The sequence below is a fragment of the Cydia amplana genome, chromosome 9 (assembly GCF_948474715.1).
Source record: "Cydia amplana chromosome 9, ilCydAmpl1.1, whole genome shotgun sequence".
NCBI lineage: Eukaryota > Metazoa > Arthropoda > Insecta > Lepidoptera > Tortricidae > Cydia > Cydia amplana.
In genome coordinates this window covers 13,112,075-13,184,163 of record NC_086077.1, presented here as the reverse complement: position 1 = coordinate 13,184,163, position 72,089 = coordinate 13,112,075, and the positions used below count along the sequence as shown (strand labels likewise).

The window sequence follows — 72,089 nt, the reverse complement described above, 5'->3', positions numbered from 1 at the left end:
TGTTTTTTTATTATTACCTTTTAAGTTAAATAAATGAACTTTATCCTAATAAAATAAATAAGATAAATAAAATAAACAAAATAAATAAAATAAACAAAATAAACAAAATAAACAAAATAAATAAAATAAATAAAATAAATAAAATAAATAAAATAAATAAAATAAATAAAATAAATAAAATAAATAAAATAAATAAAATAAATAAAATAAATAAAGTAAATAAAGTAAATAAAGTAAATAAAGTAAATAAAGTAAATAAAGTAAATAAAGTAAATAAAGTAAATAAAGTAAATAAAGTAAATAAAGTAAATAAAGTAAATAAAGTAAATAAAGTAAATAAAGTAAATAAAGTAAATAAAGTAAATAAAGTAAATAAAGTAAATAAAGTATATAAAGTATATAAAGTAAATAAAGTAAATAAAGTAAATAAAGTAAATCAAGTAAATAAAGTAAATAAAGTAAATCAAATACATAAAATAAAAAATAAAAAAAATAAACAAAATAAATAAAATAATAAAAATAATCAAAATAAATTATATAAATAAAATTAACAAAATTAATGACAAATAAAATAAATGAAATAAGTAAAATAAACAAAATAAAAAAATAGACAAAATAAGTAAAATAAACAAAAACATTAAAATAAACAAAAACATTAAAATAAGCAAAATTAAAAAAAAAATACAAAAATAACAAAATAAACTATTAGTTCTATTAATAAATTAACTTTTTCTTTTAGTAGGTATTTGACTGACGGCACATCACTAAATACGAATGTAGCAAACCAATAAGCAACCGATAATAAAGGTTACCATAACTGAATAAAAACCGGTTAAAAACCCCTAACAAAAACCCTAACGCGATGGGGTTTTGAGATTAACTCGGTTAAAGGTTAAGGTTACCGTTTCAATAAGCTTACCGTTACAATCAGGTAACAGTATGATAGGGTTACCGAATGATACGGTAACCGAATTGATTGGGTTACCGAATGGATAGGATTAAGCGTAAAGAGGGGTTTTCCGGTCCTTGGTTATGGTACCTACAATAGTAAAAACTGGTTTAAATTAAATAGGTATTTTAAATGAAGTAAAAGCCTACATATATTCTTATTAGCTGCTGTGCTGTATTTTTATGCCTAATAAAATTATGCCAACATACCTACAGGCGATAGTCTAAGCTAAGTAGTCGTCCGTAAAAATAATAAAATCTATTTTAGGTCGGATAACCTACCTGGTTTACAGGTGAACTATTCCAATGATTAACATAGCAAAAAAATATGGTTTAAAAATGTATGTTGTGTATTGTATCTAGCATAACAAACACACAAAGACCATTAGGATTGTATTACCGATGAAGAGTATTGATTCAGGCTCTCGCAAAGTTTGCTTAACGCTATTTCACAAATGTTTGCTCGCCGTTTGTATGGCTTGTTAACAGTTCTTGTCAACTATGTAAACAGTAACTGTTAGGTTTTGGCAACGTTATTAATCTTTAAATAACAGAAAAAGGTTATTTTGCTTTTTTACTGAAATATTATGCACAGTTGGTAGATACTTATTTAAAAACATTTAGTTTAAACCAAGTACCAAATTAAATAAGAAAGCTACAAATATTTAAAATCCTTCCATTATGCACAGTAAAAATAAAACTAATGCGTTACTCCTACGTTTAAATCAAATTCGAACGACAAGCTAAACTAACTAATCTTCTTTAAAACCTCACACTTGCCACTTTAACATTATCTCGCACAGTTTGTCACTATATATCTTCCTTCTGTACACTATGCCGACCCTTTAAACAAGAAGGCTATATTTTAATTATCTTCACTTACCTTTTACGACCTTATAGAATAACTAGATTACTATTCCTATCGCTTACTGGTAACACACGACTCTGTGACTTAGGTAGACCAATATAGTGTGTGTCTTGATAATGCGTAGTTCTTACGAGACTCAAGTTCACTGGATACCTGGCTCGCAAACATTTTGTAAGCAACGGTAATTTTGTAATATGGTGCTAAAGCTAATCAGTGCTAAAGCTACACCATTAGCATAATGCTGATTGCGCATGAACAAAATGAAGCCGATACAGCATCATGCATTAGTTGGAGCCGGGTGGTATTTAGTTAAGGATAACTTTTATGCGCATAATCAATTATCTGAGCTAGTGTAAGTATGTAAGTAGTTTTACTTTACTTTGTTGTGTATTATGCAATGCTTCTTATACATACATATTTTAAATTTAAGAAAGCTTTAATGACATGACTTTTCCGAAAAGGGAGGTTATATTAAAAAGACTTTCTAGGGTATTTGGACCCGATTCGGATTTTGTAATAGACATCTATTAGACATCGCCAAGATACGATAACGATATATTTAAGATCTAACCTGTCAAATTTGACATTTCCGCGATTCTGAAGATACTCTTGAACGATTTCCACAAGATATTACTTAGAGATCTAATTCACATCTAATAGATATTTAACACGAGCTATCGTAAAAGTGACATTGGTTGCCCGAATTGCGCTGCAAAAGAGAACTAGTTGAAATCTAAACTATAACGTATCTAGAATGGATCTAGTACGTGTTGTCTCTTGTGAATATCTTGAAGTTCGGCAGTTTCACTTTCTATATTTCTAAGATTACGCACCTATATCGCTTCCTTTGTTTCTATAAAATTCCTCGTGAGCTATTAGAGTATTAGAGTAAGCGTTTTACTAATACTAATTTGCAGTGATTACTCCTGATTGTATATTATTATTACTAGTTTGGAACAAAGATTTACTTAAAAAATATATGTTTTTTTTGTGTCTAAATAGGTATAATAGGTACACGCAATCCGTTACGTTAAAACCATCCTGATTAAATAAAGTTTAAAATCTTATTCCGAAGATTATAAAATTTCACATAAATACTTAATCTAAATTTTGTGAGCACTTGGTTATAGTACCTATAGGCTGGTATATGCTATACCTACTACAGTGAAACTTGGTTAAGTGGGACCCGGATAAGTGAGAAAACTCTATAACTGAGACACATGCTGCGGTCCCGACACTTTATCACTGAATTACCTCTGTTAGTGAGAAAACAGAGACCTCTGTATCTGAGATTAGTCCTGTCGATTTTTTCGTCAAAATTACCTCTATAACTGAGACAGTGAGTGTTTTTGATCTCTTTTACTGAGACTATGTTTTAAAGACTTTTTGCTAACTTGTTTTTCTTGAATTTTATATTGTATTAACCTCTGTTACTGAGATGCTGTCAACTTCGAACCTCTTTAACTAAGACCTAAGTAGGACGCAAATAAATTTCCGTTTCGTTCTTAGTCTACCCGCAAATTTCGGACTTCGGCTTATTGTGCATAATGAGATGAGTCTCGAGTTAGTTTAGTTGAGCTATCATACGGGTGTTAACATATTTGAAATATGCCGAAACGAAGGCTTAAGTCTTTATCAATACGTGAAAAACAAAAGTTAATATCCATTTTTGAAAGTGGAAAGACACGCGATGAAGTCTGTGTGGAATTTAAGGTGCCAAAATCGACTGTATATCGAATAATTAAAAATAAAGACAAAATTCAGTCTCAATTTTCGGACGGACAAGGAAAACTAAAACGTATTCGTATATCAGAATATCCTGAACATGAAAAGTGCCTGTTAACATGGATTAAGCAACTTCGTGACAAAAATATTCCGATAAGTGGGCCAATGATTAAAGAGAAGGCACAAGATTTTTCGCAAAGGATCGGCATTAATAATTTTTGTGGCAGTAATGGTTGGTTGGACGGGTTTAAAAAAAGACTTTTTTTTGAGTGATTCATTTGTGTGTACAAAATACGAACTTCATTATTACCTATATATGTATCTAAAGATTACAACTATATGTTTAATGTTTACAAACAAGGTTGTTTTATTTAGTAATCTCACCTCTGTAACTGAACTATCCTGTATTCTGACCTCTATTACTGAAACCCTCTTTAAGTGAGACAAATATTTTTATCAACCTCGATATCTGAGAAAACTGTGTAAGTGGGAAACCTGTTTAAGTGAGACTAATTCGCAGGTCCCTTGAGATCTCAGTTATCCAGGTTTCACTGTAGTACATCGCAACTTGGTTTATCGTGACATGACTAATGAGAGCAAAGCAGTAAATAAATCTGTTGGAGGAACACATACAATCCTAAAACAATTGATCAGATTGAATACTTCACTTACTTTTTTCTTTATTCATCTTCTATGAAATATGTTTTTTAAATAACAAAAATTTATAGTTTGCTGCTGAACTCACCACTTTTCATGTGGACATATAAGTTTTTCGCACACTTTAATTAAGGAGAAAGTCTTCATCAGGCGCGGTATTGTGGCGATAAAGCAAGTTGATTTAGCGCTCGGACCTGGTTTATTCTGCTGGGTATTATTCGCTACGAGCTCGGGTAGGACGTGGCTACACTAATAAAATTCCTGAAGCTGTACTATCTTTTCTAAATTGATATTGCTCGACAGCGTAAAACTTCCCTATATGAACTCTCATCGCCCATTCCATCATATTAATAACTTTCCAGGATAATAAGCAGCTATCCTATTTATATGAGGTATCACGTTACGTTCTCTCGGGATTAAAATTGACACAAATATTCAGCCATTTTTGTTTGCTAAGTACCACCGCTTTATAGCCCTTGATCAGAGATGTGGGAAGTAGTAGTTTCATGATAGTTGATATCATAAACTGGTTTCAAAATTGACATTATAAACGTACCTAAAGTGCAATTTTGCAATCAGATTTCAAACGATCTTGTCATGCAAGTCATCGAGAGAAAGAACGAGCAGTAAATAAAAACAAACTACATTTATATGTACACCTGTCGGTTACTTTTCTTTCTCATAATATTTAAAGAGCAAAAACAGGCATGATGGGACATCTCTAATATCCATAAAGATTTATGTCCGACGTATCCTTCTCCTTTTTACTTTAGTAATAAATAAAATTCCTATAAAAACAAACGCTCTTGCGTAACCGTAGCCTTACTTCAAGGCTATCGCTCGACATTCCTGTGGCATTATATCGCCTAGGAAAATTGTAAGTGCGCTATCTCTACACCGACTTGGTTCACGTCCAACCATTTGCTTGAATAAATATACGAATGCAGCCTTATTTACAGGTCCTTGAGTACGGGTACAGTGTGGTCTGAGATATAAATCGATTTCGAGGAGAAAATAGTTGTGATTTGTAAGTAAGATAGTTCACAAAACTTTACGATTACGAGCTTCTGTTCGCATGGTATTAGTATTTTACGTAACATCATTAATTAGTGAAATTGACATCATGTTAACTAAGCTATAACTACAATTGTTTGTTTCTGTTGATTGAACTGTAGGACAGCTTATAGTTAAAATGTTATAATTTATTTTTTCTACTCCCTTACTTTTATTCGTCATTTAATGGGTCATGCACACACCTTTAAAACCCTACCTTATAGTTGTCAAGACAAGTCTTTAGTCTATTCCCCAAAACAGAATTTGTGCATACACGCAGTATTTTTTTGGCAATTTTAAAATACTTCGTGTAATGACCACTTAAAAAATATTGAATGAAATACAGTGTTGCCAACCTTATTTTAAATGTCATCTCTAACAAATAAGTGAACCATAGACATTTTTTTTTAATTTCATTCATTCATTCGTTCTTTTCCCGCCCGTACCCTCCATTTTTGCTACTTCTTGAATTAAAAATATTTGTTAAATTTACAATTTGATTTCAAAGTAAGTGCTTGGTCGTAGAAAAAGTTTTGTATGCAATGTTGTTTAAGTGAGTCAAAAAATACTCGTGGCGTTAACAATTTTCGGCTTCGCCTCAAATTGTTACTCACGCCACACGCCTTTTTTGACCTCTCTTAAGGTGACGGTAGAGGTGGGTAAATTTTTAGATTCTGTCAATTTACCCCATTTCACACACAAGCGCACTTCACGCACACTACCTCACTTTACTGGGACAGGTCACTGACCCATCAAGTTTTTTTTTAAGATAGCGTTTTGAGTTTAGTGGCCTCCTTTTAGGAAAAGCGTTCCATTGAAAGAAGAAAGAGAAACAATACATTTAATCTTGCTTTCCTTGTCTGTTCATGTCACACGTGACGTATTTAAATTCTAATAATTCATTTGGTTGTTGACAATTTTCTACATTATGGCTTTGTCGAGATACGCGTTTTCTAAAGTTAAACCGAATAAAACCAGATGTCATTAAGTCAGATGTAAAATTTTATTTACTACTCTATACGACTTTTCATAAGGCTCAAAATCAATTAAATGAGAATTTAAATAAATAAAGTTCCGGCAGGGTGCAAAATTTAATTAAGGCGGACAAAATAAAATTTGAAAATATATGGAAACAGTGTTGGCTAATGTACCCCTAATATCTTTACCGATTTACTTTTATGTGGTATATTCGCCTTTTGTTTCACTATTAAATTAATACAATTAAAATAAAAAATATTATACCGGTATTCCACCGGTATTATTTCAGTGCTGAAGCGATTATCTTCGATCGTAGCCTTGATAATGTAGGTGTTGATAGTTACTTACGGCGGTAGGAGCGGCAATGAACCCCGTGCAGAGTAGAACGTGAGGTGCGTTGGGATAAGTGCATATATCTACTTATAATTCTTTGGCTGGTTGGTAACCCTCTATATTTTATTTTTTGTTTTACTGTTATTAGGTTAAGGGAGTTTTAGGGAGTGAAAAAAAAATGATTTTCGTTTTATGCGCTCGCGTGATTGCCGATGGATTATAATTAGACAAAAGAACTTGTTTTCCACGCATCGAATGTAGATCCCTATGACACTTCCTCCAAGTCTTCTCCAATAATGTTTATACCGTATTTTAATTACCTACCTTAAATGTTACATTTCTAAATATTTTTTTTGTGCTATACATACTTCAAAAAAATCGCTGGAGGCCTAGCGGTAAGAGCGTGCGAATTGCAATTCCGGCTCGTACCAATGAGTTTTTCGGAACTTATGTACGAAATATCATTTGATATTTACCAGTCGCTTTTCGGTGAAGGAAAACATCGTGAGAAAACCGGACTAATCCTAATAAGAGCCTAGTTTACCCCCTATGGGTTGGAAGGTCAGATGGCAGTCGCTTTCATAAAAATTAGTGCCCACGCCAATTTGTGGGATTAATTGCCAAGCGGACCCCAGGCTCCCATGAGCCGTGTCAAAATGCCGGGACAACGCGAGGAAGATGATGATGATGTGACACATACTTCCAAAAAAATCTACAAATATTTTACGTGACAACTGCTTATAAGTAAATATTATGTAGGTACACTTATAAAGTATAAAGTAGAAAATATCTTATACGTAGGTACATAATATAAAAACCGATCATGTACGAGTAGGATTTACTATGGGTTCCACAGTTACACATTTTTATTGCATATTTTTTGTTTAAGACCAACTCACCTATTATAGGACATAGGTCTTCCATTAATCTTTTGGCGTTGAACTATTTTTTGTATATGTATTTATGTAATACAATTCTGAGTTAGGTTATGGTACATTTTTGCTCACCTACGTATAATTATGTATTATATCTGATATGTCACATGATACCAAAAATCGCCGCAAAGTTAAAAGTTCATTTATTTACGTTCCTCATCTTCGGATCACCGACTTAGTACTTCCTTACTTGACATATGTGTACTAAATTTCAATTGAACTAGTCCAGTAGTTACGGTGAAAATTGGCTTTAACAAAATGGCAGACACACGAGTGATCTTATAAGGGATATTATTTTCCTTGAGTGAATGGTATGCATTTACCCCAATGCACCTCACGTTCCACGCGGCGCGGCGTAATCTGGCCCCTATTTCACCACGGTGACAGGTACGACAAAAACATCAGTAACATCACTGTTATTGACGCCATAGGCATCCATGGACTACAGTTACCGCTAACACTGATTTAAACTTTCACGATTTTTACACATTATTAAATTGTACAACGGAACCGCAAAACGTTCAAGCGGATAAACAAGACCAAGTGCGGGTAGTTCGAAAAACTCGCGCGGTTAGAAGATGCTGATGTCAACTTAAGCCAGTCTTCTCCGAGACCACGGGGACAACGCCGTCCTCGAAACGTCGGAGGTAAATCTTAAAACTTAGATACGCGATTAAGTCCCGTTGTACAATTTAATAATACAGTTACCGCTTACCATCGGGCGGGCCGTATTCGTGTTTGCCACCGTCATTGTACCTATTATTAAAAAAAAACTTTATTATATCGGATAAAACAGACATTTCTCTCGCAAAAAATCTTGTGACAATTGTCACAAGATTTTTCAAAGAATTTTCGGTAAGTCTTGACAGGAAATGAGTTCTGTGTCGCAATTTCGATACAGTTGCCGTGTTTCTTGTGACAATTGTCATTAGCTTCGCAAAATAAGAATTTTTTAGTGGCAATATAATGGAGTTTATTTATTTATTAAAATGTTGGTGGCAAACAAGCACATCGCCCGTCCGATGGTAAGCGGTTACCGTAGCCTATGGAGGCCTGTGACGTCAGCAACAGTGATGTCGACAACTGTCGCACCTGTCACCGTGGTCGTGGTGAAATAGGGGCCAGTAAGTACCTAATAATCGCAGTGGTCTTAAGTGTCACAGACCCTACTGGCGCTTAAGTCCTTTATGACAATTTCTGCCTATTTTAAATTGTTCAAAAAAAAAAGAAACCGAATAATTATATCGGACTACCGAATTTTCACGAGAATCAGTTGAGAAATGTGATATGCAAAGGAGAAGAATTCGGACATACGAAAGCATTTTTGCCCAAGTTGAAACGGAGACCTTCGCCAACGCTCGGTCAATGATGGTTTAGGTACAGCTAGCTGCAGAGAAAAGGTACCACCCCTGCATACAATTATCTATCTGGTCTTACCTTTTCTCTGCAGCTGACTGTACACCTATAAAAATGGTTGTCCCTGCTGTAATTTTATACCGGTACCGTACTTTGTATTTCAACCGGTATAGTTTTACCTTCAAAACGAACCGGTATTGATAAATAATAACGGTACCATACCGCTTATACCGTAAAGAAAGCATGATGCAGTCTCTGCTTTGCACAATTATTGTGTGGACAAAATTCTTATAATCACCGAAACATACATACCTACGCACATAATGTCATTGAAATAAAACATTGTTATTTTATAGTAAATTTATATAATACTCGATATATACACATAACAATAACCAGACCGCAGCGGTATTAGCCTGTAAGCTTCATCTCTTGTCTCCAAATCCGCAAAAACTAGTTAGTACTAAATGCTGGTCTTGCTGTTATTTTATTCTTGAAGATTATGGCTTGTTTCTTGATTATTGAGAACAGCACGTAATCGCACACATATAGACGGAACGAACGGCAACAAAGTAGGTGTAGACACTAAGACTTTCAGGTATTAAACGAATTACGCTTCGTATTAATAGGTAAGTAATATTTAAATGAATATATAATATTCTCTAACGTAAATACAAGATTACAATTGACATCAAATGTCATTGACGTACAGAAGTCATATACTTTTTTTTAATGACGCAAAATTGATACCAGCATAATGAAAATCAATCCCAATCAGTAAAACGAGTCTTTAAACTTTTTTCATTTTAAGCGGGTTTTGAAGGAACAAGTTACTTAAATTCAATTGTAATCGTATTGTTTTAGGATAGTTTACTGCTGTTTTCGATCGTTACGACCTGTAAATAACAACAAATCAAATTTTAAATAAATTTATTTACCCTATTTTTTGAAATACAATTTATCTACTGGTATACATTTTCGTATGCGTATATGATGAAATGTCTAAAAAATGTCAAAAACGAGCTACAACGACGTACACGTCTGCTTCGATCCAAGGCCAGCGGCCATCTGATTCGAAGAAGAATTTTGAGTGATGTCGTCAATGTATGGAAATTGTACGAAAGTTTACATTTGGGATTGAATTTCTGTGTTGTATTTGTGAGTAAAAATATAAGTAGATAATAATTTGCTAGTTTAGTTATCTAGCTTTCAAAATCACACAACAACTCAATTACTGTTAAAGGCAAAACTGTAATGCGTGTTGCTCAAACGGAACTCCATATTTTGATTTTTGGATACTTTTAGTGTCGATTTGTAGAGAATTACAGCAAATAAAAAATATTATGCCGTGAAAAGCCGGTACACGGCTTCTTCGTGAACAAATTTACGTATAATTTAATGCAGTTATTAAACATTTCTTGAACAAATTGATTGCACAAAGTGAGCTCTAAATCGAAAACGTCATATACCGTCCCCTTAAACAACGGTTGCATAAAATACTATTAGGACATTCTTCTTTTCTATTGGTATAAAACATGTCCCCAAATTAGTTTACGCGAAAATTATCGGTACTTATTTGATAGGTAATCTGTTATTTAATTTTTAGGTTTAAGTTCTGTAAATGAATGAATGTCAGACTTACTCATACTTCGTGGTCATAGATAAAGGTTACTTTCATTTAATGTGATGCCGTTTGGTATCGACGAAGAAAGTGTAAAAATTGTTAGACATAAGAAACCGTAGAATATATAAATTAAATTAAGAGAATAGTTTAAAGGAACACCACCTATCTGGAATAGCTGCATGCTCATTTAAATATTGAATCAAGAAAGAGCTTTGTAATTTTAGTTGCCATGTATGTACAGTGATATTTATGTAAACTTGCTAGCGCGGCCAATTAATGGATTGAATGGATTTTATTAAACGGAAACTTGGGTAGACTGGATGTTCCTAGTGATATATTTAGCTATTATGTTTATGTATAGGTACCTTAATTTCCTATTTCATTGGAAGTAAAGTAAGGATGTACTAGCCTTGTTATTCCAGTCGTGCCTTATTTTACCTTATGAAGAAGAACGCATGCAACCAATACAAGTTTGATCTCTGGTTAAGCATGATATTACGAATTTCATAGTCATAATTATATTGGTTTGCCTGCGCTTGGTGAGTGATAGAATTTATGTTAGCACCCTAATGCTCTTTATGGACATTAATGACGATTATCAATAAGTAATAAAGAAGTGATAGCGGCAATTTCGCTACCGCAGACACCGCAGTAAAAGGTAATCGCGAAAGTGCAAGTTTATGATATATAAATTCTAATGTAGACGTTAGTTATTGTTTATTTTCCTCCCTTTATCTTATCAGACCAACGTTTGTAAGCGCCTTTAAAATATTTAGCTTGGTTAAAATAATAATATTTATATTAGTAGATACTTAAATTCCAATCATCATTATTTATTCATAAGTCGAGATTGCAAATCACATTTTATATGCATTCTCAGCAAACAATCCGCAATAAACAAGACACTTTCTTTTTAATCAGATCGTCTATTTAAACCCGTACGTATTCGGTGTGTAGAAAATACGTAAATGTATTTCTTTAGATGACTCTTTCAAATAATTATTTCATGGTAGTAAGAATATTTACGATAGTAATACATTTTCTGCGGATTTTATAAAATAAAATACGTGAACTGTCAATTAGTCAACTAAGAGAAAAATGATAAAAATAAGATCTAACACGACCTTAAGGACGTGTAATTTAACAATTAGTTATAGTTTTGATCTTGTTATGATACGACTTTGACATGCCTTTTTCCTTTTACAGCACGTACGGCAGTAGGTACATCTCATGCGCACCAAAATCACAGGGCGGACACGCCATACATCAAAAATGATTTGCGTTGTATGCGCGGCACATCTGTACACGCGTCATTGTGTATGTGTGCGTAAGTCGAGTCTACTGAGAGCATGCCAGAAGTCCGTCAGATTCATGTCGCTGCCAGTCGCGGGGCGAGGTAATCCGAGTCGGGGCGGGGCGGTGCGTGGCCGTTCTGTATGATAATACTATTACTTATTCTGTGCCAAAGTGCAAGAGAAATGCCTAACGACCGTATGACGCATGCGCGGGTTTAGCGTGTGCGATTTGTATTTAATAACATAATAGTTCACCAAAAGAGAAACTATAGCAAATCAGCACCGATGTTATCGTCCTCAGTCTATCTATTTGAAATATTCTGAAATAAGATACATAATCAAGGTGTCGTTTGTTTCAATATGGCGTTTATGTTGGAAAGCGTAATGGAAGGCGAAGGCTCCGGATTTATAATATCGCCGGCATATCTAATGGCGACGACGGAACCACCCGAGATATTGCCGTGTTACTTGCTGGCCGAATACCAGAACTGGCACAGATTTAGTATAGCACATCTGATACGCCACACACAAACAAAAACTATACTGGGTGATTTTAGGTTCGTAATCGCCGGATCATGTTGTCAAGCATGTTTCGATTGAACCGTGCTATTAAACTTGTCGTCACTATTGACATGAAGTAAGCCAACCAACGTTAATTTTACCCTATATACCTACTCGTACCCATAAACTTGCATATGGACCGTGATGGATCCATATCCCGGTCGATACAAGTGTAGTGAAACTAACCGTGAATCATTCAAAACTGCTATATACCCATGTTGATTAAATAATTTCAGTAGATGGATACACAAAGCGAGAAACGATTTCTTCTGACGTACTCCCATCTTTTGCAGCACAAAATCTTTCACTGTCACCCATTGCCACGAACCGAATACCGACTGACTAAGGAACCTGCACAACATTCCTTACGTTGACATTGCATTAAATCAACTTCACACAGGGACGACCTTTGGTCCAGTTTGCCGTTAGCTGTGCGTTAATGGATGTAAGTTATTAGTTTGTATTTGTAGGCAAATTATCGCAGCTTGTGCCCGTTGCCTGAATTGCTAATTTGTATCGATTGTTGCAAGTCGCTAGTGTGATGTGGCGATTTATCTTGAATCTCGGTTCGGGTTGGGTCTTAGTGAAAATATGTTATAGTTGGGGAGCCGACGATGCTAAATGTGTACTTACTCGAGCGTCGTACAGACCTATTGGAATCGAAATATTAGATGATAAGAAGAAAAAAAAGTTATATAAAGTTTTTTTTTTTTCAGCGAGCCGGAAAACGTCTACAATTTTTTTTTAATTTCGGGAGGTTGGTGGAGGGTTAAAAATCGTTAAGCAGTTTGTGGGGTTGGTCGTTTTTATTTTATAGAAAAATATAGCATTAACTTAATATTTATAATACTTATTTGTAGGCATTTTCTTAATCTGACGAACACAAGTTTGACGCCTAATTTTTACATTGTAACCGTCAGATTAAGGAAATGCGTGCAAATAATTATCAGATATTGTAATAGCACAATTAATTAATTTGGCCTAATATGACCAAATCCACAATCTGCTTAACAATTTGTTGAACCCCCCACCAACCCCCCGCCAACCAAGGGCTCAACATAGATGGCTAAAAGGGGTAAAGGTAGACTACACGGGGTAGCAAGATATCACTCATATCTTAATGTGACGCGCTCGAGTAAACACAAAAATCCCCTCTTGGGCTCCCCTACTATTATGTAAGCAAACAAAAAAAAATGTTTAAAAGTATTTAAGTAAAGTGAACAGACAGACACAAATGTATAAAAACATCTCAAGTTTTGAACCTGATTTAAAAATATTTTCGCAGTTGTTTTGTGTTATTTTACAACGGATGACGAAGTGACAAAAATTGTCAACTTCAGGATAAAACGGTGATAGAGAGTTAGAGACTACCCACCTATATTTACTCACTTTGCCACATAACTTATATCACACCTTATCACACTTTACAATATACATAATATTAAATAAATTTTTGACATTCGTGCTGAATAAAGTGTTTTTTATAACACAAAAAGTTTCTTAGCAGTGCTTAATGTAGTTCTTTTTTAAAATTACCAATGTTAATGTATATATCTAATGTTTCCTTAATTTGCGGTCACTGTGTCCTTGTACTAGTGTCGTTAAAGAAGTATGTATGTCGCCGTATTACTAGAGAATAAGTAGCAAAAGTCATCATCATCATCTTCTTCGCGTTGTCCCGGCATTTTGCCACGGCTCATGGGAGCCTGGGGTCCGCTTGTCAACTATTCCCAGTAATTGGCGTGGGCACTAGTTTTTACGAAAGCGACTGCCGTCTGACCTTCTAACCCAGAGGGTAAACTAGGCCCGTATTAGTATTAGTCCCGGTTTCCTCAAGATGTCTTCCTTCATCGAAAAGCGACTGGTAAATATCAAATGATATTTCGTACATAAGTTCCGAAAAACTTATTGGTACGAGCCGGGGTTCGAACCCGCGACCTCCGGATTGCAAGTCGCACGCTCTTACCGCTTACCGCTTACCAGCGCCGCGCAGAATAAGTACCAAAAGTATAAATATTATATTTAGTTATGTCTGTACAAAGAGCAGACATTAGTCATATCATTTGATAAAGAAAACTATAATACAGGGTGACTCTTGAAACTGACAAATGCGTATCGAAGTTGGAGAAATTGATGTTTTCTAAATATGTATAATGTGTAGTGTAGGTATGAAAGAATATATTTAAGTTCGATTCAAATGTAAACAAATACAAGAAATAAACCGGTTCAAAAACTATATCAATATAGATGAACCATATCAGACCATTGGCCTACGGTCATCTACCTTGTTTTTACGCTAATCACTCATTATCACTCTCGCGCCGCTAAAAAAAGATTAAAACTTATTACGTGATCCTTGAAACTTAGGCCGTTCTTTCTTACACTGAGTACAACATGGCGCTGTGGGTGTAGTTTTTGCGCGGCAAGTCTAATCCGATGACAGCCCCGCCTCATTAAAACCCAGTAATCACTATTATCTATAACGAGTGCCAATCAAATAGTCCAATCAAAGCTGTTGTTGACATAGACTAATTTTTTCTGTGTTCAAATTCTGTATGACTTAATAATGGTATTTCTTATGCGTTTGATATTTGACTGCTGTTTATCGTATTGCCGAATGTCAGACGCGTGCGGATTATCGGCAGTGTCTCTATGCAAATCTGTTCATGTTTACTGGCGTATAATTACGATAATCGATAACTGCCAATCACAAGTGTTATTCAAACAGTATTAGTATCGATTTGAAAGAGCGTCGACTGTCAACTGATTTATGAGACGATATGGTAATGCTCAAGTAATTAACTTTTATCAATGAATTAATTATGTTCTTTTTATGACTTGGACTTAATCAATAACAACATTAAAGTAAAAAAACTTTTTACATGCGTGACATATTAACTACTTATGTTATGTCAAAACCGAATTAATTTACCCGGGTCGGGTGGGATAAGCAGAACACCGGGGTAAAAGGAACCAACTCCTATTTATTTATTTCATCTTTACATGATAGTACAAACTTAATGCCCTAAGACATTCTCTACCAGTTAACCAAATGGGCTAAACCAGAAAGGTCTTTTAAAGTAAATGAAATTGTAACCAACCCTAGTAGCACGGTCGCATTTTTATCGTTTATCACCATGCTTGTCACGTTCTAACAAGTATGTAAGTGCGAAAGTGACGGGCGGAAAGTGATAGTCGATAAAAATGGAACCGTGCTGAGCCCGCAAGCCTATTTATGAATATTAAGCTATACATATTTATACATATTGATAAACTTACTTACATACTTGGTTACTTAGCTTACCCAGCTTATCTAATATCATTTTATGAGATACGAGACTTATTAAAATCTTAACTGCTTGGCAATATATTGAGATATGATATGCAACAATGTGAAGTGTAGAGACAGGTTATATTAGTAATAAGGAGACGATCAATTTGTTCTTATTTCAGAATGTATCCACTATTCGTAACCCATCCTGTATATTGCGAATATTAACCAGAGATTCCACGATATAATATTTTATTAAGCGCTATTCAATTCAAATAACAGACTTATAGAATTTCATACTTACTCAAGAAATCCATTGACCCTCAATATATTATAGACAAGTAATAATGATTATGCTTAATCAACGTTTTGCATGTGCCTTAAACAATTTGCGTTGTCCGCCCCATTCAATATATCGCGATTAAATGTAAGGAAAAAGATCTTAACTACTAACCAAAACGCATACCATTACAGCCTTGAACTATTGGTGTTAAGACTGCTTTTCGTATGCATTTCTCTTGGGACTTACGTAGAATAGTCTTATAGGTGGACTCACTGGCTTGCCATTAGCATCTAGACTTGGTAGGGTATACAATCTTGCGCCAATATTTTGTTTTCTTGAAAGGGTTCTCGTTCGTTGATCAGATAAATCGTCGCTATACTTACTCGAAATGTCGCTTTTCTTTCATTCGGAATACGGGTGTTTTTGTCATCAAATGAGTGTTGCAGATACGAGGTTGAGTAAGTATAGCGGCGAAATGTATTATTGAATTGGGAACCGGTGATATAAACTATACTTTAATTAATGTTTATTAAGATGTAATGCTAACGTAAAAGGACTTGTTTGGAATATGTAGGTACCTTCATAGTTATTGCTATTGGTAAAGCATCTAGCCCATGTACAGCTATTTGATTTTAGGAGCTGTAATATAAAAATGCTTTTACTTTAAATGATCGTAATAGACGCCATAAAGTAGCTTTTAGTAGTCGCGATAAGAGCGTACTCCTATCTTAAACCGGCAACGCACTTGCAACCCCTCTCTGGTGTTGGAAGTGTCCATGGGCTACGGTAATTGCTAGGGTTGAGTGATGGTGTTCTGCTTGTTTGCCATGACTCAAAATCGCCAAGCAAAAAGGGCTTTGGGAGAATCAGCCGTTTGTAATGTAAATTTGTACGCCTAATCAGAATGAAATAGTGACGGCCTCTACTAATTCTGAAAACTTTCGGTTAGCCCTTCGTATAACAAACATTACTGAAAATATCTGGGAGACCGAGCTTTACTCGGAAAACATATAAAATCTCAAAAATTAGCGTTTTTCCTGACATAAGACCTAACTAGATCGATTTATCGCCCCCGAAAACCCCCATATACCAAATTTCATCGAAATCGTTAGAGCCGTTTCCGAGATCATTAAAATATATATATAAATAAATATGCAAGAATTACTCGTTTAAAGGTATTTGATTAGATTAGATAGATAGATAGATATGTGTTTGGTACACACCGAAAAGCGAAAATAGATTTTTTTATCGCTCGAACATACAAGAGCGCTAGAGAGGCAATAACGAAAAACGGTAGGCCCCTGCTTAGCTACTTAACACTTCTGTTACCCACTACTACTATACCACAACCTTTATGAAAGACAGTATTAGCATTAACAGTCACTCAACTCACAATCTTGTCACAGATGTTATTATATGCCCTTACCGCGCGCATCACCTTACACAACCAGAAATCACCAATTAAGCTTACTTGCATAACATGCACTAGGTCAAAATATACTGGACATGAGCTTGCAGTCAACATAATGCCATTTCAGAATTAAGGTGACACTGACAAGAGAGACGGTGACAATGAGCAGCTTTTCCCATTTTATCACAATCTAGACCTTAATGTATTCTATTCTATGCCGATGCCGCAGGAATAATATATTGAATATTGAACGTGAGGAGGAATTTAGAAGGTTGTTTCAAATATAGGTAATAGTTATGTATATGGAGATTTATATGTGACGTCGTTATCAAACTCAAATGGAATTGGAATTTTAGCTCGTTGGGTGGAGGACATTCGGAAGATCACGGGGCACTTCTGGATGAGACTAGCCCAGGACCGGAATAAGTGGCGTACACGAAGAGAGACCTATGTTCAGTAGTTGGCGACAGGAGGCTACAATGATGATGGTGTGTCATTTAACACATTCAGTGCCAGCACGAGGTACGCGCTACGAGCGTAGCTGATAATACGAGAAAAACCGTATGTAGCGAAAAGCGCCTACGAAGATTGAAGCGCCAGGCGCCTAGCGAGTCGCTGGCAGTTAATATGAAAAAAAAAAGAAATCCCTTAAAGTGATAAGGTGGGACAATTGTTGTATGAAGGATATTGAAAGTATTTTAGTTGCGTGATGTGCTTACTGGTCGTGAATACTTGTGATGCATTGATATATTTGATTAGTATTAGCTTTTACGTATTTCGTACCTAAGTAATGATAGAAGATTCCAAGAACAAGCAGAACCTAAAAATGCAATACCTTCGGAAGTCTCAATCCTAACGTCACGTTCTTTGATGGCAACCCTAGTTTCCCTTTACAATACAGACATTAAACACGGCATCAAGGCGTCAGGGCCCGGCGACATCGCTTAGCGAGTAATGGACGCAATTTGTGTCACCCTGTAGAAAGTTCAAGACACACTGCGCGGGCACGCAATACACAAACTGGCTAAGAATGTAAATTGACCACTTGTTCACGATAATCCGAATGGCTAATACGCCAATGAACGAAGCACGATTGCTGGGAATAAGTGCGAGGATGTTTGAATTTGTTTCTTTTCTTGTAAGTATGTCGTTTCCGCTCCGGGACGAGATTTAAGTGCTACACTCTTGGAGGATATAATCAAACGGAGACGCCATGTCTGTAATTTTCTGTACAAAACAGTCTGCCGATTTTTGCGGGGGAGGGGAACGTCAAATGTATGCGTAACGTAAAAATAGCCATGTCAGATAAACGTCAGTCCATACATTGTGTATGACCGTTGGCCGCCTATTTTCGACAGAGGGGAAAGCCTGTTAATGGCTACTCCGTTTAGTTGTATCCTCCAAGGCTACACTTTATGAAGGTCCAAGCTTGAAGTGAAAAAATAAAGCTGGTCGAGCATGTAAAGACTGCTTAAATATAAGGCAACTACTTTAAAGTGCTAAAATTCAGTGGGACAAAGCTGCCAGATGCGAATTTAGGTGCTAGAATGCTTTGAAGGTACAGTCAGCAGCAGAAGTTATCCTAAGCGCGCGAGGTGTTCAAAATTACCTTGACGCACGCTCTTATTCTCTTAACATAAAGTCGCGTCAAGATAATTGTGAACACTTCGCTCGCTCAGCAACTATAGCTGCTGACAGTATATACCTCGTTAATTGAAACTATGTGCCTATTCCTGTAGGGATTGTGTGTATGTAGATACAGTGCCAGCCACTTGAATAGCCTCACTCACCAAAATTAATATTTCTCATAGTTATATAAAAAAGAGATATACATTAAATATTAAATATGAAATAAAACAAGAAGCCTTGTAATAGTACATAAAATATTTATTCTTATCTAATCAAAGTTTTAAGAAATAACGTCAAACAAATAATTGACCCTTCCACTTGAATAGCCTCACATGCTAAAAGATACTGTTTAGTTATTAAAACTCTTTCGTTTAATATTTCGTATACCTTCCATTAGACCTTATTAATTCGAAAATACGATTAGGTAGTGATTCATATAAAGAATGTATGTAATTAACGTCCACAGAAGCCCAAACAGTGTAAATAGCTTGAATCAGTTCTTCTTTATTACTAAACTGTCTTCCGTTGTAATAAACTTGCCGAGACAGCCAACCCCAGGCATTTTCCATGATGTTCAGATCAGGGGACAAGGATGGCCAATCTAGAACTTCAATCTGGTTTTCTTCAAACCACTTTGTAACTATGGCTGACGTGAGTATGGGAGCATTATCATGCTGAAAAAAAAAATTTTTTCTACCTATTACTTTTCTGAACTTACTTTTTGTTTCTTTTAATAAATTTAAATACTTTTCAGCATTTAGTCTTCCGTCTACCACAATTAAATCAACAGTACCATAGTAAGAAATTGCTCCCCAAACCATAACCGATCCGAGAGTTGAATGATGACGTGATAGAACTTTCTGTTCTTTCCTTAGGTCATGAAAATTATATTTAAATCCATCTGGACCATCTAGATTAAACTTTTTCTCATCACTAAAAATCACATTTCACCACTCGGTTTTCCAGCACATGTACTTTTTAGCAAAAGACCGTCGACCCGCCACATGTTGTTCGCGCAAAGGAGGTTTACTCATGATTTTTTTTCGTTGAGGTGGGATGATGTTCTAATAATCCGTCGAACTGTAGAGAGAAATGCTCTAGTATTTATTTCACTAGCTATTTGCCTGGCGGTCTTGGTGGAATTTGAAGCAGAGCGTAAAATAAGTCGACGTTCATTATCCGTAGTGGCAAATTTTGTGCGTCCTGTATACTGGTGGCCGTAATTTTCCTTATTTTTAACATAATTATTAATAACTTTAGGGCTGCGACCTCTTTTTTTAGCTATCTCACGATGGGATAATTTTAGAGTTAAATAAAAATTAACCTTTTCAATTTCTAAACTTGTAAGTTTTTTACCACGTCCCATAGTAACAAAAACACTGTGTTTATCGCGTTACTGCAGGTACTTAATAGAATGCCATCTGTATTATCTAATCATAATAAAATAAATTTGAAAGCGAAACTTAAATGCACGGTTTGGACGATTATGTTACACTGAGGCTATTCATGTGGAGGGCCCGTATTAGCTCTTGCGTCCACGACGTTTCGCGCGCAGACAAGTTCGGACTTGTTAATGTGTCGTTCGATCAACGTCAGGGCGTACAATTCAAATTTAAGATATATTGATAAAAATAATCACGTATAATTATAATACTCAAAATATATAGGTGAGGCTATTCAAGTGGTTGGCACTGTACATTATTTACAGATGTCTGCATATATTACAAAGTATCGTTTAACGCTCACATAAAGCGTTTATAGCTATAGACTCTAGAGCTTAGCAAACACTAAACGAAAGTAAAAGTACAGAAGTAACAAGATTTGCAGGACATTTGACATTACTGAATGCAGTTTTCCATATCAGCCTCCGACTGGGCAATAATTGCAGAGGTCAAATAAACTAGGTAGGTACATAATTAACTTTCTAGTTGATTGGTTACATGGAATTTGCATTGATTGACTAAACGCAAGTAAAAGAAGTTGTTTACTGACAATCAAATGTACCTACACGCGATGTTTCCGTTTCCCATAGCTTTAATGGTATTGATCACGTAAATCTTTGAACAAATGTTTGCTTTATCTAACTTACCCTGCTCACTGTTAAGTGGGAATTTTAAACTTTATTCTAAAGACGTAAGTAAGGCCAATTAAGATTAAGGTCAATTCGAAGTCAATAAGCAGTAACTGTACGTAAACATAATATACATATGGGGCATTATCTATGAAAAATTCATTCAAAAACTAAAATTTTTGGTTAGGCCTCTCCGAGGGCCTACCGCGAACCACGTTCGACGTGTTGCCTCCCTGTCACACTTACGTGCGAATTTACAAGAGCGACAGAGAGGCAATACGTCGAACGTGGTTCGCGGTAGGCCCTCTGGTCTGTGGGCCTCTCTTAGTCAGCAGTAGCTAAGAAATACGCCGCTTTAAATCTTATCATAAAAAGGTGTAAAACTGGCTCTGAAACAAATTATGTCATTTTAATAATGACACAAAACATAAGTGTTGAAGAAAACTGCTTGCATGTTAAAATAATTACAGTGCCCTTTGGCGGGACGTGACACATTATTTCTGGTAAACTCTACCAGAATTAGTTTACTTTACTAGTTTACTTGTAGTAAATGATCTGAGTAGGGAACTCATTATAATGAATGACAGAACCGATATATACTCGTATTAAAATTTTCCGAGGAAAGTATTTATTAAGCTTTATTTGTTTAGCACGCCCAATTCAAAAGTTAGAACTGGGACACATAACACATATTATCTTATTTTGGACTTTGAAGCGATTACTTCCAAAAGTATTCAATGAATTAAAAAACGCTCTTAGCAACCTTAGTATTGTTCTTAAACTTAAATTAAAATTAAAATTAAATTAAATAATTATTTATTTCAGAAAATAGTTTCCATAATATTATATTAGTAACTTATTATTAGAACTATGGAACGATGTGCGATACCTACATTGATTTTACTTTTCTTTATTTCTAAATACATGTTTAGAGTCCCCCTCTTAAAATCATCTCATTTTAACTTATAAACTTCATTAAAAAATATATAGTAAAATAGTAACTTATCGTTTCCAAATAAAAAGGCTGTGACACACGGACAGACAGACGTACGGACATGACGAAACTATAAGGGTTCCCGTAATAACTCTAGTAACATCAAAACTTATATGTCGCAAATATCATTTGGTCAACCATAGGTACCTACAGCCCAATCCAAACAATGCTTTACAATATGTCACAGCGATACGAATGATACGATACCGATCTATCAGTGTCAAAAGTGACGTTTTTGGTTGAAGAAATGACACACTTTTGACACTGACAGATCAGTAATTGTGTCTTATTTGTATCTTCAAATCGGGCCGCTAACTTGATCTTCCCTGATCCATCAACGGAAGCTGTCAACCTGAGAGCAAACTTGACAATGTAACAAAAAAATTGTAGTCACATTATAGACAGAAGTCAAAACACCTGTAAGTAATCACTTACAAAATAATTATTCATCTTTTTTACAGACAGTTTTTACATAACTACTGTATACATCAAAATAATAAGAAGATAGAAGACTTATTAATTAACTTGCCAACAACACTGACAGACAGATTTATCTATGACTAGATAAGACTCGGTCCTTTGCAGTGCGAATGTAGTTCTTATGTCATTGCAATAACGTCTCTAGTCAATATTAATTTCGTAGCAAAAAATATTAACAGATAAACTAAGAGTTAATGTCCTGGTCGAAATTTCAAACTAGAATATGTAACATATGTATATTAATGTACTCGCAATTTAATAAGACTTCAGATGAAGCAAACACTTTTTGCTTTTCATTAGATTTATTAGTCATAGTCATAGTCATTTATTTATAATATTTTAAATATTACATGTCAATTTATTTAGGTAATAGGTTCCGTTGTTATATAATATTCAAATTAATTAAATAATCAGCTTAATTTAGATATCAGGATACAATTACAATGTCAATTATTAATAAATTACATTTACAAATTGTTCGGTAGGTCAAAAAAATCTTTAACATCGTAAAAAGAGTAGTCCAATAGCCATTTTCTTAATTTTTTTTTAAATATCTTTATCTCCGCTGGGATGTTGTTGTATACTTTAGGTCCTACATGACATGTGACATGATTTTGGATGACTTGGTCAATCTAATAGGTTGAGTGCAGAGTTGATTTTTCGATCCCTGTCTTGTGCGAGTGGTCTTTTTGCACGGGAATGTGTCTAGATTATTAACGTGTTTTGCTACATCATAAATGAACTGAGAAGGCAGTGTAAGAATATTGTTCATCTTGAATAAATCATTATTACTTTCGGTAAACATGTTTGAAGTATGGTGATTTCGTAGACATCCATATTTTTATATTTTAAAGATTTATTTCAGGTTTTCTTAAGTTTGTTTTCTTTTTCGGCTGCATTTCTTTTATTTATTCGAGTTTCTTATTTTTTTACACGCATGTTAGCTGACAATAATTTTTACGTCACCTAAAATTTCTCCCCGCTACGCAAGGAGAAAATCTGACTTCCTGGCCAAGGCAAGACGTAAAACTTTAGACAAACCACGGGCGGTAATTCGTAAAGCCCCAGAACGCATATTTATTTACAATTATTTATTACAAATACCTGCGATATGGAGCATTCACGAATTCACCTCCCTAGGTATGTAATGTACTATTATGTTAGGGTAGGAGGTGTATGCAGATCTACAAAATAAATCTTAGTGTTGGTATATACTTCAAGTTTTTTTAATTATTTCATTTATATTAACATTCCTATCATTAGGTATATTATATAATTATTACAGAACATTACAGAATTATTGTCTTTATCATAACGAGTAATACCAATTACAGCTGTATTGGCGTGAAAATAATACTTCCTAGAATAGAAACGAATAGTAAAAAATTTATCGAAACCCATTATGACTGAAATGGAAGTGAAGTACAGGTTTAATCACACCTCCAGTAAACGTTGGGCATTAACTAAGGAACATTTAGCTTTTTTGCCGACCCTGATTAAATTAAATTGTGTTTAGTAGGAACATGAAATAAAACTACGTAAACGGATTAGATATATCGCGTATAATGATGCGTTTTATTTCATAGTTAGTGCATAATATTGACGTTTTGACCGCTGAACACCTCACCATGAGTTTTACGCGGCCTTAAACGCTAGTGACTGCGTCAACTCAAAGGAGATGCACTGTGAATTAGTTTACGCAGTCGCTAGAGAATATGTCAGTGTCAAACTCGTGGTAAGGATACTGTACAGTCGACGTCAAAGATATGTTTACAGTTTTGCACCTTACTTCTTTGCAATAAAGTGAAAAGTTGAAACATTGACGTCAACTGTACAAAAACATACTGTACGTGACCCTACTTTACGTAAATTTAGATTACGTAATACGTACCTAAATTCAACTGAATTTATGGTACCATTTTAAGTTGTACTTTTGTTTCTACAGGTATCATTATACTTAAACACTGTATCATACTTTAATGTTGTATTATTCAGCGTGCCTTGTAATTTAAAATAATTATGAAAAAAATAACCCGTCACTTTGTAAGGTGACCATTAATTTAAAGATGGAGTTAACATAAGTATTTAGGTATAATTGTAAGACTAACCGTCGATTATTTAGCCCACAGAACAAGTAGAATGGCGATGCGAGCAGGGTACGTGTCGCCGCGGGGTTTTGAGCAAACGCTCGCATGCTACTCGCCCGCGCTGACCGAAAATGAAGTAAACATGCCTTTTTGCCCCACAATAACGTTCAGATTAAGAAGCCAGACGTCAAATCTGTTTAAAGGAGGCGTATCCATTCACCACGCACACAAGGCGCTAGCTAGTTTTCACTACCGTTGCGCGAGTGTTAGTAAATGTGGAGAGGAACGAGCGGCGACACCGGTTCCGATACTAACTGTGCGCGATAGCCATGCTAACCTCTTTTATATGTTCTGTGATTTAGCCCATACATTCATTTAAGTATTAATTTTATACTTCATAAAGATGGGAAGGTAAAAAGTGTATCTTGTATAATAAAAACAACCTGAATTATTTTGATAACGGGTTTTTTTACTTTGTAATTATACCTGATATTTTTCACATACGATTTTGACATAGCAAATTAACGCTTAAACAAGATTCTATTTATAAAGTAATGGATCCTTTTTTAACACGTCCGATAGGGTTGTCAATTTCAAAAATCTGCGTAAGTATGTTATTAGCGGAAGTAAAATATTTAAATTTGCAAATAATTACATGATTGTAATTATTCCTAAGTGATTATTGCCATAGTTATTAATCCGATATTATTTGCAAATCGCAAATAATATGAGCACGCAATGTCTCTCACTTGACAAATGACAGCTGACATTAATATTCATAACGCTAGGTGCCAACCCTGGCAGTATATTATGGTAATAAGCTTTAGGCCATTGATCTGTTATTCTGACATAACGTTACTTAATTTAACTATAAAGACAGTGTATCGTAATTTTATTACAGCTTAAATGTATCATTAGAGATGTAACATTTCTGTCATTAGTGCGTGATTGGGTGGGATTCAATTATATCGATGTGTGTGAGAAAATAATGATGCTACTTTAAAATACCTTTGGTGCTAATTCATTTTGTAGAGATATTTTTGAAGTGGAAACTTCTTTAGCAGCGCTGTGCACTTTTTGAGGTGGGGAAAAAATGTTAAACTCGAGACAGCGTAAGACGATCACGTGAAAGTAAGACGGACACGTCGTGATCTTATCGAAAAACTGTTACATGTAATGTCATTGAGTTTTTCTTTATTGATTTAAATGCCATCTAGTGAGTTTCGCTCTAACTGGTATTAATATAACTCGAGTACTAACAGTGATATGTTTAGGGGTTTCAAGTAATTAACGCTAACGCTAGATGGCGTTAAACTCAATTATAAACAGTGCATTTTGCACTAGTCATTGAGTTTTCACTTCTGCCGGCACTCCCTGAGTGCAACCCGTTGTTTTTTTGTCGACATTATAGGGTAACAGCACCAGTGGCCAGCCGGGTACCAGTGGTCAGCCTTTTGAGTCGTTTATTGGTCATAAATATCTGGTATATTCGTTTAAACAAATCGCGAGTACTCAAATAGGAGCTTTGATTCCTTATTGGTTAATACGTCACACGACAGGTGCGGTGAGGGAACGGGGGGAAGAAATATACTCGTCCATACAGGTGCTGTTTGTCGACGAGTGCAATTGTGTCATGTCCGCCATATTTTTTACTGCACGTGGTGTTCTCTTAACAGGCAAAAAAAACTATGTTTTAATGTTAAAAGTTATTGTTTTTGTTAATTATTGGTTTATTTATTAGTTTATCTATTAAATTGCATTATATTTGAATGAAAATATCAATAATTTACTTATAAATTGTGGGGGCTGGCCACTGGATAACACTTTTTTCCAAAGAATCCAGTGCCCAGCCCCCCACGGCTGACCTTTGGGTTATTCGTTTATTTTATTATTTTCGAGCCAATGCGATCGTTAGGACCGTTAAATTTACATTTTCAAATTTAGTTAGGCATGCCCTAGTCAATTTAAAGTAAAACCCAGTAGTCAGCCGCATTTGAAATAACGTTTTAATGCGGCTGAGCACTGGGTTTCGCGGATCCAGTACTCAGCCATTGACCTTGCTTGGTACGTCGCCGCCAAAAATATGTCTACATTTTTAAACCCTATCCCATTGAAATAAGGTTCAAAAGTGTATACATATTTTTAACGTTAACTATACATAACTTTCTTTTTGCTTTTTCCTGGTCGGTATATGACTTTGTTTATTAATGATAATTAGTAGATCTGCATAGACTCGATTAATTATTTTTTACCGAATACTTACTAGGAACATAATTATATATTACCTGATTTACCTCGTTAATTTTTGACGGATTAATTATTAGAAAATAAATATTGCGATTCTTAATTTGCAAGAATAGTGTTAGTTAATTAAGTACCTATGGCCAACAAATTTCGTGTCATAAAAATTGTATGTACCTATAAGATTTTTTACAATAAGTAAACAAGTAGGTAAGTAATACATACTCGTATAATATGCAAAAAAATTATAAACTAAAATTAAAAACTAGAACTAACTACAATAACAATAACTAAAATTATAAATAAAAAATAGATATTATAACATTGTTGATATATGCAAAAAATTATAAACTTAAATTAAAAACTACAACTAACTACAATAACGATAACAAAAATTATAAAGAAAAAATAAATATTATAATATCGTTGATTTTGATATAAATATCAGTGATTTTGATCTAATTATTATGAATAGTTTATATAGGCTGAGTACTGGGTACACAGAGGCTGCTTACTGGATTTTGGAGGCTGACTACTGGAGAAAAGTGCCACTTTTTGTTTAAACTTAATTAGAGATATTATAAAGAGGATTGTTATTTTTTTAAATATTTTGTTTTAAAACTATGATAAACAATTGATCTAACCATGTCATCTTTTTAATTATCCGACTAATCCTGTAGAAATGCCGAACGTTCAAACTTAAAAAAGTCGTTATAAGGCTGACTACTGGTGCCTTTACCCTACCTGAAACAATAAAATATTGCATATATTGTTTGTCTTGTAGAGTCTGTGCGGAAAGAGAATAGTCGTAGAATGTATTTGGATCCCATACATTTCACGACTCTTCTCTTTCCGACTTTAATGATTTTTATATCTATAACTCTTTAAAACTGTTTATCGCATTATCTTACACCATCTTCATGTCCATTTAAGGACTAGAACTTGACCACATTTAAATGAAAATCCACTCCAATGGTTCATATTTTACAACGAACAACATGTAAGATCATAGTATTAAGTATCTTGTATCTATCTATGAGATAAAACTGGCTGAGGCTTCAATTTCAAGTTATGTTAAGTGAATTAAACTCTTCAAGCAAAACATAACGCGGTATTCCTTGTAAAAACTTTCATTTATAAAACAAGCAGCCTGTACTGTCTTTAACACATTTATTGGTCATTCTTGAACCTTATGGCAACGAGATAAGGTCTGGTAATGGTCACTGTGTTGATGTTAGTACTAGAACACCTTTTAGCCTCATCCCTTTAAGGTAATCCTTAATAAATTCTTATCATCAAGGAGTTCAGACAAGCCGCGGGGAATATAAGGAAGCCTATTTAAAAAGAAAACCTGTTTCCACAAGGTATGATGAAATTCTGTGAATACACAAATAGGGAATAAACACCTTTAGTTAATGAGAACAAGGTTCAAAATTTAATGATGTAAGTTTGTCGTGATAAAAGTAGTAGTGGTTGTCGCAAATAGTTACAAACATGAAAAAGGTGTTTCAGAAAAAAAATAGCGTCCTTATTTTAAATAATTTGCGGGTTTCCATGGCTGTTGGCGAGATTTAGTCGTCTTGTTAGAAGTGTCTATTGCCTTATTTAGCCTTGTCAAAGCCGTCTATTTAAATGAGTACAGGTACCTACTTTAATTCTTGAGCCTCAAGCGTGAAAGATACTGTATCGCAGATAGAGATGCCAGAAACGAATAGTGGTTCAGCCGAATACCAAAACATTCGGCCACGTTATGGACCGAAGTACAGAAAATTTGACAATACAGGCAATAATATTTATTTTTATATTACAATTGTTTACAATTGAAGGGATGTTTAACAACATAACTGACTACACTGGTAGACACCTGAAACGATTAACAATGTTCTTAAAAAGTGTCAACCGCTCTAAGCAGTTATGTTGTTTTTGTAAACATCCCTTCAATTGTTCGTTCAGTGTATTCGCTTTGCTAGAGGCATAAGTATATACTTATTTGTCAATTTGTCAAGCAGTGTACCTACCACCAGCACAATCTTCTTAGCAGTATGTGGAAGTGTTTCCATAAGTGTCATATTCCACACTTTGTGCAATTATTCGGAAATCGGCCATCGTACGTCGAACATGGATTCCTGAATGTTTGGAGATATATAGGTTACTGTATTTGGGCCCGTTCTGATTTTGAAATAGACATCTACTATATATCTTTTAGACATAACCAAGATACGATAACGATATTTTTAAGATATAACCTGTCAAATTTGACATTTCCGCGATTCTGGAGATACTCTTGACGATTTTCACAATGTCTAAAACGTCTCGTTATATATTTTTAAATCTCAAAAAGATTTTGAAACGATCTTAAAACGATAATTTAACGTAAAAGTGATATTGGTTGCCCGATCATTCGGCTTCAAAAGATATTTATTTATTTATATTCATTTATTGGTTCACCAACAATTGTTTACACTATGTAAAGTACGACAACATACGTTTTGAGTAATTATGCTAAGCGTAACAATTACTTAAAGGTAAACACCACTTGCATTGACTAAGGTACTAAAATTACATATACTTAACATACCGTTTACAATAATAATGCAGGCATTAAACTAATAAAGGGGGCAGACATTATTACATTGAGTGGATATCACTAACTTATAATATTATTTTTTCTAAGCAGGCCCGAACAGATTTTTTAAAGTGATGCGCAGAGTCAAAGTGTAATCCATTATATGGCTACAGCTATTTACTACCTTGCATAATCTACGATCATAAACGATCTTAAAACTATAATTTAACGTAAAAGTGATATTGGTTACCTGAATGAGCTTCAAAAGATATCTAGTTGAAATCTAAACTAGTTGGTATCTAGTACATATCGTATCGTTCTCTTCTCTAGAACGGGTCTTGTTTTCCGAATACCGCGGTTTGTCTCTAGGTATACAATATTGTACTGCAGGCGGTGGTTAAACACGAGATACCTTTTTTCTTACACAAAACATAAATTGCTTTTGATTAACTCGCAATCATCGAAGGCAACAGTTCTAATTGAGACTATTAACTTGCATTAACATGTCCGAGTCAGAAAAAAATGCCTTGTATCGGCGTAAATATGAAATGATATATGGCTACTGGTTTAGTCGCCGATCACGCCCTCTACATGGAGCATATAGAACGACTTGGGCTCACAAACCCTTGCCGCTCCCATACTAATTCATAATTCATTTATTTACTAATAAAGTTTTTTCTTGATATAACGCCCACGGCTGCGTAGGTCATAACTAATATAGCCGTCTGCATTAAAAGTTCAGTGACCACACTTCACACAGAGAGGGTTGCAATAGTTCTAAAATGTTCCGTTAAGAAGAAATCTTTAAAGACGCATTTATCTCAAGTGACGCATTTACCTCGGTTGACCTTAATAATGTTGATAATAAGCTATGTTCGATTAAGGCATAACATTACCGTAAAGTACAATAAATACTTGGTTTACCACGAAAGTCGTAGTATTAAGACATAAAGTCGTAAGGTTATCACAAATTAGCTTAAACTATAAAACATTAACAATTCACATGATACACGATACATATTTAAATATTATTTAATTAAGTACAGTAACTACAAGAAGTGTTTAACAGTGTAGAAAAGTTACGTTAAGTTGTAAAATTCAACAAGTTAGGTTTATCGGAGTATTTCTTTTTCGATATTTTACAGTCAATTTGGCACAATAGTTGTATTGTAATAGCACATAATAGTAGTTTGTGTGAGCGATACATAATTCAGCTCGTTTCATAAACCCACACTTGTATTTTAATGTCTTTTATTGCAACTTTCTCAGTATAATTATAAATTAACTTCAATTTGTAAACACTTTACAAATTAAGAGGAGTGAGAAATGGGGACTCCCATTTTATTCCTAGATATTAATATTACAGAACATATTTTTACACAATTCGATGTATCTATGCCCCTTACTTGTAAGAAACAAAACATCTAAAAAAATCTTAATGATTAATATTTTTGGTTAATATTGATCAAAGTGTATATATGTATATTCCTAATGTCAATATTCAGAGAGGAAAATGGGGACTACGATTGTACATCAGTCATCCACTATGCATTAAAATGATTAATTAATATATATAATTAATGATAATCGTGCCCAGTATAGTAGACAAAAAGTCATAATCGTCAAAAGCACATCGCCTTTAAACTCGTTCGGATTAAAACTTTTCTTGTTAAACACTAACAGGCATACGAAACAGGTCTAAAAGCGCGTGCCCTATTTATGCCTAGCTCAAAACTTGATCAATAATCTGGTTTCAGGGTAACAACCGGCCTTGTGAGACCACAGTATACTTGTATATGTACTACGGGTAATGGAGCTGTAGGTCTCGTTTTTTTACACACTCTTTTTACTCATTTAGCTCAGATATAGATTTTATATGACATGGGCAAGGTGACATTGCCTACAGTGCTAATCGTTATTAAAAGGTTAATAACACTGTTTAATTAATGATGCAATGAGCGAGGCGATCAGATCTTGTCGATTTTTAAAAATAGTTTTTGTGTTCTTAAATATTTGTGTCCGCTCTCCGATGTCAGTTAGGTACTAGCTTCCACTCAGCTCGGATTGGGATACACTAAAGCACAATTGCTCAGTGGTCGGCTGTTGAGCTTATGAGCGAACGAATATACTACTTATTTAAGTACCTATTAAACATTCGAAGTATTTATACTAGATATCAGTATTTAGTAAATTAAATAGTTAACGGTATGGGCATATACTAGTGAAGACGAATAGTTATCTAAAACGGTAGTAAATAAGAGTTAGTTCATTGTGATCATCCTACATTATAACTGGCGATTAGTAGCTGTATTCAGCGTCTACATGAGGTAAGTCCGCTTTGCGTAGGTTCTTGATTTAAAATAATGGGGTAAAAATATAACAAAATTTATGACAGACGATGCAGATTTTGTATCGTGTGCAAAATTATACCACAAATGTATTTCTGTTTGATCATTACATATTAGGTAAACCAGTGTTTACTACACACCTACCTAATAAACCAATATGTGTAATAAATAAATAGGTAGTGATTAAATCCTGTAAACTTTGCGTTGACTTGAAATCAATTTATAACATGTTAGCAAAATCACTCTCCGTTTGATTTTATACTCAAAATACTTAACGTTAATTACCGTGTAACTATATGATAATCGTGTTTTTATGAAACATAAAATCCTCTTTGGTGTTTTTGGAACGTGCTGTTGATTGAGGCTATCTGTTTGGTTTACGCAGTTTTATTTTAATCTACGTTACCCGGCACTATGACAATAGCTGAACTCGTATCCTCTATAAAATGATATTTACCTCAAACACATTTATTTGCAATGTTCTAAAATCATGCACTATGATTACTACTTTGTTCATAATCATAAAATAATCCAAAGGCTGTTATAGAACTTTTAAGTATTTAGTTGGTAAATGGTTCAAATAGCTCTATTTAGTACCCCTAGTGATGGCTTTCTAGTGAATACTTTTAGGACATAACGTCAGGTGCAGGGGCGTATTTACCCTAGGGCCAAGGGGGCCATGGCCCGGGGCGGCAGACCACGGGGGGGCGGCGAAGCCGCCCCCTCGCGGCTTTTTCTGGGCGCCTTTTATAATCAAACTTAGCTATATATTTTATCATATTTTAATTGACATTTAAATTAATAAACAAACGAACACTTCAAACTCCACCAATTGCTTAAAATATCTACCAACAAGTACCTAAATTAAGCAACATTTTCGTTCAAGAAGTATTAGTACGGCGTAACTAAAATAAAATGTTACGCGGCAGTCTAGTCCACGTCTATTCTAGTCAAAAATTTTTGGACTTCAATTTCATTTCAATGAATTTAACCGCAAGTTGTTACAAGTCCATATTTTGTTGGTTTCCACGTTTTGATATTTTTACACAGTACGCAAACACGTAGTAAACGCCAGTACCAAATGTATGGGATAGCATTTTCTTAAATTTTGTATGGACATCAAAAACGCAGTAATCCACCTGAATATGACAAAAGATATGCGTAACAAAGTTTCAAACGTTGCGGTTTAGAAAATTTGGGTGAACAAAATGCTGTAACAGTATTTGTTTTCTTCTTGTAAGCAATTTAGAATGCATTAAATGTATTGCCAAAAATTTTACCACACCCTTAAAAATGACTTTAATGGCATCTTGTAAATTCTTGTAAAAAAAAAAAGTTAATTGCACGACATTTCAAATGTATACTATAAAATGTGAAGATATTTCCGGGATTCATAAACGAAAATAAAACATCTATTATGATGATTTGAATTATTAAAATCAATATGAGCATTCTTAAGACCAAACAAAACACATAATCTTTGTTTAATATTCAAGAACATAATTAAATCTTATAATGTTATTGTAAAACCAACTAAAAAATAAGAAGTACATTTTGGAAAAGACATAACGTAATGGGAGATCAAAAGTTAACCAAAGTATATCAAAGTAGTTTGGTTAAAAAAGTGGTTTCTACATTTTCTTATAAAATAAAAGTCCACTTTAGACAAAACAAACTTTCACCAGATACCATAATAAGACCAAATTTTATTTAAGTACCATAAAATCGATACACACACCGTAAAATATTGCAATTTCACATGCTTACAATTGAAAATAAAATACTTTTCTTAAATAAGAACAATCACTTTAACCAAAATCCCCGTAATATTTTACTTAATTATAAACATGTCGACTCACTTTTCACCCCCCGAACCGCACTGAGCGACGGCGCAAACGTTGGAGTAATATCCGCCATAGCCGCGTTAAAACGAAATAAGGCGCAGGAGTTTAAACCTTACGCCCTACAACAGTGAAGTAATTATTAAGTGGTAGTTTTACTTGATCCTTGTAAACGTAGTTAAAATCATGTCTCTCAAATTTTAATAGTATGTGAATTTGTGTTAAACCACTACTCGACTAAACATTATTTCCCGCCAAATAGCGTAACTGCAAGACATTTACATTTATGAGCGGCAAACACGTAGTTAGTAACCTACATTTGCGTCAGAACAACGGAGGTTGTAAATGACAAAACTAGAAATTGTATGGAATTCAAAGTGCTGTAAATACAATGATTTAAATTATTGAGTTTTTTTGCTATTTACTGCGTGTTTGCAGAGTAAATTTAAGAAAAACGAGAAAATTTGTGTTCCTATTTTCCCCATTTTTCATCATATTGGCACGTGGTTTTGACCTATCGACGCAGAAAAAATTGGAGATTCCAAAAATGCAATAAACATTTTTTGACCTTGTGTGGGTTACTACGTGTTTGCTTTTCGGCGTCGATATGTAGAAATTGCATTGCGCATTTTTCTTTGCACCGCAGTGACTAATTGAAGTGCAGAACGATCATTTTCTGTACTCAAAAGAATAAAAAATTATCTACGTTCCACTATCAGCGAAGAGCGCCTGAATAGTTTAACTCTTCTTAATATAGAAGCTGAGCTGACAAACGTTTTATTTAAATTACGACAGCGTCAATGATGATTTTGTCAACCAATTTGTACATAGGAAAACAATGTAAATGCCTATGTGAGTAAATGGTAAAAGTTTAGTTTTTTTTTTCACACCCCATAGGTACTTGTTGCAGGTTTATCTTCTTAAATAAAATACTTTATCGTCACTGATGAAGGGGGGCGGCAAATCAAAATGGCCCGGGGCGCCAAATTTGTAAATACGCCTCTGGTCAGGTGACAAGCAAAAGTCACTAATTACTATAAAATATTTAAACAAAAATCAACCTTCTTTTCGTACTAATATGGTTCACTATGGCTATGAACTTGTGGTGGTACTTAGTGACTTTGCTTGTCACCTGACGATAATCGTTTAGGAAAACTTCATTGTACCTATGTAATTCTCATCACTCCAAGCCGGTTTACAAGCAGATCAATTATTAAATATAATTAATTAATTAATTATTAATTATAATTATTTATTTTGATTAAAATAAAAATATTTTTATCGTATTCATACCATACAAAAAAATGTTTCTCTAAACCGATTTTATTAGTCGATAAGGCTAGAGGCATAATTTTGCTATAAAATACACTGTTGTCTTAAATTGTTTCAATTCCCTATCTCACTTTTATTAATAGCAAAGAAGCCATAAAAAAGAGAATATACTCAATATAATTCCAATTTTAGCCAAGCGTGTAAGCAAATGAACCAAAGCAAGCAAATCTCATTATTTAGATTATTGTATGTATCTGTATCAGAGATTTTTTGACATGCGGATGTCAAGATAGGTACATAAAAAACGTCAAATATTACATTTTAGTCATTTTTATTTCAAAAAAGCGGCCAAGTGCGAGTCGGACTCGCCCATGAAGGGTTCCGTATTTAGGCGATTTATGACGTATTAAAAAAACTACTTGCTAGATCTCGTTCAAACCAATTTTCGGTGGAAGTTTACATGGTAATGTACATCATATATTTTTTTTAGTTTTATCATTCTCTTATTTTAGAAGTTAGGGGGGGGGGGGGGACACACATTTTACCACTTTGGAAGTGTCTCTCGCGCAAACTATTCAGTTTAGAAAAAAATGATATTAGAAACCTCAATATCATTTTTGAAGACCTATCCATAGATACCCCACACGTATGGGTTTGATGAAAAAAAAAATTTTGAGTTTCAGTTCGAAGTATGGGGAACCCCAAAAATTTATTGTTTTTTTTCTATTTTTGTGTGAAAATCTTAATGCGGTTCACAGAATACATCTACTTACCAAGTTTCAACAGTATAGTTCTTATAGTTTCGGAGAAAAGTGGCTGTGACATACGGACGGACAGACAGACGGACAGACAGACGGACAGACAGACATGACGAATCTATAAGGGTTCCGTTTTTTGCCATTTGGCTACGGAACCCTAAAAACCGGCCAAATGCGAGTCGGACTCGCGTTCCAAGGGTTCCGTACATTAAGTCCCACTCACGCTTGACTGCTAATTTCTAATAGTTTTTTGGCTAATGACTAAATTACTTAACTAGCAGTCTAGCACTTACGCCGATGGTAAGGCGTTCTTGTACCGACCTGTACCACATCCGCATCCGCATTAAATCCGCATCGATTTTATGCGGATGCGGATGCAGATGCGGATGTTGAAAATAATGCGGAAATTCCGCGGTTGCGGATGCGGATATTCGCAACATCCCTCATCTGTATGCAATCGATCAAAACACTGATTGTTTTAACGGTGCAAAATCATTTCATGTCCAATCTCCAAGGAAATGGACACGTCACTAGCAAATAACTTGATGTGTTGCTTTTCTCGCTGAATACTAAACGAGGGTCGTAAATATCTACACACATTTACATCTTATCGCAATGACATAAGATCATAACGTGTATACTTGTTAATGACAGTTACTGTATACGATGAGAATGACAAATTATTACGTCAGCCCGAGTTTATTACTTACAAGACGACTTACTCCAAAAGATTAATATCTAAATATCGATTCTTGATACTTTTATTATGCCAATATAGACTTAGTTTCGTAGACGATAGGGTCAGATATTATAAGTTTCTTGTTGGTAGCTATATTGACGAGCAGAGTCGGGTGAGGAGTTAGTGGAAGTCAAACACCTTATGTGTGATAGTATAAGAACATTCTGAACCTTTATTCTCTAAATCCCTATTGTTTTATACACGTTAGGTTGCGCTGACACAAGCAATATGCGTTTATGTCGCAGTAAACCAAAGCGTTACTGCTAAACACTGAAAGTGGACATTCACCACATTACACCTCCCCCGAAAGTTCCTCTCACCGCCGGGGTGGCAGAAGAAAAAATTTAAACGCATGTTACTTGTTTACAATTTTTTCTGAAATCAATAAAAAAAAATGTTAATAAATTGTATAGGTATAATGGAAACAATCTTTACTTAACTTGATTTTATGTGTCGTATTAATGTCGTAGTCCTTGTAAAAAAATATCGTTAATAAGAAAATATTATCTTCACTTAAAATGTTATTATCTCTCAAACGTTAAAATATTAATTTACTTCCTTTTCTCATAAAATATAAATCTCCTTCTTTAAAACATTTACCTACTCTTCATCTTTAAAACATTTACTATTCAACTTTAAAACATTTAAAAACATTTGGTATTCAACTTTAAAATATTCACTCTCGCTGTTTATAGTTACGGTATCTCCCATAATTCTGACAATAAAATAAACTAATGCCGTATTAAATGTTAAGCCTTTCACGGACACTTATAAGGTCGACTATGATCAAGGACATAACTGGGTTGCGCCTCTGTGCGCACCCTTCACCTATCAATGCTATCCATAGCAATTCTTCAATAAACACCTAGGGCATGGTCACCCTTTATCAACTCTATAAAATGGCATATCAGGCCAGGCTGTACGGCTCTGCCTGTACCTAGAGACACAAATACATTAAGACAATAAGTCTCCTACAACTTTCACGGAGGATATTGTATATCACACTATGATCAAGTACGAAGGACTAGTGCTCTAGCTATAAGGTCACATTTTATAAATAAATGTGCCTAAACTCCTTAAATCTTTCAAACTTGTACCGTACTGTAAGCTTTCTATAAAATAAACATTAGTATTTAACATCCAAAATTAAAAAAAAAACGATGTAATAAATCAAACTTTCGCTGTATATCAGGTGATCAGTCCGACACGTAGCTAAAGTATCAATCATTACTAAGAAACAATAAAATAATTTTATTGAATTGAGTTGTTAATTATTTAATCGTTATGCGATGTATCAAATTTCATTCATCGCTTATTAAAATATTCTAACTCGCGGCAAAGTCTCGCGGCCTAGTTAAGTTTTCTGTCGACGTGCGCACAAAGTGTGGCACGCGCTGCAAATTGCAACATACATGATTGAGGACACTATTCGACACCGTTAATATTTAATATTATATTATGACTTCTTATGAAAATTATTTATGCTCGAAACGAAATTGAGTTTAGCGACAACCTTTAATAATTATGAATGATTTAAATATGACTGCTACTGAATTGGAAAAATAAATGCTGGCTTTTAGAGAAAAGTAATTAAAATGATAAATTACATGTAGGATTTACATCCTATTGCTGCGTGGCTGGCCGTCCTCGGCTTCGTCTTCGTCCGGTCCGGTGCGAGTTCGCGTACGGCATTCTTGCTGCTGCTGGCGTGGCCTGGCGAGCTGGCATTTCCATGTGGCACTCGCTTGACGCTTCATATGGCTGGCTGGCTTTGCTTCCGATGATTATGATGGTGGGCCGGGATAACCCTGGACTCCTCTTGAAATGGGCCGGGATAACCCTGGACACCTCTTGATTTGCGAGCCGGGATACCCTGGACAGCGCTCTTCGTTCTTCTTAATTTATTTTCTTAACGCGGTTTCCGCTTTTTGATGTTGGTTGGTTCTTGATTCTTGATAAGCTGGTTGGTTCTGACTGCGTGGATTGGTGTTGAAAAAGTGGTTCTTCTTTTTTTTTCTTGCTTGATTTTTCCTTCTTTCTTGAGTGTTAGTTCCTTGTTGGTTCACTGGTCTGGGTCGCCATCAGATATTATAAGTTTCTTGTTGGTAGCTATATTGACGAGCAGAGTCGGGTGAGGAGTTAGTGGAAGTCAAACACCTTATGTGTGATAGTATAAGAACATTCTGAACCTTTATTCTCTAAATGCCTATTGTTTTATACACGTTAGGTTGCGCTGACACAAGCAATATGCGTTTATGTCGCAGTAAACCAAAGCGTTACTGCTAAACACTGAAAGTGGACATTCACCACATTACAAGGGTATTTTTTCATGTTTTTTTTTCATATAAATCATATAAGTATGTAAAGAGTATATCGGCGATGATCCAAGTACGGGAGACAGTTTGATGATGTGAATATATTAATGGAGAAGGTTTTACAGTGTATCGTTAAGCGATTTTATATAGACTCAATTTTACATATAAGGAGATGAGTTAATAAAGATACACGTGTCAAAAATTAGAAAATGGAGGCGGAGGCGAAGCATAGGTACTTTGATCTTGTGATATTATGTAGGCATTACAATTGCGAGTTAAGATTGGATAGTAGACGGACGCTCTCCCGAAAATTTTTGAAAACTTCTAACTTTTATATTTAATAAAAATCGAAAAACGAAGAGGCATAATTAAGGTTAATAAACAACAAACTAAGAAAACATATTATTTTCTATACTGTTAATATCCGGAGCAGACAATGCAATAAAAATGAATTGGAAGGTGGCTTTTTAACCATACCTACACATTTTAACAAGTGAATAATTAAACTTCCAATATCTCTAATTTAAATCACTTATCCACTCGCAAGCAAAGAAAAGATTGAAGACCTTTAAATGTGTAAATAATTGCTATGCATTACACATGTTAGTGATTCTTATATTTTTACCTTTCCAACGGCGAGATTTATTACTATCCACACTCATTAGCAAACAGCCAAAGTTATTTTTCAATGTGAAAGAAAATTAATGGTTGTTTTATCCTATTATAAGTTACTGTTTTATTGTTTCAGATTAAACATGAAGTACCCGAAGGACCTGATCGTCGCATGCATGCTGATTGGTTTGGTTGTGCGCAGCCATGCTGCACCATCGTCTAGAAGATCGCGAGCGGCCGCGCTGCCAGAAGCAACGAGCAGCCGCCAGAGCAAGCTAACAGAAGAATACAAAGAAGATGGCACTACGGCATCGCCTGCACCACCCACAAACAGGAGGAACAAAGCGTTGAATCTCTTTGGCTACTTCCCATCTTTTCTGTCATCGGGTCTAGATTATAACGAAGACGACGACGATGACGTCACTTTTGCCGTCAACGACGACCATTTCGATGATGACGATTTGTCTAGAACGATCCCTTCAAGACGCCGACAGCAGAATAAGAAGAAAAACGGCAACGGGGACAATTATCAAAACGATAACTTAAATTCACTGCAATATGACAACTCCCCCATTTTCTACATCAGACTGCCTCCGACTCCGTATATGTTTGTACCTGGTCTCGGTTACGTTTCTCAGCCTCCCAACTTAGGACCTCCTATGGGACCACCCATGCCTCAGAGTGTGCCTCAAGTGGATCCGTTCATAAACCTGCCTTTAGATTTCGTGTCAAACGGGAAGCCTACAGGCGTATACCAATGGGGCAGCAACGGTGGGTATCCTCAAATGTCCCAGGTACCACCAATGCCTCAGATGCCTCAAATGGATCCCTTCGGCTACGGCGGGCAGCCGATGATGCAGCCAATGCAGAGGCCTAGCTACAACAACTTGCCTTCCTACTCCAAGCCGAAGCCTAAACCGGCGCCTACTAATTCTAAAGTCACTAATCTTAAAGGCCAATACGTTTTTAATGGAAAACCCAATGACAGCGTTTACGTTTTGCGAGACACGTATAACTCCATATACTCTGATGCGCTCCAGAACTTCTATCCTTAAAGAGAATCTGATATAGCTAGGAGTGTTAAGCTGGCTCGTATCGAGCTGTATTTTCAAACAAATGCAATGAAATGTGTGAAGTCAGTACGACTTTTGGTGAATTTAAAAGAACGCAATGTCCAGTCAACATATTACAAATCCGGATTCATGAAAAACACCAGAGTGTAGATTTTATTTTTGTAGTGGGTTGCTTCACAAATCATGTTAAATAAGACCGAAGAGATTATAAGTCTTCCGTGAACAAAGTTTTGTACGAAATACTAAAAATGAATTGAAAATGTAAATCCGTGGTTCATTTTAAGTAATAATTCTCATAACTATGGCGACAGCCAATGCAAATAAAACGTCAGGATTTTGTGTTTGACTTTATGGTGAAAAATAACCGAAGTGTCCCTTGGTTGGAAAAATGTTTAAAACACCGATTTAAATCAACGTACAATCAGCAGCAAAAAATTCTAAGCGGGCGAGGTGTTCAAAATTACCTTGACACGCTGTTATTCTCTTAACAATAAAGTCGCGTCAAGATCATTCTGAACACCTAGCCCGCTTAGCAACTTCTGCTGCTGACTGTACGGTCAAAGGTAAACATATCGATGCGACCAATTAAAAAAAATGAATATACCTACGACCTTATTATTAAGGCAATAAGGTCGAGTAGAAGTATACCTACTATATGCGTCTACGTTAAGTCTGCACCCACTTGCCTGTGACAAAGTAGGTCGTACCTACCAAGTACCTACCTTGAACTTGAAATAGCACACGGCGTGCAGTCTTAGCGTAGAATTGTAGATGAAGAAAGATTCTACAACTCTACATCTATTTGTTTGTGGAATTTGCCCAATTGACCTCATCGATATTTTATCAATGACTATTTTATTTTATTTTATCAATAGTTGAATGCATAATAATACAAATCTGGAATATAATAGCAACAGAAGTCATTTTACTGTTGGGTTTAAAATACCCGATAATAAGTACCTAGGTACTGTTACGTAAACTTAGCCTGTGGATATTTAATGTGATTAATGTTAATTTTTAATTTGTCCTAATAAGTAGCTAGACATTTTAATTAATTTATATTACCATAATAAGCTGGTTTGTATCAAATGTACCATCAACAAAAAATGTATGACCAACAATCCATGGTTCGACTCTACCTAAGGTAGCTATATTTCGAAAACCACTAAAATTTTCATGATATGTTTAGTTGACTTTTCGAAAATAGAAGTTTATTTGAAGCCGGAGTGCTGCAATTTACCTAATTTAAGTGCACAACTTGTTGACAAATAGTTAATGGTAATAAAAACCATGACATTATATAAATTAAATGATTAAGTAAAGTACCTACTAATTTGTTACTAAACAATTTGGCCACAAATACGTACATAGATAATTATTATTGTGTACTAAGGTAAACGTACTGGTGCTCGACGCGGTCCCATGCAGTACCTATACATGTCATCTTGAAACTTAAGTCATTGTCAATAGAGGTGACAGCAGGCATGTCGAGCACTAGTACGTTTACCTTACCTATACCTTGATTGGAAAGACACTAAGTACTCTACTCGCCTGACTAGGGTGGTAATCCGGTTGTCCAAGATTTTTTTCCAATGTGTATTTGCGTGTCACATTGCGCCAGGCGTGGCTCACTCCGCGATTTCGTCGCTTTGCTACAGGTAGCTAAAAGTTCATCCGTTCCACACCAATTTTGGTGGCTAGCCATAAGCCGCGCGTGGCGCTGTCGCCACCTAGCACAGAATAAATAATAGTACTAACTTACTAAGTACAGAAGACTCACTCTCTAACAAAACGCGTCTGTTACGATCAGCACAGATATGGCCGCTAGGTGGCGACAGCGCCACGCGCGGCTTATGGCTTTCCCCAAAATTGGAGCCGAACGGATGTACTTTTAGCTACCTGTAGCAAAGCGACGAAATCGCGGAGTGAGATACGCCTGCTATTATTTATTCTGTGGTTGTGCTTTAAAATATGTGAGACGCAATGCACATTGGAATTGGCCAAGTACATAATAACCTACACTTTCCCTCGAATATGCAAGAGCGTCAGAGAGGCGAATTTTTGATCTCGATGTTGGCGTACGGCCCTCTAAAAACACATTAATGTAAAATTTTCTGATCCCAAAACAAATAAAAAGACCAGGGTTATACTTTTCAAACACACGGGTACAAAAAATGTTGTAATAATTATTTGTCAACATATTTTTGGACAACCCTAAGCCTATTAAGCTCTCTCTCGTACGTATGCATATATCAGTGATATATCAAACTCATTCACATTAACATAACTATGACAGAAAAATACTATTGATAATCGTAAATACGCTAGCTATGGTTAAAACCCCTTAGATCTAATTTGACAATAAGTAGGTAACTTTTTAAGTCAATCTTCTAATTGCAAGGTCGGAGCACACCGGCTGCGTGTTCGTGATGTGCACGTGCGCATGCGCTAAAATGTTGGTGCACGCACTAGTCACGCAAGTGGTGTGCCATCTCTCATAAAGATCTGTATATTACAACGCGCACGTGTACGTCTACGCACACGCATTCAGTGTGCACAGTTGCACAAGCCTTTTTAGGTTTAAACTAATTTGCTCATCAACTATTTATTTATGTCTATAAGTTTTTAGTCGATAAGTTTTTATACTAATTTAGGTACAAAAATTAAGAACCAATTTTCCGTCCACTTTATGTTAAGGTTATAGAGATACGTATTTCCTGAGGATTAAGTTAGGTACCTACATTCTGATTCTGAAATCATGTGACAAATGTTACATTGTTCACAATAAAAAATCTATTTTTGTAATATAATAGTACCTACTTCTTAAACTAATACAACGCGAGTTAATGTATGTAACTAATAATAAATGAAATATGTTTACAAGCTAAACATAATTTTAGTTATTAAATTACAAATAAAAAATGTAAATAGGTAAATATTTATTATTAAAATTAAGTATCTACCTATGAGCTAGACAGTTATTTTAATGAAAGCATTTTGTAGTTGCTTTAAATTAAATTCACGATAAGTAGGTAGGTAGATAATATTTTATAAAATAATCGACATAGCTAATGCAGCTTATGAAGCGATAGAGCTTCATGTGAAGTTGATGTTGAAGAAACCGTAATACAAACGATACAAACGACAATAATGTTTAGATGATTAAATGACTTAATAAAAAATTGATTAAAGGCTTTTATTTAGTACCTAGTAGGTTACCTAAGTACGTTACTACAATTTTAACAATATTCATTGGTTGAATTCCTAAGTAGGGGAGGTAGGGGAACATTGGGCACTTTTTTACTTAAGTCGTATTAAAACCCGTATAAAAACAACTTCTTGTTTCGTATATCATTAGCACATATATGTGGCTACAATTATAACCCAATACACTTATACAGTCTCAACATTGCAAAGGATTTTCTAAAGCCTGTCAATTTAAGTGCCCAAACCTCGTCATGGGACATGTGGTTAGGGTTAGTTATTACTTCGATAGTCACTACATAGTATAAAACAAAGTCGCTTTCCTGTCTGTCTGTCTGGCTGTATGCTTAGATCTTTAAAACTACGCAACGGATTTTGATGCGGTTTTTTTAGTAGATAGAGTGATTCAAGAGGATGGTTTATGTATAATTTGTTAACCCGTGCGAAGCCGAAGCGGGTCTCTAGTAAATAATAAAATTACAAAAACTTGCTATAAAATAATTGAGAAACAATCGACTGTTTTAAACTATAATTATATTCTTCAATTCTGCATATTTTCAATAATGTAGAGAAATAGTAGAGAGGAAAATGAGGACTACGTTTGTATGAAAACGCGATTTCGCACAGGTCCTCCACTTTCGTCTTAAAAATAAATGGCAGCTGAGCGAACCGGGAAAGATGTCTGAGAGCTTGGTTGCTCATACATTTTTAGCAGGCGTAAGTAAAGATACCTAACTAATTGTTATTCCATCTTAAAATATATTACCAGTATTCTTAAAAAATCATATATTAGAAATAGAAATGATTTCGAATCGATTTGTGCCAAGTCAGAATCTATTCAAAGGTCAGGTCAGGTCCAGTCAGGCTATCATCAATATTGCTGGGCCATTTGCCATTTTATGGGCGCTTTTGTTGTTTAGATATTTTTAAGTGAATTCGACTCAGGAAACAAATATTGAATATGAAACTAATCTCAATCTCAGACTGGGGGTCATTATTCCAAGAAAAATCTTGATAGCGTGATTCAGGATTTTTACTACACGTAGCAGCGCCATCTATCGTGGTATTCATAAATTAAACAAAAATTGCATGAACTGGGGGTCATTATCCCAAGAAAAATCTTGATAGCGTGATTCAGGATTTTTATTATACTTAGCATCGCCATCTAGCGTAGGATTCGAAAATTAATGCGTTAGAGGGAGCAAACTACATTGCTATCTCGTTCTTGCGTTGGGCTAATATAACATGTTTATAATAACAAAAGCAATAACAAAACGTTGATGACAGCGCTGTCTGAAATGTCAATGTCAACTGTTCTTTCTGTCTCTGTCAGACTCAGACCTGTCAAAATTGTATGTCGGATTGTCGGAGTTTGAGGCAGTGGCACACTGCTTCGTAACAAATCCACAAAAAAATAGAAAAATATTGTCCTTTTTGTTGTATTTCTTTTAAAGTAACCGCCACCGCAACCAACGCATTACTTCGCCATTTGTGACTCCTTTAGTGACGAACTACAGAAACCATGCAGTGGTAATTGCTTAAAGTGACGTGCATCACAAGTGCGTAATGTGCAGTGTGTTCTTCAGTGAACCGTGTTAAATGAACGGTCAACATGTTTAGAAGTAGAAGCTGGTTCGGGGGAGGTTGGGGCCGCCCCAAAAACCCTCATTCTCTCGAACGCTTGAAGTATTTACACAACATTCTATGCAAGAATACGACTGTGTCTGAGAGTAATCGTGGTACCCTAGTGGAGTCTTTGAGGTGTATAGCCGAGATATTGATATGGGGTGACCAGAATGATAGCTCAGTTTTCGAGTAAGTATTGTTTTGTGTCAAGGTTGTCTTGTTTCTTGCCACAATAATAGTACTAAGTACAAAAGACTCACTCTCTAACAAAACGCGTCTGTTACGATCAGCACAGATATGGCCGCTAGGTGGTGACAGCGCCACGCGCGGCTTATGGCTTTCCCCAAAATTGGGGCGGAATGGATTTACTTTTATCTACCTGTAGCAAAGCGACGAAATCGCAGAGTGAGCCACGCCTGCCACTGGACAGTTTGTTTTGGTTTAGTAATTCGTATCTAATTAGTCCATTGTTTAGTTTGCGGTACACAAAAGAATGCTTAAGTTAAGAACAGATTTTACATTTCAGAGTTTTAATAAGGTTAACTCTCATATTCTATATTTAGCCATTTGTGTTTTCTTTCTCAGGTCTATTTTGGCTATATCTTTAAATGTATTTTCACCACACCAAGTTCTAAAGGCTTTTTGTATTCTTTAAAAACGCATAAGATAGTTGCATTTTATCCACAAAAGTGGCAAAGTAGTTTTGATGCAAATTTTGAGCTGTTTCCTAGAGCTAGCTTAATGGTCAGAGATATTTTGTGCTCAAGAACTATGAAATCCATTTAAGGCTCCATCACACAGGCTTTACAGGTGGCGCGTGAGCGGGGCGCGCTGCTTTTACATATAAAACACTCACGCGCCGCCCGGAAAACGCGACTGTGTGACGGAAACTTTACGTAAATATCTAAAATGTATTTGTAATTTTAGCTTTTTCTTGGAAAAGAACATGCTATCCTACTTCCTCAAGATAATGAGACAGAAATGCGGAGGCTCTTCATATGTGTGTGTACAACTACTTCAGACTCTCAACATACTGTTTGAAAACATACGGAATGAAACATCACTGTGTAAGTATACATAACCATAAGGTGGACAATTGTCCGACCGAAGTTTCAGTTTCGGCACAGAATAAATAATAGTACTAAATACAGAAGACTCACTCTAACAAAACGAGTCTGTTACGATCAGCACAGATATGGCCGCTAGGTGTCGACAGCGCCACGCGCGGCTTATGGCTTTCCTCAGAATTGGGGCCGAACGGATGTACTTTTAGCTACCTACCTGTAGCAAAGCGACGAAATCGCGGAGTGAGACACGCCTGGTTTCGGTTTTGGCAGGTTTCTGTGTAAAAAACATGTTTTGGCCGAAGGTTCAGTTTTGGCCACGAACGAACGAGAAAGAAATTTATCTGAACCATTTGGCCACGCTGGAACTGCATTTTCGGTAGGGGATTTCTTTTTTATCAGCTGGGGAAAAATCTATTACACTATTTATGACTCATAATATCATGTCGTATGTGTCATTATCTCTTCCTTAATTTGGTATTGGGATTATAAGAAATTTCGATTACAATCTTTAACATTATAAAATTAATCATAATACTTACGTTAATATAATATAGTTGGCGATAATAATAATGTATATGATTTGATCAAGTAAAAATTATTGTTTGAAAAAAAAACCACCTATCTTCACATTTAAATGTTTATATTTTAACATATGAAGAATGGTGTTCGTCATAACGTATAAATCTACTTTTATTAATTATATGTAGTAGCGAGGGCCATTACGATGTATTAAAACATAATATGTAATCTTTATTGCTATAAAGCCTATAAATAATTAGTATGTACATACATAACAGGATCATAACAACTTGTTTCTTTAATAAATTGACAGTATATTACATTTGATGAAGTCTGAGACATAATGAGATATAAATTACTTTTTATGACAATAATATTATCTGCATTTCAATGTATCACCAAGAAATATTTTGTACAAAACAAGTTTAGGTACATATATAATAAATAAATAAGAAAAATAGCTTAATAAATTTTAGCAATCTTTTGACTTTTAAGTCTTTTAACCTTACGTGGGAAGTAGCTTAAAGAAGGGCAGTCAGTGGGTAGGTAAGCTCTGAGGGTTCCGCACCATCAACAAAATAGAGCAAAACAAGCAAAAAAACGGTCACCCATCCAAGTACTGACCCCGCCCGACGTTGCTTAACTTCGGTCAAAAATCACGTTTGTTGTATGGGAGCCCCACTTAAATCTTTATTTTATTCTGTTTTTAGTATTTGTTGTTATAGCGGCAACAGAAATACATCATCTGTGAAAATTTCAACTGTCTAGCTATCACGGTTCGTGAGATACAGCCTGGTGACAGACGGACGGACGGACGGACGGACGGACGGACGGACAGCGGAGTCTTAGTAATAGGGTCCCGTTTTTACCCTTTGGGTACGGAACCCTAAAAACGGTCTACATTGCCCCTCGGCACGGTAACGTCCCCACGTTACCCGTGTGGCAGCAACCTTTATAACCTGCAGAAATCTATTTTATACCAATGAATTACGGCTAAGTTATCAAACGTTATCATGCCAAATATCGGCTTTATTAGAAGTTTAAAAAAATATGCGTCTTCTTCCTTGTCGTAACCTCATGGCTGAGGGACGTGACGATTGTGGGCACTCTTCACCAGTGCTCTCCAGGCCGCTCTGTCCTGGGCCCAGTGCATGCCCATGCTAGCCTGCAGTGTGGCGTTTGTCACTGACGTTATTCTGTCCGCCCAACGTGTGGCCATATGTCCATCCCTTCACTTCCTATACACTGGTATAACTGGTATAACTTGTAAGAAAGTTTGCCCACCACTTTCTTCATAGGGGGCCAGAAAGTTTAGAATATATAAGTGGAGGGCCAGAATTGTAGCTAAAATTTATTTTGATTAGCGAGCCCGCGGGCCGTACCTACTTTGCCCACCACTGTCCTATACCCAAAACTTTTCTGGAATGCCCCTGTAATTTCTAATTACATTTCCCTATGTATACATCAGTTGTTATTTTCAGATTACTTGCTGAGCAATAACCACGTGAACTCTATAATAGTGCATAAGTTTGACTTCTCCGACGAGGAGGTGATGGCATACTACATCTCGTTCCTCAAGACACTCAGCTTCAAACTGAACAGCCACACAATACACTTCTTCTATAATGAGGTGAGTTTTTGAAAGGACTTTTGTCTCCTTTTGAAACCATTTTGTTGGACCACTAGTGGTGGAGATGTCTGGGAGTTGGCGTGCCGAGGCAAATTTTCTTGGGCAAACTGAGTCACCAACAATTTTACAAGCGTGTGAATACTTAGTATCCTCAATGTTCATGGTAGAATTATACCTAATACCTATGCATATTTTTGTTTAAACAGCTTCATAAAAACCGGTTATTAGTAGAATTATCTTTTGTCTTTTAACTTTTGGTGTGATATTGAAGTGTTTTTAAATCATACGTTTTATGAAAGGCCTTTGACTGGATGTTTCGAGAGCAAGCGAATTACGTCAAAGCATACAATAAATATTGCAAATGTATTCCGTAAACATTGACTATAACAATATTATTATGTTCTAATTATTTAAAAATGCCCACAGCACACAAAAGACTTCCCTCTGTACACGGAGGCGATCAAGTTCTTCAACCACTCAGAGTCCATGGTGAGGATCGCGGTGAGGACATTGACTCTTAACGTGTACAGGGTACAAGATGCGAGCATGCTGCGTTTCATCAGAGATAGGTAATTATTACACATATACAATCACTTTTTAGGGTTCCGTACCAAAAAGGTACAAAAGGAACCCTTAGTGTAAGGCCTGAGTGGACGCTCGAGTTGGGCGTGCAGCCGGCGGCGTGCATGTTAAACAAATGCAAGCGTATAGGAGCGGCCTTAGTGCACGCTGCTCAAATCCCTTGGGAGCTCGACGCCACGCTGCACGCCCCGCCGAACGCTACGCTTCGAGCGTCCACTCAGGCCTTACACTTATGGTGCGACTTAGTCCGTCTGCCTGTCCGTCCGTCTGTCACATCGCTAAATATCTTGAGAACTACTGAAGCTATCCATTTGGAATAGTTATTTATAACGTTGGGGAAATGTATACGCATGCCATGTCTAAAACCGCCTTGTAGGGGAGCGCCGCGGGATCGCAAACAGCATTCACGGCCCAGCCACGACATCGCGCGACGGTGGCAGCGGCGAGCGACGGCCATAGGTTGGAGCGAGACACAGCGATCCGACCTTTCGTTCCCACCCGTGGCCGGGCTGTCAACCGCGTGCCCGGTGGACCCATTGTGGACACTGGAAATTGTGGGAAGCCATTTGGTTGAGACCAACCACTATCATACAATTGCTCCTGTAACCTGTAATACAAGCGGAACTCTCTTTCTATTCTAACAACCATATTTGATATAAAGTTACAGATCACAGGCGTTTATAAAATGTAAATCCCCGTAAATCGTCTACTGTATGTTCTTTTTTTTGTGATTTCTGAGAAACATATTCGTATGGAATCCAACCCGCTAAAAAACGTCAAAAAAATCATACTTCTCAAGATAATCTTACACATCGTATCAATGATAAATTCGTTGCATTTATTTCGGTTAACTACATCTAATGAATTCCTCGTTATAGTTGAATAGTTCTAATCGCTAATTCAATATTAATGGCACATTGTATATTTGTAGAACTGCGGCGCCATACTTCAGTAACCTAGTTTGGTTTATCGGCAAACATATACTAGAGCTGGACGCGTGCGTGCGAAACGACTCGGAGTAAGTACCTACCCTAATCTGCGGCCTGGCTGGAAATATTGACAAACGATAGTGCACTTTAACTTGTGACTGTTAAGATTCATTTTTCAATGGGCTACACATGAGGTAAATAAGATTTCTAAACTATCACAGGGTAAATACTAGTAAAATACAAATTCTCTCGCCTATTGTTGGTGTGTTTAGTTGAGTCGTTGTCGTTACGAACGGAGATCTTGCTAATGAAATGATTTATTTACTTAAAAGCCTAAAAAATGGATCGGAACAAACAATAAAAGTTTATTTACATAATTAAATATACAGAGGTAAATACTACAATACAAATACTAAACTAAAATGTATAACTAGCTTAATCTTTCAAAATCACAAAAATCTTAACCATTATCAACGATTATCGACGATCTGTTATACTTGACAAAAGTTTATGAATAACGCTATCAGAAAATATACCGCAGCATTTCGTGGCAGTTTTCGTTATGCTGCCACGAAGTGCTGGAATAACCTTCCGCCACCTATCTGGGAGAGCATGACTGTTAGTGGGTTCAAATCCATTCTGAAAAAACACCTATTGGCTCAACAAGGTATTGCTGCCCAAGGGCATCATCAGTATTAACTATAGCTCCTTAACCTCAAAGTCGATGCTTACTTAACCGCCATGTAATAACTTCTATATGTATAATATTTTTTGTAATATATAAGTATTGGTATTTCCTATTTAAAACATATTACTTTATTTAATTATCTTATCTCACTCATAAACTACTATTACTACTGACGTACAAGTCGCGCAGTATGCTGTCCCGCACTGCACACCTCGCTGGCTCCACAGAAAACCAGCGCCGTTGGCAACGCTAAGTCGTGCTAACTGCATTGCTGAGTGGAGACCAGAGATGTACAAAATGGTTTTAAAAAAGCATTTAAATACAAAATGCAAAATACTTTTCAGATTTACTATTTCAAATGCAAAATACCAAATAGTTTTGCGTTTTGTATTTTAAATGCTAAATACAAAATAGGTATTTTCAAAATACTTTTTCAAAATAAAATACCTTTTGACCAAATCTCAGATATATTTATTTATTTTAGGTACTTATTTATCATGAGAAATAGAGACACAATGCCGAGCCAAACAAAAACGTCTAATAACATGGCACCTTATGCATGACATTTTGGTCATATTTATCAGTAGGTACGCGTATCAATAATGTAAATCATGTAAATGTTTACATTATCTAAATTATCTTGTTGTAGTACAGTACATAGCCGTTCCAGTATTGTAGGGATAACAACAACACTTCAATATCATAAAAGTAGGTAATCAAATCAAATCAGTAACCACTTCACCAGCACCAGCAAACAATAAATCAGTGAAATCGAATCGTCGGCGTCAGCGGCGTTGCGTTTCATAGCCATAGATCATGTTCGTCGTTTTCGTTTGACATTGACACTAGTCAGACATAATAGCCGGTTTAGACTCTCGCGCGATCCACGAGACGAGCCGCGAGCCGCGCCACGAAACGCGAGTGTAAGCGGTGGGCTCGCGGCTCGTCTCGTGGCTCGCAAGCTCGTCGAGCTAATATAATTTAAACACTAACGGCACGGCATAAGGTTTATAACCGAATGACAAGCCGAACGCGAGTGCGTCGAGGCGAGCCACGAGCCGAGCCGCGAGCCGCAAGTCTAAACGACTATTGAGACCGTGCACGATGGCAGCGCCGCCTAGCGTTCGCAACGTGGTCGGCGCTGTCAAATAGCGAGCGCAACAAAATAAAGATTATTCCTTAAAAATATTTACTATAATGTACTTAACAATGTGCGGAATCTATTCGTATTTAATGTTAAATACACTTGGTTTTTGCTTTAGTGAAAACAGTAAGAATTATCTGTGTATTTTATATTATTCGGTCAATATCCTTCGTTGTTGTTTCGTTACAAATTCAATGAATAAACGCATGTTTCACTATGTTTTGATGACTCACTTAGTGATCCTTTTCCTGGGGATACGTACGATGCTTGTAATTATAAAAACTTTGACCTTTTTCACAGGTTTTAATCAACACATTTTATGTTAAAAATTTATGTTCTCCCGCTTAAGGCACAATGTCTGTTGTGACACTTGTGACAGACGACAGATAACCCTACGTGCCAAAAGTGTGCTTTTGACGGGCTTTAAATAACTAATATTACAGTCACTTAATGTTGGTACACTGTATTAGCTATTTTATTAACATACAAGAAAAACTGTGTTGACATAGACTAGATAAAATGTTTAGCCATTACGTTGTTAAGCCTGGAATAGTACTATATGGTATAAAAAGCTAATATCTAGCTCGGCGTTGAAAATATATAAAATTTACTATTACGGTTTCGTCCAGTATTATTGCAGTTTACCACACAATAGCTATCGTGGCCAATTTTTATCGTAAGTATGATTATAAAGCTAAAATAACTGAGAAGTATGGGAATTGACAGAAACACTGATACCAATCTTGTCATTATTGGCCACATCAAGCGCTGCGATCGTTTCGGCTTCCCCTACGGGTGCTTTGCACGGAGCGAATAAGGCGCGCACTCTGACTGGCATGGCTAGCAGTAGGCGCCTCTATCGGTCAAATTCGGCAATACAAGCGTCATTCGTTCATTTCATTTTGTTTGACTGGTAATGTTGGCTAAACTTAATCACAAAGTATTTTGCATTTTGAAATGAATGCAAAATGCAAAATACATCTCGAAAAGTATTTCAAATAAAATACAAAATGCTTTTTACTAAAAGGCATTTAAATGCAAAATACAAAATAGGTATTTTGCATTTTGTATTTGCATTTTAAATAGAAGTATTTCAAATAAATCGCATCTCTGGTGGAGACCATTTCAGCCTCACATCTTTATCTGTGTTTTGACTGTTTTGTATACTTCTCGTTTCACATTTTTGTTATGTAATGTCAAATGTTTATTGTTCTGTTATTCTGTAATGTAATGATGTGTTGCCTGAATAAATATTTTTCTATTCTATTCTATTCTAAAATATCGTGACTTCGATTTTGACACCTTCTTGACCGTGACGTTTTGTGGTAACTGATTTGTCAAATATCACATAAATGATATGTGTCATTAGCTCTTGAATTCGAAGCAGCACGATTTTTTCATATTTTGGTTCCAAGAAACACCGTTTTGAATTTAGCATTCTCTCTGATACCTGTCTCTACTTGCACACTTACATTTCCAGCCAGGCGTGCCTTTTAACAGACCAACAACTATATAATTATTTCGTATTTTAAACTTATTGTTCAAATTCCAGCCACCAGTCCCAACAGAAACTTGACGACTTAGTCTCCGAGCATTTAGACCACTTACACTACATAAACGACATACTCTGTCTCAACATCCCTGATCTCAACGATGTGTTGACTGAACACCTCCTGCATAAACTCCTCGTGCCCCTGTACATATACTCTTTAACTTCTGACTCTGTAAGACGACCGCTCTCTCGTCAAAACTCGTCACCGTACAACAGAGACAACTTGCAAACTATAGAAGTTATAACAAGGAATTTAGAGGCTATCCTTAAAGGCAAAACCACGGATATGTCACCTTCTAGAATGTCTTTTACTAGACAGAGAATGGAGTCAGAGGATGAAGTGAAACCATCTGTGTCCTGTGTAGTATCACTGTTTCTGCTGTCGCAAGTGTTTTTAATAATCACACATGGTCCTATAGTACACGCGTTAGCATGGATAATACTACAATCAGATTTATCAGTATTCGAAGACGGTGCTACTAAGATATTAGAAATGTATATCAGTAATGCTAAATCCAGCGTTAAACTAGAGTTTTCGAAGCCGCAGCTAAGTTTAGAAAAGGCTTTGGAAAGTTCAGGGCAGGAAAGGGATTATACCACGCCAGAATACAGTGGTCCTAAACTGTTTGGTTATGACACGGATCAGTCAAGTTGTGATTTAGATCCTGAGCTAGTGTCCACTTCCTTACCGTCCACTTCGCATATAAGTGAGTCTTCTAGCGTCGCTCACGACTCAACGGAAGATCTGGCCACGCAGATGGCTTCAAAGTCTTCCAGTTCAAAGACTTTAGCTAAGCAGAATATGCCTGATTCGCCTTTGCCTGATTCTGGGATTGAGTTGAGCTCTTCAAAGTCAGGCCCAGAACTGAATAATATAACTGACGAGGAAAAACAAAAGCTGCTCGGTGTTCCGCCTAGCTCTCCTGCATTACCGTCGACATCGATGGAAAATATACTTATTAGAGAGATTAGAGACATCGAGACAAGGCCGTTTTTGAAGACAATTTTGGATTCTTTGGACTGTAATGAAAATGACTATAAGGCGCTATTCGCGCTTTGTTTGCTGTTTGCGTTGATAAATAATAAAGGTATAGTACCTATTCAATCCTTCTTCATACTTAAACATCAAGCTTAATTCTTTCTTCTAATGATGGTTTTGACTTACCTTGGTATACTGTTAATTTAAATGTTCATACGTTCTTTAGATTTTCCATTAATGACTATATTTTCTCTGCACACTTGCCTGCCTGGATTTTAGTTGGTAAGAAGTGCCTTTGAAGTTAATTTATTATTCCCCCTAGTTTTTTCCAAAGTCACAAGTATTCATTTTCTCAACCTTTAGTCAATTTCTTATAAATAAATATTTTATTACTTAAACCTCCAAAACTTGCTCGATAAATGAGGATATCATGTTTTTTTTCGTAACGCAAACACGAATATTACTTCCATTTTTTAAGTCTAAATCTGAGTATACTTCATTGTATTTCAGGTGTAAATACAGAACTCCTCGACACGCTACTATGCCCAGAGCAGAACGAAAATTCAAATATAACGGCAACTTCAAGCGAACAATCTGTAGAAAGTTCACAAGATGGCGCCACTTCCACTCCGTCCAAACGTCCAGTGCAGAGCTACAACGCCCTGCTCATATCCAAGCTCACGGCTATCGTCGCACAGAGCTGTAAAACTAGTAAGTTACATTATGGACTTTATGGCTAAGGTTTACGAGTTAAATTCAAACGATACAGTGATGAAAGAACAGTAGAAATTTCACAAGATGGCGCCACTTCCACTCCGTCCAAACGTCCAGTGCAGAGCTACAACGCCCTGCTCATATCTAAGCTCACGGCTATCGTCGCACAGAGCTGTAAAACTAGTGAGTTACATATTATAGATCTTATGGCTAAGGGATACGAGTTAAATTCAAACGATACAGTGATGAAAGAACAGTAGAAATTTCACAAGATGGCGCCACTTCCACTCCGTCCAAACGTCCAGTGCAGAGCTACAACGCCCTGCTCATATCCAAGCTCACGGCTATCGTCGCACAGAGCTGTAAAACTAGTGAGTTACATATTATAGATCTTATGGCTAAGGGTTACGAGTTAAATTCAAACGATACAGTGATGAAAGAACAGTAGAAATTTCACAAGATGGCGCCACTTCCACTCCGTCCAAACGTCCAGTGCAGAGCTACAACGCCCTGCTCATATCTAAGCTCACGGCTATCGTCGCACAGAGCTGTAAAACTAGTGAGTTACATATTATAGATCTTATGGCTAAGGGTTACGAGTTAAATTCAAACGATACAGTGATGAAAGAACAGTAAAAAGTTCACAAGATGGCGCCACTTCCACTAAGTCCAAACGTCCAGTGCAGAACTACAACTCCAAGCTCACGCGGCTATCGTCGCACAGGGCTGTAAAACTAGTAAGTTACATTTTATACCTTATGTCTAAGGGATAAGACTCTGTTTTCCATGTAATAAAAAAATAATACATCGGCTCTATTTTTGACTGGTTACTTATTTTCATAGTTCTTCCTTCACCCCTGTAAAGAGCGCCATTTTTGAAGGTATTAGGGGTCGGTTGCACAAAACTGTCATCGTTAAATAGTTCGCTAAATTTTATTTTATGGAAAGTTTAACCGCCGCGGCGCGCCGGGTGACGTTGATCAGTCTGTCAAGTGTGTATGGTGCAACTGGCACTACGTACACTGATTGTTGTATGTATGTATGTTCTTTATTTGCTTTCATAAGATACAAGTATCATGCAAAATTGTATACAATAAAATAAACTTAGCCTAAATCATGCATAACATTCAAAATGAAATTCAAAATAACATAAATTGACAAAAGGCTGATACATGTCGTGACTAACTTAAAGATGTCACATTTAAAAAATTAAATTAAATAACTATATAATCATCTTTTATTAAATGAAGCAAGATCAGTAATTAGTCATACAATTTAGCAAAATACTGATCGAGACTGTAAAATGGTCTCGTAGCCAAATAGCTTTTAAGATTCTTTGAGAATACTCGCAGGTCTTCAGATTCTTTAATTTCATCTGGTAGATGGTTAAATACTTTAATTGCTGTGTAGCTGATGCTTTTTTAGGGTTCCGTACCCAAAGGGTAAAAACGGGACCCTATTACTAAGACTCCGCTGTCCATCCGTCCGTCCGTCCGTCCGTCTGTCACCAGGCTGTATCTCACGCACCGTGATAGCTAGACAGTTGAAATTTTCACTGATGATGTATTTCTGTTGCCGCTATAACAACAAATACTAAAAACAGAATAAAATAAAGATTTAAGTGGGGCTCCCATACAACAAACGTGATTCTTGACCGAAGTTAAGCAACGTCGGGCGTGGTCAGTACTTGGATGGGTGACCGTTTTTTTGCTTGTTTTTGTTGATGGTGGTTCCCCTCTGTGTGCGAGTCCGACTCGCACTTGGCCGGTTTTTTGCGTTTGTTCTAGCTTCAAAAGTCCGGCTAGTGACACTGGAACTGAGCGTGACGCTGGTCGGCATCGCGATGCTGGGCGCGGGCGGGTCGCCGGGCGCGCGGCACGTGACCGTGGCGGACAACCTGCGCGTGCGCGCGGCCGCGCTGGCGAGGAACTTCTACAAGTGCGACGATATCTTCCTAGACATGTTCGAAGACGAGTAAGACTGTTTTCTTTTTTTTTTACCTACCTACTTAAAAGCGTTTCTTTTATTTTTTGCCATTTTTAGGGTTCCGTAGCCAAATGGCAAAAAACGGAACCCTTATAGATTCGTCATGTCTGTCTGTCTGTCTGTCCGTCTGTCCGTCTGTCCGTCTGTCCGTCTGTCTGTCCGTCCGTATGTCACAGTCACTTTTCTCCGAAACTATAAGAACTATACTGTTGAAACTTGGTAAGTAGATGTATTCTGTGAACCGCATTAAGATTTTCACACAAAAATAGAAAAAAGACAATAAATTTTTGGGGTTCCCCATACTTCGAACTGAAACTCAAAATTTTTTTTTTTCATCAAACCCATACGTGTGGGGTATCTATGGATAGGTCTTCAAAAATGATATTGAGGTTTCTAATATCATTTTTTTCTAAATTGAATAGTTTGCGCGAGAGACACGTCCAAAGTGGTAAAATGTGTGTCCCCCCCCCTGTAACTTCTAAAATAAGAGAATGATAAAACTAAAAAAAATATATGATGTACATTACCATGTAAACTTCCACCGAAAATTGGTTTGAACGAGATCTAGTAAGTAGTTTTTTTTTATACGTCATAAATCGCCTAAATACGGAACCCTTCATGGGCGAGTCCGACTCGCACTTGGCCGCTTTTATATATTGTGACCTTTTTTGCCACTTCAGAATCACGAGCTCTTCCGCTCCTAACGAGATAAAAAAAATGTCCCAGAGTTTATTTCCTATTGTGTTACCATTTCCCCATATACTTTATATGGCAGTAACAAAAAGGAAAGTTTGAAAAACGTATGGAAATTTTAGGACACTTTTTTTCTCCCTATAAGGATTAAAAGGCCTCGCAATCCTGACTAGAAATAACACAAAAGTGGCAAAAAAGGTCACAATATATTATAAAAATGGCAAAAAATTCAAGAAACGCTCTTTAAGTACCTATTGTTGGTTATACCGTGGACTACTCAATGAAAAAACATAGTAATAGTTCCCAAAATGTATTGTGCACCCGCACAGGCAAATAGGAGAATGACATATTTGTAAATCTGACATCTGTCTTAGAAGACTACTTCTTTATAGCCAGAGTTTGTTGGTACATATACAAACTCTATGTAGATTATTAGACATACGCCAACATCACCGTTGTAATATTATTTAAATTGTATTAAACAAAAATACATAAAACACACAAACAAAAAGCAAGGATGATAAAATTAATACCTTAAAACCTAAAGTAAGTTGTAATTAAGCAAGTTCCAACACATATAATATATGTTTATGTGTAAAGTACCTATAGGTATGTATTTGTGAAGCAGAGAAAGGTGACCCCCCTGCAAACAAATTTCTATGCAGAGGGATCACCTCTTTCTGCAGCTGACCTGTTTTCAAAATCATTTTGTTACAGGTATTGCGAGATGAGCAAGCGGCCGTTAAACGTAGAGTGGCTTTGCATGGACGCGGCTATTCTGCTTCCGCCCACTCGCACCCCCATGTCCGGGATCGCGTTCGCCAAACGACTGCCGAGTGGCGAGGTAAGCCACACCACATCGGCGAGACACCCCGAGACAGGCCGAGAGCACAAAACAGATACAGTACAGAAGTCAATCACATGTATGTACTTCACTTTTCATACCTACGCTCGGCGGTCGCTCTAGGGTTGTCAACTATGACTTATGCACAAAAAACTATCGTGGTACTGGCACTCGTATCTAGTAGTGGCCGGGGCGGGGTGCTTACCTACCTACCTAACTGTTCTGTTTAACGTTAAAACGAACCATTGAAGTACAAGCAGATACCTACTTACCTCTCTGAAACCACTGGTAGCTTAAAAAACGACAATTCACCGTTTAATGTTGAATTTAAACAACCATCCACTGAACAGTTATAATAACTATTTTTTTGTTACTCCATTATTGCACAAAAAAGTTCACAGACGCGTGTCTCAAGCGGGTGGCACTCGCGCTCGCACTGGTCCCAACCGGTCCGAGATATCGTGTCTGTGAGCAGTGTCTATGTGTGCGTTGCTCGAGCGCACTTTGTATGTAGATTGATTTCTGTACTGTATCTGTTTTGTGCCGAGAGCGAGTGTGTACAGACTGCTCTCGTCTTGTCTCGGTCTTCCTTGTCTCGACTCGCCATTCCCCGATTGCGGTCGGTTTTTTGCGGCCGAGTCAAAGGGTCTCGATGCACTCGCGAGGCCGCGATTTAAATGATTCAACGAGTGTTTACATCAGGGATGTTACAGAGCTCCGTTTCCGTTAAGTCGGAACTTCCGTTTGGTATTACACATCCGTTTCTGTTCCGGTTCCGTTACTTTTGAAACGGAAGTTATATCGGATGTCAATGCTTAGCGCGGCAGCGGGACATGAGCGGTGTACATCAAAAACAAACAGGTGTATATAGTATGGCTCTTCTGAGGTGAACTTTTCGCTTCGAACCATAATCTTTCAAACAAAGGCCATTGTCTCTATTATCGCAAACCCGCAAGCTCGAGCGTTAGCACGTGCCAGTACAACATTCATATTGAAAAACAACCGGTATCGTCATAGTATTAAGGTTCAAATTTAATGTCACTGATATTCTAGATATTACGTTTTGGTAGTGTAGGACGATAGACCGCCCCGAAGCGATACGGCACTCATATTATTTTGATACTTAGTGTGATGTTAAAAATGAAACGTGGTTATCTAATCTATCTAATACCTTTAAACGAGCAATTCTTGTTTATTTATTTATTTATATATATATATTTCGGGGATCTCGGAAACGGCTCTAACGATTTCGATGAAATTTGCTATATGGGGGTTTTCGGGGGCGAAAAATCGATCTAGCTAGGTCTTATCTCTGGGAAAACGCGCATTTTCGAGTTTTTATATGTTTTCCGAGCGAAGCTCGGTCACCCAGATATTTTATGATAAAGCGTTGTATATTTGTTATATAACAAAATCTAAGGTAACAATGTAAATTTAAGATTAATAAGTTTAACATAGGTATAATCAACATTTTCCGTGTAGGTATATAAACAGTTACTTACTAAGTACTAGATAAAATCGTGTCATAAAAAATCAGATATAATAAATTTCTTGCAATCAAAATCCAGGGTCACGTAAGCAGGTCGTCAAGTTTTTAACAATATCGGGCAGAGTACTTATATAAATAACACGAAGCACACGGTTAGGATATTAGAAACCGACTTAAGCCTGATGTAGGGTCGGTAAATGATAAAATAATGTGCCCCACTACTGCACACGGCACACGGATCTTGCACACCGCTCTTCTCATAAACCTATATTTACCTATGCAAAACAATAGTGGTCAGGTTGCAAATCCTTATCAGTGTTTTTATTGTCACTATGCGTCGGCATCACATCAGAGGTGCTAATTTCACAGTAGGTATCGTTATTTTAAAGATAAGAAAAAATAACAATGCTTGCAGCTGCACCTTTGTAAATTATTACATTTACCACCGCAAGCTAATAATTTAAATAAAACAATATAATAAATATGTAACCACGTTTCATTTTTAACACCACACTAAGTATCAAAATAATATGAGTGCCGTATCGCTTCGGGGCGGTCTATCGTCCTACACTACCAAAACGTAATATCTAGAATATCAGTGACATTAAATTTGAACCTTAATACTATGACGATACCGGTTGTTTTTCAATATGAATGTTGTACTGGCACGTGCTAACGCTCGAGCTTGCGGGTTTGCGATAATAGAGACAATGGCCTTTGTTTGAAAGATTATGGTTCGAAGCGAAAAGTTCACCTCAGAAGAGCCATACTATACCAGTCATTCGCTCATAGCCCCGCTTGCCACGTGCTGCAGTAATTAGATGTTCTGGTATATCCGTGTTTTTGAATTTAAAGTACCTATTTGTATATTTTGTGTTGTGTAATGTATACCTACTGATAGTACTGACTCAGGCTCCGGTTCTGGTTCCGGTTCCGTTTTCGGTTCCGATTCCGTTTCTGGTGCCGATAAACTAAATTTAAAACATCTGGTTCCGCTTTTGGTTCCGATAAAACCACATCCGTTACATCCGTCGACAGCTACTCGCCCAAAACTCTCGGCGAGAGGCTCTCGCCGAGCGTGTACAGCCGGCAACACATTTCTTGCGGGCTGTACACTCTCGGCCGAGACCTCTCGCCGAGAGTCTCGGGGGAGAAGTCCTCGACGAGAGCACACCATGTACACTCTCGTTGCGTCATTTGAACAGCGGATATCGGCAACGATGGACCTAGAAACTGCTGCTGCCGTTGCTCTTTTAGTTAGCGGGCAACTAAATGAACGAGAATGTACATGCTTGGTCTCGTTTGCCTCGCGAGAGCGAACGAGACCCTTTGACTCGGCCGCAAAAAACCGACACGCTACCAAGGCGAGACCCGAGCGGGCGAGACAAGGCGAGAGCATCATGTACACTCTCGTTCTCGGCCTGTCTCGGGGTGTCTCGCCGAGAGTGTACAGCCGGCAACACATTTCTGAATGTTCGGCCTCAGTGGCGAGTGACTTGCGGTGCGTTCGGCTGCGCCGGTAGCGTTGCATCGAGCGTCCGTACCAGGGATGTTGCGAATATCCGCATCCGCATCCGCAACCGCGTAACATCCGCATTATTTTCAACATCCGCATCCGCATCCGCATAAAATCGATGCGGATTTAATGCGGATGCGGATGTGGAACAGGTCGGTACAAGAACGTCTTAGCATCGGCGTAAGTGCTAGACTGCTAGGTAATTTAGTCATTAACCAAAAAAACCTATTAGAAATGAGCAGTCAAGCGTGAGTGGGACTTAATGTACGGAACCCTTGGAACGCGAGTCCGACTCGCACTTGGCCGGTTTTTTGAAATAAAAATTACTAAAATGTAATATTTGACGTTTTTTATGGTACTATCTTGACATCCGCATCCGCATCCGCGGATGTGAGCCTTTAAAAACCCGCATCCGCGGATGTCAAAAAATCGGCATCCGCAACATCCCTGGTCCGTACAGCCGCGATCGTTTCCACTAATAAAAAAAATGGTTTCTTAATTGTGTAACATGAAATAATGGTAATTTTTCAACAGATGGAACGAGCGAGACGCGCTATTCGCACATTCTTCCTCATACGAGACCTATACTTGAAGTTGACTGGCAAACCAGAAACTCAACTGCCATTGGCCAACCCCGCTCCTTTCGTACAAGTTGGAGACGTCTTGGACTTAAGTACGTAGATAATAAGGTCACTTTTACAATGGCTCAATGGGCTACGCCCGGTCCTTTCGTGCAAGTTGGATATATCTTTGACCTAACTACGTATACAAAATACAAAAGGTCTGTTTTACAAACCTACTTCTTCGAGCATGACATGACTGGCAAACCCAATACGTAACTGCCCCGCTTTCGTCATAGTTTGAGAAGTCTTGGACCTATGTAGATAAGGTCGCTTTTATAACTTATTTGCTTCCTTAAGTATGTATAAATTGACGCGCAAGTACAAGACATATCTTCACATGCTAATTCGGATCCGCTTTGCAAGACGATCGATTTTGATTTGTATCGATTCGACGATCTTTATTGATTATGCAGATTTAAATATCTACTACCTAAGCGGTAACCGTAGCCCATGGACGCGTGTGACGTCAGCAACAGTGATGTTTTAGAATTGTCGCACCTGTCACCGTGGTGAAATAGGGGCCTGATGTCGTTTCTCTCTGCCCTATAGGTGGGTACTCTAAACAGATGGACTTGGACTATTTTGATAAATTATTCTTTTTTTTCCTCGCAGATGACTCTGACCTGATATCCTGCGATATAATTCAAAAGGACGGGACGTGGCACCACAGGTTCCTAGCCGTGGACAACATACAGGTTATATTGGTGGAGCCCGACAAGCAGCGCCTGGGTTGGGGCGTTGCTAAGCTAGTTGGCAGCTTACAGGACCTAGAAGTAAGTAAACTTACAGTATATACAAATTAATTAGAAGCATAATTAATGAAAATGTTGTAGCCGCAATTTTGGCACCTATACTGTACGGCGACAACGATACATTTTGTAATAATATAAATAATTCTTAACTGGAAATTATTGTTAGCGCTAGACAATGCGTTGCTGGATAATGATCAGCACATTGCACTTTAACCTTTTCGACGCCGTGTCAAACACAAAAGCTGTCACGCTGACGCCACGTCACAGAAATGTCAAAACTGAAGTTGAACTTTATGCATATGCACGTAGGTCTATGTTGCTCTGTGATATATGATCGATTAATCGGTCTTTGGCGTTGAACCTACGGTGCGGATATATCGGTCATTGACGTCCAAAAGGTTAACTGTATATTGGACTGGATTGTGGTTCTAAACAGCTAACGCTCAAGACGCATTTATACCAGGGATCGGAACCGGTTTTTTGCAAAAACTTAGAAATAACCATATTTTTCGAATTATTCTATACTCGAAATGTAGGACTCAGTTGTGTTTTTAGGTTATGACTTCGTATTATTAGATTGCCCAATTAGAAATGAAGTAATTAGCAAAGAACGAAAAAATACCGTTTCCGTTCCCATACAAAAAATACCGGTATCCGATCCCTGATTTATACAACAAATTGATATAGACGTATAAATGTTTACCCTGTACATAGTCACAAAACAGATACAGTACAGAAATCAATCTACATACAAAGTGCGCTCGAGCAACGCACACATAGACACTGCTCACGGACACGATATCTCGGACCGGTTGGGACCAGTGCGAGCGCGAGTACCATCCGCTTGAGACACGCGTCTGTGAACTTTTTTGTGCAATAATGGAGAAACAAAAAAATAGTTATTATAACTGTTCAGTGGACGGTTGTTTAAATTCAACATTAAACGGTGAATTGTCGTTTTTTAAGCTACCAGTGGTTTCAGAGAGGTAAGTAGGTATCTGCTTGTACTTCAATGGTTCGTTTTAACGTTAAACAGAACAGTTAGGTAGGTAGGTAAGCACCCCGCCCCGGCCACTACTAGATACGAGTGCCAGTACCACGATAGTTTTTTGTGCATAAGTCATAGTTGACAACCCTAGAGCGACCGCCGAGCGTAGGTATGAAAAGTGAAGTACATACATGTGATTGACTTCTGTACTGTATCTGTTTTGTGACATAGTACAGAAGAACAGAAAAACATATTTTACCTTTATTTATCGATAAAGACACATATCTGCCATACTAACCCTTGTCACGTTTCAGATACAAGGCGACAAAGAAGACCCCCGTTGCCTGCACCTGACCATACATAAGCCTAGAGTCGGTGCCAGCGGAGCGCTACCCCGCACCGTGTTGCTGCGAGCCAAGTTCAAGTTCGACGACCATATTCGGAGTATGGCGGCCAAACAGAGGCTTACCAAGGTAAAAAAAATACCTATAAGTTGAAGTCTTTCGGTAGAGGAATTTGTAAATGAACGCAATTCTAACATATAAAATTATAATTCAGTGTTATTAAATTCTAAATTTACGATTTGACATCCTAATAATAGTAATAATAGTAAGCAAAACTCAGCAAACTCAAACCCAAATGTTAATTCAAATATGCTCAAAAAAATAGCATATCGGTTTTACAATTTTTGAGATGTCGCTGTGGAACTGCTATTCTAAGTCAATTGGTGGAAGTATCTTGATGGGGTTGGCAACCGTCAAAGGTTTGGATAGATGGCGCCATCATAGCTTGCCCCTTCTCTATGAGATTTGGCTTAAGGGCGCGTGTACACGGTGCCGCCTCCGCGCCGCCGCCGCGCCGCCGCCGCACCTTCGCGCTATGTACACGAGACGCGTAAAACCCACGGCGGCGGCGCGGCAGCGGGCTATACGCGTCTCGTGTACATAGCGCGAAGGTGCGGCGGCGGCGCGGCGGCGGGCTATACGTGTCTCGTGTACATAGCGCGAAGGTGCGGCGGCGGCGCGGAGGCGGCACCGTGTACACGAGCCCGTGCGGCGGCGGCGCGGAGGCGGCACCGTGTACACGCGCTTTTAAGGGCTGGCATCCAGGGCATAAAATTCCATTAAAATACCAAAAAAATGACACAATTCTAGGGATTGACAGGGTAAGCCATGCTGGCGTCATCTGCTAAATACTTCGACCGGCCATCCCCATTATGCGTTACCGCTATTGTTCAAGATGACAATTCTCATGGTTAATTAGACTAGGTTGCAAATACTTAATAACGGGCATGGTATAATAATATACTCCGCCTGGTACTCTATTCCGAGATTCGCGATTGACCTAACTGGCACTTGCCTACGTCATCATGCTGTTTACAGGTTCTCAAACTTTAAAATGTGGGAGAATTTTAACCAACAGTGAAAATTATTTTAACGGCATTAATTTTAAGTTATTCATGTAGAAACATAGTAAAATAAAACAAATCTATACTGCACTTTTCACTCCTACTCTTACAGTTCCGAATAGAGCAGCCAACCATTTTCGTAACAAAACATTAATTACGAAGCTTACGACGTGAAAAGTTTGGAAAACACTGCGACTGCTGACACTGAGCGAGAAGGAAATAACAATTAACACGCGTTCGACAAGGACGGTCGGTCAGGGACAAAATGGCGGATTGTCAAATGTGACAGCGCTATCCTGTGTTGCCAGTAGTGTAAACAGAATTACCCGAACGTCTGAAATTTCTTTCGTGAATCGGAAGATATTGCTAACGAATAATTAAAAATGACGTGTTATTGTAAAACTTAAGATAAAATACATATAAATGAAAATTATTAAATTATAAAGAAATAAATTAACTTATTAACCATAGATATAATGTACCCATGTAACATGTTATGTTGAAATAAAGTGGCAATGTTATTGTGACGTAGGCAAGTGACACTCTGGGAAGAGAAGACCATGTTTTATTAGACCATGATAACGGGTATGTTCCAGGGCCGAACCAAGTCCCGGCAGAAGAAGATGCAGCAGATCGGTCGCCTGCTGGAGGTGGCGGGCATGGCGGGGGCGGGGACGCTGGCGCCGCGCCACCGCCCGCTGTTCGCGCGCCCCGGCGTGTCCGCCGTGCGCCGCCACGGCAGTGAGTGTCCACAACCTACTAGAGTAACTATACAAGTCCCGGCAGAAGATGCAGCAGATCGGTCGCCTGCTGGAGGTGGCGGGCATGGCGGGGGCGGGGACGCTGGCGCCGCGCCACCGCCCGCTGTTCGCGCGCCCCGGCGTGTCCGCCGTGCGCCGCCACGGCAGTGAGTGTCCACAACCTACTAGAGTAACTATACAAGTCCCGGCAGAAGATGCAGCAGATCGGTCGCCTGCTGGAGGTGGCGGGCATGGCGGGGGCGGGGACGCTGGCGCCGCGCCACCGCCCGCTGTTCGCGCGCCCCGGCGTGTCCGCCGTGCGCCGCCACGGCAGTGAGTGTCCACAACCTACTAGAGTAACTATACAAGTCCCGGCAGAAGATGCAGCAGATCGGTCGCCTGCTGGAGGTGGCGGGCATGGCGGGGGCGGGGACGCTGGCGCCGCGCCACCGCCCGCTGTTCGCGCGCCCCGGCGTGTCCGCCGTGCGCCGCCACGGCAGTGAGTGTCCACAACCTACTAGAGTAACTATACAAGTCCCGGCAGAAGATGCAGCAGATCGGTCGCCTGCTGGAGGTGGCGGGCATGGCGGGGGCGGGGACGCTGGCGCCGCGCCACCGCCCGCTGTTCGCGCGCCCCGGCGTGTCCGCCGTGCGCCGCCACGGCAGTGAGTGTCCACAACCTACTAGAGTAACTATACAAGTCCCGGCAGAAGATGCAGCAGATCGGTCGCCTGCTGGAGGTGGCGGGCATGGCGGGGGCGGGGACGCTGGCGCCGCGCCACCGCCCGCTGTTCGCGCGCCCCGGCGTGTCCGCCGTGCGCCGCCACGGCAGTGAGTGTCCACAACCTACTAGAGTAACTATACAAGTCCCGGCAGAAGATGCAGCAGATCGGTCGCCTGCTGGAGGTGGCGGGCATGGCGGGGGCGGGGACGCTGGCGCCGCGCCACCGCCCGCTGTTCGCGCGCCCCGGCGTGTCCGCCGTGCGCCGCCACGGCAGTGAGTGTCCACAACCTACTAGAGTAACTATACAAGTCCCGGCAGAAGATGCAGCAGATCGGTCGCCTGCTGGAGGTGGCGGGCATGGCGGGGGCGGGGACGCTGGCGCCGCGCCACCGCCCGCTGTTCGCGCGCCCCGGCGTGTCCGCCGTGCGCCGCCACGGCAGTGAGTGTCCACAACCTACTAGAGTAACTATACAAGTCCCGGCAGAAGATGCAGCAGATCGGTCGCCTGCTGGAGGTGGCGGGCATGGCGGGGGCGGGGACGCTGGCGCCGCGCCACCGCCCGCTGTTCGCGCGCCCCGGCGTGTCCGCCGTGCGCCGCCACGGCAGTGAGTGTCCACAACCTACTAGAGTAACTATACAAGTCCCGGCAGAAGATGCAGCAGATCGGTCGCCTGCTGGAGGTGGCGGGCATGGCGGGGGCGGGGACGCTGGCGCCGCGCCACCGCCCGCTGTTCGCGCGCCCCGGCGTGTCCGCCGTGCGCCGCCACGGCAGTGAGTGTCCACAACCTACTAGAGTAACTATACAAGTCCCGGCAGAAGATGCAGCAGATCGGTCGCCTGCTGGAGGTGGCGGGCATGGCGGGGGCGGGGACGCTGGCGCCGCGCCACCGCCCGCTGTTCGCGCGCCCCGGCGTGTCCGCCGTGCGCCGCCACGGCAGTGAGTGTCCACAACCTACTAGAGTAACTATACAAGTCCCGGCAGAAGATGCAGCAGATCGGTCGCCTGCTGGAGGTGGCGGGCATGGCGGGGGCGGGGACGCTGGCGCCGCGCCACCGCCCGCTGTTCGCGCGCCCCGGCGTGTCCGCCGTGCGCCGCCACGGCAGTGAGTGTCCACAACCTACTAGAGTAACTATACAAGTCCCGGCAGAAGATGCAGCAGATCGGTCGCCTGCTGGAGGTGGCGGGCATGGCGGGGGCGGGGACGCTGGCGCCGCGCCACCGCCCGCTTTCTACACCGACGAAGTCATAAAGTACAGGCTGGTTAAATATAATTTCGAATACTAAAGTTTTGATATCCTCCGAAAACGGTGCCGTCATATAGCGGCCGTCTACATACGACATCCATATTTAGCCGTATTATTTAGTATGGAGACGGCCGCTATATGACGGCACCGCTATCCTAGGAAAACCGATCTTAAGCGGCATTCTAACTTCGTTTACGTACTTTAAGTTACACGTACCTACATAATGTAAGTACCTTACCTAATGATAAAACGGGATCCAATTTAAATTGACTGGCAGAAATCTTTAGTGGTAATTTAACAGCATCGCTTAACATCTTGTTAAATAAGTTTCCTATGTGTTATAGGTGCCGACGGCGACGACATAGAGCGTCGTCTCCGCAGACCCAGTGGACACATGCTCAAAGATGGCATCGTCGTTTACCGCGAAAGGACTACAAGCCGAGAAAGGTTAGTATTGGAATTTAAACTGCTGTTTAGACTCACTTGTTTTAAGTCACTCAAGTCTAAACCAGGCGTGGCTCACTCCGCGATTTGGTCGCTTTGCTACAGGTAGCTAAAAGTATATCCGTTCCACACCAATTTCGGTGGCTAGCCATAAGCCGCGCGTGGCGCTGTCGCCACCTAGCCGCCTGTGCTGATCGTAACAGACGCGTTTTGTTAGAGAGTGAGTCTTCTGTACCTAGTACTATTATTTATTCTGTGTCTAAACCGTAAAATTATTCAAAGTACTAACCTTTGTTGCCTTTACAGTTAAATTAATGTTGCCTTTTACAGATGACTGACATAAAAATGCACAGAGAATAAATTGGAGTGCTAAAAATACTAAAGTAAAATTGCTAGGACTGAATAAGATATGGTTAATTACAAACACGACGAATGACGACTCTAGTTTGGTAGCGCATGTAGGTAACTGCAAAAGTGCATACCTATTACCCACTTTATTAATGAATTCCATTTTTGCACTTTTGCAGCTGAGTGTACATTGTATAGATGGTCAAGCAGATCTTGTCAGTAGAAAAAGGCGCGAAATTCTAATTTTCTATGGGCCGATATCCCTTAGCGCCTACATTTTTCAAATTTGCCGCCTTTTTCTACTGACAAGATCTGCTTGACCGTCTATAATAGCTGTGCAACTTAAAATGACATGCCTGGGAACCTACCGCGAGTTTCTAAAATCGTTATTTACTTATGTATCTTTATTTTTGTCACTTCATCAGTCACGTGAACATGAACCTTACTGCTTTTGACATACAGTAGTATATCGCGTGGCAGCAGCGGCCACGCATCCCGAGACGGCTCGCCGCGCTCCCGATCCGAGGAGATACCTCTTGAAGACATCAGGAGGAACGCGGTAGCGGCCACTACCGCCCCCGCTACCGTCACTATGCAGGTAAATACACCTTATTCCTTCGTAATACGGTTGTATACAGCGTGACCCCATTTTATTGGTTAATTTGATACACACAGATATATTTTCATTCACGCATTCATCCATTCGCGCTAGCTTTTGTACAACCTATTCGACCTTTACTCGTACGTCATGCGAAAGCGACCGGCCATCTGTTTTACAAGCAATGTGCCACCTACCGACGGCCGTAATAGTCTTGCAATCTTTCGTTTTTTTTAGCATTATAGTTCGTTTTTTTTTTAGCATTAGAAAGAACTTGAAAGAAGGTAAGCGATTTTGACATGTCTTTTAATTGAAAAACACTTTGTAAAAATCAATAACTATTACTTATGAAAGCAGAAGATTATAAAAGATCGTATTAGATTCATAATTGTTACATATTTGCCGTAACTTATTTTTTTTAATAATTAATAGACACATCAAGATTACCTTATTTCTAATGCTAAAAAAACGAACTATAGAAAAAGGGTAAAATAAGAAAAACCGGCCAAGTGCGAGTTGGACTCGCGCACGGAGGGTTCCGCACCATCAACAAAAAATAGAGCAAAACAAGCAAAAAAACGGTCACCCATCCAAGTACTGACCCCGCCCGACGTTGCTTAACTTCGGTCAAAAATCGCGTTTGTTGTATGGGAGCCCCACTTAAATCTTTATTTTATTCTGTTTTTAGTATTTGTTGTTATAGCGGCATCAGAAATACATCATCTGTGAAAATTTCAACTGTCTAGCTATCACGGTTCGTGAGATACAGCCTGGTGACAGACGGACGGACGGAAGGACGGACGGACGGACGGACGGACGGACGGACGGACGGACGGAAGGACGGAAGGACGGACAGCGGAGTCTTAGTAATAGGGTCCCGTTTTTACCCTTTGGGTACGGAATCTCAATCTTGACGGGTCTTTTTAATGAAAAACGCTTTCAAAAAATAGTAACTATGATCAATATGGTCATATATGCTATATACTTGTTACATATTGCTGTGACTTTTTTTTTAAAGAGATCGACGACAAAGAGAAATTGTATTTTGGTCACTTGGAGCGACCAGTCACTACATTTAACATTTCAAAATTTGACAGAACCCGAGGCTCGTATTTCTGAAATATCCTGTATTATGAGCATCTATAGATGGTCAACCAAATCTTGTCAGTAATAAAAGGCCCAAAATTCAAATTTTCTATAGGACGATATCCCTTCGCGCCTACATTTTTCAAAGCCGCCTTTTTCTACTGACAAGATCTGGTTGACCAAGTATAATATTCCACCTATTGCTATAGGTATTAAGACTACTGAATACTGATTACGATGGCCTGGTTTTATACAGTCGCCATCAGATATATCGAAGCGGCCAAGGGGTTCACAATATCTGAACACGCACTCTAACCCCATGACAATAGAGGCGTGTTCAGATATTTGTGAGCGCCTTAGCCGCGCCGATATATCTGATGGCGACTGTAGACAGCCTAATGCGAAACGGTAACAATTTTCGGTTCACAACTACTGGGTCATACTGAAAGTTTCTGGATTCTGATATATGAGAAAACTTATTTTTTCTAAGTGGCCAGTCCAGGAATTTTCAGTATGAGGTCATACTTAGGTAAGTATTATCAATTTGTCCATATCTCACAGAGTATTGGTTTTGCTCCACAGGCTCAACCGAGTACATCTCAAGCCCCGAAGCCACAGATTTCCTCCGAAGAGACATCGTTCATATCGGGCGAGCCGCGACCCAAACGCAAGGGCATCGTCGAAACCATTTGATATTAACCTAAACTGAGGTATGGATAGAACTAGCGAGGATTCAACTAGAGATCAAATTATTAACACATTCAGTGCCGAAAACCCGACTATCGGGTATTTTATGATTTCGTTCCCAGGCCGGACGACCCGATAGTCGGGATCGTGGTACTACAGCTTTATATGATGACATTTTTGTGGCCTGGCGCAGATGTCTTGTTTGGCTGGGTGGCAATGAATGTGTTAGTGTAAGGCCTGAGTGGACGCTCATGTTGGGCGTGCAGCGGGGCGGGGCGTGCGGCGTGTATGTTAAACAAATGCAAACGTATAGGAGCGGCCTTAGTGCACGCTGCTCAAATCACTTGTGAGCCCGACGCCACGCTGCACGCCCCGCCGAACGCTCCGCTTCGAGCGTCCACTCAGGCCTAACCTAAAGATGTCAACCGAAGCGCGCAGCTACGACCCAATATCAACCTTCGTGCATTCCGACAAGGTTCACAATGAAACGTCGCGCGCGATGGCGTGGCGTCAAAGTGTCAAACAATTATCATGATTTATTCCCTAGTTGTATAGATGGCAGCACCATCTCTTTCGCCTCGCTATACCTTAAACCCGTAAACAAGTATAGGTGCGAACACGTACTGCTTCCCTCAGGCCCACTTGCACCGTTCCACTAACCTGGGGTTAAGCAGTTAAACCGTTATCCCGGTATCAAATGGTACTGGTAACCATGGTAACTCCAAGTTTAACCGGTAAACCTGGGTTAGTGCAATGGTGCAAAGCCACGCTTAGAAGTATGATCTAAGGTGCCTAGACTGTCAAAGATTGCATATACTCGAGAAATTTCGACCGGTACCGCCGTAATCTGGGTAGCCTAGTGGTTATGACGTCCCGAATGCAGAAGACGGTATTTTAATACCAGCCCTGAATACCGTAGGCCTCGGGTCACTTTTTTCTAGACATATATTACAGTATATG

General features: G+C 38.1%; 2 protein-coding genes across 2 annotated transcripts; both read left to right on the top strand.

Moving 5' to 3' along the window:
* The first annotated feature begins 39,206 nt into the window (after nt 1-39,206).
* Nucleotides 39,207-40,446, top strand: LOC134650727 (uncharacterized). Its single transcript, XM_063505660.1, has one exon. It carries the CDS (start codon nt 39,344-39,346, stop codon nt 40,304-40,306), a length of 963 nt encoding a protein of 320 aa, XP_063361730.1. The 5' UTR covers nt 39,207-39,343; the 3' UTR covers nt 40,307-40,446.
* Nucleotides 40,447-44,897: 4,451 nt separating this feature from the next.
* LOC134651213 (protein CLEC16A homolog) lies at nt 44,898-71,190 on the top strand. The gene is made up of 16 exons (XM_063506282.1): nt 44,898-45,343; nt 46,082-46,221; nt 48,222-48,370; nt 48,797-48,939; nt 49,884-49,970; nt 53,266-54,353; nt 54,755-54,955; nt 56,746-56,932; nt 58,355-58,481; nt 62,021-62,159; nt 62,722-62,882; nt 64,164-64,322; nt 65,854-65,998; nt 68,311-68,413; nt 69,221-69,356; nt 71,025-71,190. The coding sequence occupies exons 1-16, from the start codon at nt 45,141-45,143 to the stop codon at nt 71,133-71,135; spliced, it is 3,279 nt and encodes a 1,092-aa protein (XP_063362352.1). The 5' UTR covers nt 44,898-45,140; the 3' UTR covers nt 71,136-71,190.
* The last annotated feature ends 899 nt before the right edge of the window (nt 71,191-72,089 follow it).

Excerpts from the sequence above, each read along its gene's own strand:
- LOC134650727 (XM_063505660.1), top strand. The coding sequence starts at position 39,344 with ATGGTTGTTTTATCCTATTATAAGTTACTGTTTTATTGTTTCAGATTA.
- LOC134651213 (XM_063506282.1), top strand. The coding sequence starts at position 45,141 with ATGTTTAGAAGTAGAAGCTGGTTCGGGGGAGGTTGGGGCCGCCCCAAA. Across the intron at positions 54,956-56,745 it reads CGCACAGAGCTGTAAAACTA|CTTCAAAAGTCCGGCTAGTG; the intron begins GTAAGTTACATT and ends CGTTTGTTCTAG. Across the intron at positions 68,414-69,220 it reads AGGACTACAAGCCGAGAAAG|TAGTATATCGCGTGGCAGCA; the intron begins GTTAGTATTGGA and ends TTTGACATACAG.